Consider the following 60,948-nt stretch of genomic DNA (forward strand, 5'->3'; position numbering starts at 1 on the left):
AAACGGGTTCTACACAACGCTGGTGACTACTTTGAAGGACAGTAACAGGTGCAAACGTGTAACTGTTTTGTATCGGTTGTGAATAAGTAGTTGCCACTATTTAAGTTCCAAACCTCGTATTATTTACTAATACATTTCACACATTTTTTTACATAAGTTACAAATATACACTAGCAGACAACACTAACATCACGTATATCACATTTTTCACATAGTCTTTCATGTCACAGTTATGTTGCGGCAAATTTTAGATGCAATTTTTTAAATGTAGATGACTGATTGAATGATAGTGTTGTACAAGCAATCGAGGAACTGAACTGGAGCAGTCGTAGATTGACTATAGCGAGCATTGTTCCGCATATGTGCATCCCAATAGATAGTGCTCATTCCATCGTCCGAGGTCATTGCAGGAAAAATTCCACTTATGACTGGTTCCGTAATCACTGTCATCTGCACACAATGGTGACGTCTTTGGACTTTCTTGGGCGTCACTCCGTCGAAGTAAATGATTTACTAAGTCGCATCATTAAGGGCGACGAGACGTGGATCCACTATTTAACACTTGCAACAAAGAGAGCGTCTCCGCGGAAGAAATACAAAGTTGCAACATCAGCAGGGAAGCTCGTGCCCATCGTTTCCTTCGACTGGGAAGGATTTGTGTGCACAGAGGTTATAGCAAAGCGTACAACCGTTAATACCGATTCGTACTGTGCCAGGCTGACATCGTTGCGCGTTCGCCCCTGGTAGCTGAGTGGTCAGCGCATACCTAACGGCCCGGGTTCGATTCCCGGCTGGGTCGGAGATTTTCTCCGCACAGGGACTGGGTGTTGTGCCCATCATCATTTCATCCCCATCGACACGCAAGTCGCCGAAGTGGCGTCAACTCGAAAGTCTTGCACGAGGCGAACGGTCTATCCGACGGGGGGCCCTAGTCACACGGCATTTCCATTTCCATCGCTGCGCAACGCCGTAAAGAGCAAGAGGCGTGGGAAATCTCCTGCACAACAATGTAACGGCGCGCACAGTGCAAGGTTTGCATCAACGTTTTCGATGGGAGGTTTGGAAGCATCCGCCATACAGTCCATATCTTGCACCATGAAAGTTCCATCTAAAACATCGGGGGCGGGAGGGAGGGGGTGGAAGAGGTTTTCCATCTAGGAAGACGTTCACATAGCAGTTATCGAATAACTTGGTGACCAAAGAGCAGGTTTCTATCGTCGAGGAACTGAACGATTGGGAAAACGCTGCGACCGTCGTTTATAGAGACTTGCTGACCGTTGAACCATAGTGTCGTGTGTGTGTCACTTTGAAATGTAATGCAACATTCAATGAAAGTTACTTGATCTCGTATGATAACGTGTAACTTACCTTTTGAAGGGCTCTCGTATATTGTGAAATGAAATGAATGGCTTGGCCGTCGAGAAAATCATTGAAGATGAAATGAGGTGAAATGATATCAGGGCAAACGGTTAAAATTTTCTGAACTTGCAGTGTAATGAACGAGTCCACATCATTCACAGACAGGCAAACAGGTCGTACATTTCTCTGTCTCATTCCTCCTTTTCCTCTGTACATGTGGATGTGTGTGTGTGTGTGTAATTTATGAGTACATTTTGTTAACAGCCAGCAAAGATAAGAGGTAGTGGTTACTTCTAGGAATCCGTTTCCTTATTGTGTTCCCGCTTTTCACTCACCGTCTGTGTGATAAAGGTAGACCCAAACTGTATATTTACGGACGACAACCGTTTATCAGCATTGCTTGTTGCATACGATGACAACGGAGCAGTCCTGATATAGAAAACTTAACAAACTTACAAAGAATAGACCCATATTCCCTGTCTGCTCATTAGTCACTAACCTTTTCGTGTAGTGTGACAGTGGGCGGATCACAGGCAAGTGATAGAAAGAAGATGGGAAACCCCCTGGCAAGGTCGCCCTCCAGTACTTAAAACCAAACGCCAGTACCGGATGTAGCAGACTTGTCATGGCGCATCACAGAACCGCCATGTCCGCCTCGTGGCAGCCGCTAGTAATTATGCTGCTAGCACCTCTGACTTGTCTGGCGACGTGTGGCAATCGGCCGATCGCCTCCACACCTCTGGGACAAGTTCTGGGTTCGACGCTGACGACGCTCGACGGCAAAAACTTCTCAGCCTTCCGTGGAATACGCTACGCTAAGGCGCCTGTTGGTGACTTGCGCTTCAAGGTACGCATGTACTTCTACAGCCATACTCTGCAAACCACGGTGACTTGCATGGCACAGGATACTCTTTCCCTTTCTATTCACGTATGGAGTGCGGAAAAAGTGACCGCCTAAACATCTCTGTGCGCGCTGCCGTTAATATAATCTTGTCTTCGGGAGTTCTTTGGGAGAGATTAAGTATATTCCGAGATTAATCACGTAAAGTTGGTTCCAGAAACTTTCTAAGCAGACTTTTAAAGGATAGCTTGCATCTGTCTTCAAGAATCTGTCAGTTCAGTTCTTTCGGCACTTACGTGGGTCAAAGAAACCTGTATCCATTTGTGCTGCCCTTCTCTATAACGATCATTATCCCCAGTTGGCCCTATTTGGAGCCGGCCGGGATGGCCGAGCGGTTCTAGGCGCTACAGTCTGGAACCGCGCGACCGCTACGGTCGCAAGTTCGAATTCTGCCTCGGGCATGGATGTGTGTGCTGTCCTTAGGTTGGTTAGGTTTAAGTAGTTCTAAGTTCTAGGGGACTGATGACCTCAGAAGTTAAGTCCTATAGAGCTCAAAGCCATTTGAACCCTATTTGGTATGGGTCCCAAACACTTGAGCAATATCCTAGAATGGGTCGCACTAGATTTTGTAAGTAGTTTGTAGACTGGTTGCATTTCCTTAGTATTCTACCAATAAAACAAAGTTTGCCACCTGCTTACCTCCGAAAGAGCCTATATGAGCATTCCATTTCATATCCCTACAAGTGTTACATTCAGTTATTTGAATGAGATGTCCGATTCCAACTGTGGCTGTTTGATATTGTAGTCATACGATACTCCATTTTCTCGTTTTGAGAAGAGACAGTTTCACGTTTTTTGAACAGTTGCCAATCTTTCCACCACTTCCAAATTTTACCAAGATCCGACTGAATATATGTGTAGCTTCTGTCAGACAGTACTTCGTTATGGACACATCATACGTGCAAAGTCTGAATTTATGAGCAGAACCTCCGTATTCCTTACCTTATCAGTTCATCTAATTTTCAACATTCGTCTGCAGGCTCACATCTCAAATGCTTCGCTTCTCCTCTTATCCAGTTTTCCCACAGTCTCTGTTAGGTCAGTAATAAAAAACATGAACAGCAATGGTCCCAACACAAATCCCAGGATCACACCCGAAGTTACTTCTACAACTGTCAATGTCTCCCCATCCAAGATAACATGCTGCGTCCTCCCTACCAAAATATTCTCAGTCCAGTCACAAACTTCGTTTGATGCTGCATACGATAATAAGCGTAGATGTGGTACTGGGTCAAATGATTTTCGGAAATCGAGAAAAACTGCATCTACCTGACTGCGTTGATCCATGGCTACCCCGCGCGAAGCCTGGGGGAGAGGTGGCCCCCTGTTGCCCAGAGGTATGATAGGTATGGGCGCCGTTCTTGCAGGATAACATCGCTGTAGTCAAGAATTGGAAGTACAAGTGTTTTTGTACAAGTTTATTTTTTAGGTCAAGAGCAAGAGCTTTTTATACGAGGGTTGACCAGAAAGTAAGTTCCGATCGGTCGCGAAATGGAAACCACAGTGTAAATCAGAAATGTTTTATCTGCAACTGTTAGCTACAGCTTCCATCCACTGTTCTAGATAGTCAACACTTTGACTTAGACGTTTGTCGTAGTGTTGTACCAACTTTCCAGTACCCTCGTCGTAGAAGGCAGCCGCCTGTGCTTCCCGCCAATTCTCTATGCTGATCTATAGCTCGTTGTCTGTGCGAACATGTTGTCTCCATAGCCAGTAGTTAATGTGAGCCAATTACGGGCTGTAGTGCGAGTGATCGAACACTTCCCATCGAAAACACTGCAGGAGCATTTTCATTGCGACCGAGAATTGTCACGAAGTAGGAACCGTATGACAGTTCTGTAATGTGGGCTGCATAACATCAGGCGAAATCTCTGATCAGGACCTCGTACTTGGCGGGAGGCGCTATTTTCTACGCATCTTTATGTGCTCACCATGCGCTAAGAACTGAAAGGAGCGAAGTGATGCAACCGACAGGCATACTAGAGACACTGTCGAACACATATATACAAAGCTTTATTAGATTATCAAAGAGGTTTCCATTTCTTGACCGATCGGAACTTACTTTCTGGACAACCCTCGTATTTTGCACAGAATAGGAGCAGCTGATGCTTCTTGCACACTGCAGTTACGTGTTCAGTCCAATTTAGATTTCGTCTATTATTACTCCTAGACTCTTTGATGAAGGAGAGAAAATTAGTTTTATTGTAAGTTTGTTATGTAATTATATATTACAAGATATAATGGAAATACAGAAATTGCAAATATAAAAGAAAAAGTTCCCCATCAAGGGATAGGTTGGCACTACAAATGGGATCAGTTGTTGAAAACCGCCGTCAGTTTCTTCGGAATCTCCGATATTTTGGAGTACCAGTGGAAGTCTGGTCCACACACAACGATTTGTCTGCACGTATCACATCTGCACAGACAGATCGTAACGTGTGCGTGGACCGTATATTTGGGGAGATACGAGATGTGCAAACCAGGTAGTTGGATTTAAAAGTTTGAACGAAACTGCACAAATGTACAGGTGCAAATCAGAACTGCGCAGACAAACCATAGCAAGTGAGCAGGAGGTGCCGCAAATCTCTTTCGCAAAATGTGTTTGAGCCAGTTGTTGTTCAGTCTAGTGACTCTCCTCCTTTTGCGCATAATAATTCTAAAACGGTTGACATGTGTTATTACTCTAGACTGAAAAGTTCATTGCTGAGTTTACCGGAAAATGCAGGGTGGTCAGAAAGAGTCTGAAAAGCTTGTAGGGTAGGATGTGCCGAGAAATAGCTGTTAAGAAAAAAATTCGACACGTTGAGTAGTATCCGAGTTAATTACGAGGCTGTCCGTAAAGAAAGGTCTCCAACGAGCTCCCGTCGAAATGGAGCCAGCTAGCTTAAATCTGACAACAACACCGTGTTATTTGTTTCCCACACCACTATTCTTACCAGCCCCCATCTCTCTGCGACGCTCATTCTTCGCTTAGCAACCGTTAACGATGGAAGGGAAAATCGACGCTCCCACCAAGTGTGAATTGCGTTCTGTGATTAGATTTCTATGGTTTAAGGGGTCAAACCCTATTGAAATCCATCGCCAGCTGACAGATGTTTATAGATAAAAGTGTATGGACGTAAAAAATGTGCCTAAGTGGTGTAGGAAGTTCGTAGATGGCCGTACAAATGTGCACGACGAGGCCGGCCGCGGGCGTCCATTCGTTTCGGACGAGACAGAGACGAAAGCCGAAGACGTTGTTTTGCTTGCGGATCGCCGTGAGACTGTGCGAGAGATTATCTAACTGATAGGGGACGTCTCTAAGACTACCGTGGACAAGATTATGACAAACATTTTGAAACATCACAAGGTGTGCGCCGCTGACGCTCACTGATGAATACGAAAAGCAACGCATCGAAAGTGCCCGCAAGTTTCTGCGCCGTTTCCGGGAAGAGGGTGAGGAATTTCTGGATTCAGTTGTAACCGGGGAGTCCACTACTTCACGCCAGAGACTAAGGAACAATCAAAACAATGGCAGTATTCCAGTTCTCCAAATGTCAAGAAGTTCAAGTAAACGCTGTTAGCGGGGAAGGTGATGGCTTTAGTATTCTAGGATAGGAAAGGCGTTCTGCTGGTCGATTACCTGGAAAGAGGTACAACAATCAACGCGGCATGGTACTGCGACACATTGAAAAACTACGCCGGGCTATACAGAACAAAAGGAGCGGTCGGCTGACAAAGGGATTTCGTTTGTACCATCACAACGCCCGCTCTCACGTCGCCCGCAATATGTCAGATCTCATCGCCATATTCGGGTGGGAAATAATTGACAATCCTCCACACAGCCCTGATTTGGCTCCCAGTGACTGCTATTTGTTCCCCCAACTTGAAACATCACTTGGGGGAATGAAATCCAATCCTTCCTTCATGAATAGGGGAAATCGATGGGGGGGAGAGGGGGTAGTGGTATGATGCGGGTATGAAAAAGCTTCCGTAGTGTCTCCAAAAAGGCACCGATCGTGACGGGGACCGTGTTGAAAAATAGCTAAAAGTCCAAGCTTTCAGAATTTGTAATTGGTTTTGCAAGAAAATGATGTTTACGATGTGAAAAAGTATTGGAGACCGTAATTTACGGACAACCCTCGTAGCATTGAAGTTAGACCATCAGGCTGTTGCGCCTGCAAATTCAAGTGGCCGCCAGAGATGCTATCATCAAACGTGTTCTTCGTTTGGTTTCCTGAAACCAAGCACAAGCGCGATACAGCAATTGGACTTGGGACTGTTGCAAGGGTCGAATCCGAGCCAAAGGCCGAGCAGTCTCGTGTGCTTTCATCTACGTTATGACAACTGACTGCTCAGAGTAGCACTTGCAGTCTACGTCTTCAATTGTTTGTCCGATGTATTCCAAACTCTGTCTTCTTCTACATACCCTCCACAGCTCCCTCTAGTATCGTGGAAGTTATTCCCTGATGTCTTAACAGATGTCCTATCATCTTGTCCCTTCCTCTTGTCAGCGTTTTCCAAGCATTCCTTTCCTCTCCGATTATGAGTAGAACCTCCGTATTCCTTATCTTATCAGTTCATCTAATTTTCAACATTCGTCTGCAGCATCACACCTCAAATGCTTCGCTTCTTCTCTTTTCCAGTTTTCCCACAGTCCCTGTTTCACTAACATACAATGTTGTGCTCCAAACGTACGAATTGAGAAATTTCTTGCTCAAATTAGGGTGTGTGTTTCATACTAGCAGATTTCCCTTGGCCAGGACTGCCCTTATTGCCGTGCTAGTCTGCTTTTGATATCCTCCTTGCTCCATCCGTCATTGGTTATTTTGCTGCCTACGTAGTAAAATTCGTTAACTTCATCTACTTCATGATCATCAATACTCATGTTAACTTTCTTGCTGTTCTCATTTCTGCTACTTCTCATTACTTTCGTCTTTCTTCGATTTACTGTCAGTCCATATTCTATACTTATTAGACTGTTCATTCCATTCAGCAGATCATGTAATTCTTCTTCACGTTCGCTGAGAATAGCAATGTCATCAGCGAATTGTATCACTGATATCCTTTCATCTTGAATTTTAATTCCACTCTTGAACCTTCCTTTATATCCCTCGTTGGTTCTTGGATGTATAGACTAAACAATAGGGGCGAAAGACTACACCCTTTTTTATCTGAACACTTCGTTTTTGGTCTTCAACTCTTATTATTCCCGCTTGACTCTTGTACATGTTGTATATTACCCATCTCTCCCTAAAGCTTGCCCCTATTATTCTCAGGATTTTGAATATTTTGCACCATTTGACATAATCGATCGCTTTTTCCAGGTCGACAAATGCTATGAATGTGTCTTGAGATATGTTTAGCGTTGCTTCCATTATCAACCGCAACGGCAGAATTGCCTCTCTACTGTCGTTACCTTTCCCAAAGCCAAACTGACATCTGACACATCCTCAATTTTCTTTTTCATACATCTGTGTATTATCGTTGTCGACAACTTGGATGCATGAGCTATTAAGCTGATTGTACGATAATTCTCGCACTTGTCAGCTCTTGCAATCTGTGGAATTGCGTGGATGATGTTTTTTGAAAGTCGGATGGTATATCGCCAGACTCATACATTCTACACACCAAGTTGAAAAGTCTTTTTGGTACCACTTCTCCCAACGATTTTCGCCATTCTGATGGAATGCTATCACTTCTGCATTATTTGATCTTAAGTCTTCCAAAGCTCTTTTAAATTCTGTTTTTAAAACTGGATCCTCTATCTCTTCTAAATCGACCCCTGTTCCTTCTTCTATTACATCAGACAAATGTTCTCCCTCATAGAGGCCTTCAACTTATTCTTTTCTCGAATCCACTCTCTTCTCTGCATTTAACTCTTAATGTTATCATCCTTGCTTTTAATTTCACCGATGGTCGTTTTGACTTTCCTATACTGAGTCAGTCCTCTCGACAATAATGTCTTTTTCGATTTCTTCACATTTTTTATGGAGCCCTTTCGTCTTAGCTTCCCTCCACTTTCTGTTTATTTCATTCCTCAGCGATTTGTATTTCTGTATTCCTGAATTTCCCTGAACATTTTTGTACTTCCTTCTTTCATTAGTCAACTTAAGTATTTCTTCTGTTATCCACGGTTTCTTTGCAGTTACCATCTTTGAACCCATGTTTTTCTTTCTAACTTATGTGATTGCCCTTTTTAGAGAGACTTGAGCCTGCTCTTCATCACTAGTTCATTGTGATCTGAGTCTATATCTGCTTCTGATACACCTTACAATCCGGTATCGATTTCAGAATCTCTGTCTGACCACGATGTAATCTAACTGCAATCTTCCTGTATCTCCCAGCATTTTACAAGTACACCTTCTCTTCTTATGATTCTTGAGCAAATTTTTCACCATCACTAGCTGAAGTTTATGGCAGAACTCAATAAGTCTTTCTCCTCTTTCATTCTTAGTACTGAGCCCATAGTCTCCTGTAACCCTTTCTTCCATTCCTTTCCCTACAGCCGCATTCCAGTCCCTCATGACTGTTAGATTTTCATCTCCCTTTACGTGTTGTATTACCTGTTCAGTATCCTCATATACTTTCTCTATCTCTTCGTCTTCAGACTGCGATGTCAGCATGTATAATTGAACTATCGTCGTCGGTGTTGGCTTGTTGTCTATTCTCATGACAACAACCCTATCCTGAACTGTCCACAGTAACTCACTCTCTGCCCCACATTCCTATTCATAACGAATCCTACACCCGTTATATCGTTTTCTGTCTTGTTGATATTACAATATATACTCATCTGACCGGATTCGCTTGTCTTCTTTCCATTTCACTTCACTGATCCCCACTATATCTTGATTGAGGATATCAAATTAAACACCTTTCAGCCGGCAGTTTTCAAACTTATTTTATTGGGCAATCAGTTTCAGCGTTTTACTACGCCATCTTCAGGCCCCTGACAGACGTGTAGGAATAATCTACTTCGCTTCTGATCAAAACAGGGCCAGCAATACAGGTGTTAGTAGATATTTGTCACAGTGACCACTTAAACCATCGCATGCCTACTGAAACTGGTTGCCCAATAAAATAAGGTTGAAAATCGATGGCTAAAAGGTGTTTAATTTGACATTCTCTCGAACAGCCGAGTCTCACAACCATCACTAGAGAGATGGACATGCAGAGAATATCTACGAGGGTTGAAACTTTAACAGTGGCAACTATTTATTTGCAGCTCGTACAAAATAGACACGTGTTTCAAAGTTTTCCTGGCCTTCAAAGTAGTCACCAGCATTGTGTATAACCCGTTGCCAGCGATGTGGAAGTTGTAGGATACTCTTAGCAGTGCCAGTTGTGTTGACAGTTCTATTGCCCGACGAATTTGTAGCTGATGGCTTAAGTCAGGGGAGTGCAATAGGTGGTATAGCACTTAGCAGCCCCATATGTCAAACAAATCAGTAACAGCTTGCACTGTACGTGCTTGAGCATTGTCCAGCAAAATGATGATCAAGTCCTGTAGAAAGTGTCTTCGCTTCTGCTCTTAGCTCGTCGTAGATTGTGTTCCAAAAATGAACAGCATAGAGATAGAAGTGATGACACTTTCTGCAGGACTTGAACATCATTTTTCAGGACAATCCTCAAGCATGTACAGTGGAAGCTGTTACCGATTTGTTTGACTGATGGGGCTGCTAAGTGTTATACCACCTACTGCACTTCCCTGACTTAAGCCCTCGTGAGTTCGTCTCGATTTCTAAACTGAAGGAAACGCTTCACAGCATTTGCTTCAGTACTGGTACAAATTCGTCGAGCAATAAACCGTGCCGCTCGAACTGTCAACACAACTGGCACTGCTAAGAGTATCCTACGACTTCCACATAGCTGGCAACGGTTATACACAATGCTCGTGACTAAAGGCCAGTAAAACTTTTAACGTATCTATTTTCCACGAGCTGTAATAAATAGTTACCACTATTAAAGTTCCAACCCTCGTAGATTGAGTCTTTGCATTTCCCTTTTCAGATTTTCTAGCTTTACTGACGCATTCAAGCTTCTGACATTCCAGACCCTGACTCGTCGAACGTTATCCTTCCCTTGGTCACCTCCCCCTTGGATCATCATAATGATACTTTTTCAATTACAGGCCACATATCCTGTAGATACACATGATGTGTCTTTAATGCAGTGGTTTCCGTTGCCATCTGCTTCCTCATGCCATTGATCATCGCTGATTATTCCGCCTTTAGGGGCAGTTTCCCACCCCAGGAGCAAGAGATTGCCCTGATCCTCAGGTATCCTGGCACCGATGCTGATTGTTATTCAAAGTATAAGCAATTGGGGGGGGGGGGGAGGGGGGAGGTGTTCGAACCTGGGACCGTGGTCGTTTTGATCACTAATCAAAGACGCTACCCTTTGACCATGGGTTATCATCTCCCCTATTTTGCGATAATATAGAAAGAGTTGCCTTTCTTTGAAACTTTTCAATGTCCTCCGTCAGTCCCATCTGATGCAGATCCCACACCTCGTAACAGTACTCCAGAACAGTAGACCTCTTTACTAGGCCTTTTGCATTTTCTAAGTGTTCTGCCAATAAATCGCAGCTTTGGTTCGCCTTTCCCACAATATTAACTAATGGATTGTTCCAATTTAAGTCATTAGTAATTGAAATCCCAAAGTATTTAATTGAATTTACAACCTGTAGATTTACCTGATTTATCATGTAACCGAAATTTAGCGGATTTCTTTTAGTACTCATGTGGATGACTTTACACTTCATTAACTACAGTCTATTGCCACTTTTTACACCAAACAGATATTTTCTCTAATGTTACATAATTGAGGTACTTTAATCGCCTTCGTTAAATCCTTCTTCCGAATAGTGTAGATAGCTTTGCATGTATTATGGAGGTTGCTTTGAAATTGCAGAAGAAAGTTTTAATACTTTAAATCCTCAGCCTCGTGTCAGCCGGTCATGTGCTGAATTTTTTTTCGTCACATAAGTATTTTATCTTAGTATGTCAGGAGTTATGAGCGTGAATTGATATTTGTATGTCTCCAAGTCCATTCACAAATAATCTCGCCAGACGTCAAGTTCGCCAAGTATGGTAACTCGCGAAGTAAATTAATATAATCCGACAGATGGCGGCCAGGAATGATTCAAAAGGAGAATCTGTCCCTCGAAGCTTACTGGGTAGTGACGTCAAAATGACGTGCTTTCCATAAAAGTTGATGCTACCACGCAACATGCTTCGAATGACACTTGCTTTTCTCACAAATATACGCTGTTTCAAAATGAAAGCACACTGAAGATCTTTCGAAGACACGTCGTTATTGGCACAATTTCTGTAATAAACTGACGAAAATTGGTTGCTAAAAAATTGGCGTATTTTGTCGTTTTCGTATTGTAACTTGCGTACTATGACAGTATGCCATTTCATGACAACGGCACAGTGAAGATTTATTGTAAACACGTCACCCCTGGTACGATTTGTTATAATTAAATGACAGTGAATGACATACCGGCGGTAAGGCCTTCAGGAGATCCTAAGATGAAAGACTGTTAGAAGCGGAGTTCACCATAATACAGTGAAAGAGGCGTGGAGGTACAAAGTTGAATGTATTGTGTTCGCATCCCGTTGCGTTGCACATTTGTAAAAGATTATGGGGATTCCTTATTGAATTAATAGTCGTATGTTCTGTAATATTCAATGTTATACACATATAAAAGCACTCTCTCTCAGGAGCGAGTTTATTCGATTTTGTGAACATGACAGGAAATATGGACGAATAAATTTCAACAGCGACCTTCTTGTCCACATCCACAACAACATCGAAAAAGCGGAGACAACGTTATAATGAATGTTATAATTGACATACTGAAATAAGCAGTTTCATAGCACATTCATTAGCAAATACATTATATAAAGTACTACAGTTGTGTGATAGCTTTCGCTTTTGCAGTCAGATTGTAACAGCTCTGTTTCATTTTCTACCAGAGCAATTACATTCGTTTTTGGATTCAACGTGTACATTCACTGTTCCTGGAGTATGTGCAATAAAACTGCATTTCATTACTCAGGTACGCAGAATACGTAATATTCTGGAAATATAGCTGGATGGTATATATAGAATGAACCAATGGACACAATGTAATTATTCGAATATGACAACACATTACTTTACGATTGAACTATATGCTTTTCTTTCTGAATTGACGTCAAAATGAAACGTCTGATTGTTCTGGAAGAAAAAAGCCGATGTCATATGTTGCAAAGTACACAGTTTAGTCTCATTAAAAAACCAATCTTGTTCCATAACTCTAAAGTGCGCGTCATTTACGACGGCGGCCGAGTTTAGGTTCGTTCTGCGCATCTGACGTCACAAAACACAGTCAGCCAATGAACAGAGAACGACGTTGCCAGAACTCGACTGCAGTGCAGACCACGGACGAGTGTCTTCAGTTTTAGAATCGTTCAGTCATAAATAAAGTAACTGAACAAAAGCAATGTCTTGATAGCAGACTTTCTATAAAAGAAAGTTCGGAAAAAACATTCTTTATACCAGTTGCTTCATATTCTATTAATTAATTAAACCAAACAAGCAATTAGCCTCCTAATTCAGGCAATAGCAGGGAAATTCATTCTCACTAACCACTTTTTCGCAATAAAGAACAGCGGTAATTGTTTATTTCCTATTGTACTTCGACGAAACGTGAGTAATTCATGGCCATACCAACAGTGTTTGTCGGTATTTAGCATGCTTGTTTAAACACCTCCAGGAATGTTGTTAATTGCCGAGTTGCGGTAGCGTAATGGTTAGGGTATTTGACTGCTATGCAAAAGGTTCCAAGTTCAAACCTTGTCTGATGTCTAACCACATCGAAGTGTCTTACTTCATAAATTTTTTTTGTTTGAATGTAATTTTTTGAAATTTTGTAGTGGCAACTAAAATCGACCATACGGAAAGTATACGCTGTGACTTTTACCTCTGAAAACTCTTCAAAATTTCGTACAATGGTGTACTATATTTAATGCTGCACAATAACTGCGTTGAACATCGAAACAAAATTAAGTCATTTATGGGGGGAAGGTATCAGTCAAGAAGATGTGTAAAAATCAAATTTTTGGGCCAAATAGTTTTTGTGAAATCGAATGATAAGTGTGTCAAAGCAGTTGGAACACCATCTGTCTGCACAGGCGAGCAGTGCAGTGATGACAAAATCGCGCACAGCGCAGAATGCAGGGAGCACGTCTCTGTAGCAGCGAAAGGGTTAATGCGGCCGTGGTTGCTTTACTTCGTTAACTACGCGCTACCCCCTAAACGTACGTTTTCGAACTATTCTATACTATACTATGGCGCTGCTTCTCTTAGCGCCTACAAATGGCAACACAGCAATCTCCCGCGTCTGGGCTGGCATGCGCGAGCCGCCAAGATAAAAGAATTGAACTATAGTACTTTATATATATTTACTATTGAATATATGAAACTACGTAATAAGCACATTATTTCCAACATTCATTATTAAGTTATTCGCAGTTAATGAAGATGTGGTCCAGACGACCATTCTTGCAATTTGCTCATCCAGATATCTTTCGTTCCCCTACCGTATCCAGAGGCGGGGTATGAATGTACAACAGTTGAATGTGGAATGGTCCCCACACTGTGCAAGCTACATTTCCTGGGGAGGGGGATAACCGCTATAACCGTATCGGTTTTAAATTTAGAAGGATTGCGCACTGTTTATAGAGTGCTAGAAATAACAGATTACTGAAATAAAACTGAGTGTACAGTATTTTCAAAAGTTTGAAGGCAACAGTCAGTGTAGTTCTACTTTATTAAATTACATTTTACACACTACATACTAGCACAAGCGTTTTATTTATACGTTGTGGCCTACTGTGAACTATTACGAACTTGTGCTCCAGTATTGGCGACAGCATTTATTCTAACAAAACTTTCCTAACAGTTGTTCGGATCAAGTATTTATAATGGTTTTGATGTGCTTATGTAAGCACATTATATCTCCACAGTTTTCGCAGTTAATGTTAATGTGGTCATGGATAACTGTTTGCATCTGTTCACCCACATTCCGTAAAATGTTCATAAATTCGAACACACTCACTCCTGAGAGAGAGTGCACTTATATGTGTATAACATCGAATATTACAGAACATATTTCTATTAAATCAATAAGGAAATTCCAGAAGATTTTAAATATGTCAAGGCGCATAAAAAAGTATTTCAGTGCAACAGGACACGTACCTACTCCTTTCGACTTTGTAACTCCACGTTTCTATCCACTGCATTATGGTATACTCATATAACTTGTTTCAATGAAGGATTTCCCAAAGGCTGTTACTACCAATATGTGAATAACTGACATTTACTTTAAAAAAAATATTACCAGAGTGACAGGTTTGTGGTAAATCTTCAATACACTGTTGACTTGAATGACATAGGCCTACCATCATAAATGCAACTTCTAGAACTAATTCAAGAACAACTAAATACGTCAGTGAAAATGGTGAAATCGAATATGGCCTCTCCAAAGTTCTTCATTTGTCGTCTGCTATAGAGGTTCGTGGTCGCATCGAGTTTTATGGGAGACAAGTTATTTTGTCATCACTTCGTAGTAGGCTTCGAATGGCTCTAGCTGCTCCATAAATTGAAACTGTGTCATATCCACAAGTGATTTTTGGCAGTTTATAGCATGCATGGCCGTCTGTGCAGTCAAATTGTTGTTTTGAATTTTTTCGACATTGTGTGCTTCAGACACAACATCTTTATGAACTATGGCTTGAAGTTGAAGATTAGAGCCAACATATTCACTACATTTAGATGCAATATATCGTCCAGAAGACGAGCCCAAGTTTCTGAAACCTTTTTTCACTATTGTGTTTGCATGTTGAGCCGAGTGAAATACAGCGTATCGAAAACAACTGATCCAGCTTATTGTGTTTGCATGTTGAGCCGAGTGAAATACAGCGCATGGAAAACAACTGATCCAGCTTCTGATTTAGTCTACACAATCGCTATTAGAGGTGTAGACAGCTTCATTCTCAGTCTAATGTTCCTATTTTTCCTTTAGTGAACATGAAGTTACTCCTTTCATATTAGTGCAAAATTGTTAAAAACAAGATGTAGCCTGAAAACCCAAATTCGGTAGTGTCACGTGAACAACGACCTGTGGAAGTTTGGGTCTGGTGGTGAGTCGTGCACACGGACGCACGCACGCGCACGCAGTGTGGATCGAGATGAGAGAGGTGACTGTTTCAATGCGAAGGGTGTGGTGGATTGCCTTCCGGAGGGGTCAGCTCAGGCGACTGAGCTTGATCCTGACAGCAGCCCCATCTGCCCGCCACTTATAACGAACCGGCTTTCTAATCATGACTTTGACATGGATGACCCTGCTATACATGACTATTTGTGTCTAGCATATTCGCATAGCCAAATTTGACACTATGTTACAAATATTTGTGCATAGTGTACCTGAAGCAAGACTTGGAAACCACCCCAGTATTTACCTAGGATGATGTGGAAAACAACTGAAGTATCAATGACTGTCATAAGTTTTCTGTTCATTTCATTTGGAGATTTATCTTTTGGCATTTTCTTCTGATGTTGATTACTAAGTTTGCCCACATGCCTTACAAATTTAATGTCAATAAGATTAACATTACGGAACTGTTAAGGCTTTTGTGGACACTTTCTGACAAATCGCCTGTTGCGTTCTGTCTTAGGTTCTTCGGCTGATGTTTGTTTCATGATTTTTCTGACATTTCACCAGCATGAGTTGCTGCTGGTGGCGGACTGGCGAAGCTTTGACAATACCAGACACTCATGACTGTGGAACATCAAAACAATGACCAAAAAAACTCAGACGAAGAACCCGAGACAGAAGCCAACAGGCAATTAATCGAGATTAACGCAGTCCGGCATATTTGAAGTTGCTTCTTGTTGTCTCTTTAGAAACAGTAGGCCTATCTGCACTTCCTTTTTCCTTTAGAACTGTTCATCTGTTCATCAATTTACGTGGCGTAGACTTTTAGTGTCAAAATGAACATTTATTTTGGCACTGAACAGAGCGAGTACAGAAATAGTGAGTGTACACGGAGCAAGAACACAAAGATAGAATGCAAAGCCAAAGAGAATAATCAAAGAAGTGTCACTTCACATCATAGACACCACAGAGACCCCCCCCCCCCCTCCGGCAGTGTGAAGCATGGCTGTGCGAAGCTAGCAGATGTCCACAAAAAGATCTTCATGCCAGCTCAGAGGGCGGAGGCGGCGCTTCGTCGTCATGGCCTCGTGTGGCGGACAGCTGCGCAGGCGCAGGCTGTGGCAAGTCAACGGGGGCTGCAGAGGTGGCGGCGGCGGGCAAGGCATTGGCGGAGGTAGGTTGGCAGGGAGCGGCAAGGAGTGGCTCTGGGAGGGACCACACAGGCTTTAAATGTTATACTGAAACTGTACTCGGGCGGCCGTTGAGCAGAATCGCAAATGTATTGACCCAGCAGCGTAATACGCGGTGAGGACCGGAGTACAGAGGTTGCAGAGCTGCACGAAAGGAGTCGTCCCATAACATGACGAAATCGCAAGAATTCAAGACCTCATGAACAAACACCTAGAACAAACACCTGTGGTGTGGTGTGCACCTGAGGTAGAGGCTGGCGAAGGCAGGCCATGTGAGCACACACTCGTTCAATAAGGGCCAGCAGGTCGGTAGCATCCATCGGAGAAATGTCCTCGACAAATTCAGGTGGCAGGACAAGCAGTTCACCATACAGGACCTCCGCCAACGGAGCATTGCGGTCCTGAATGAGATTTTCACTGTGCAGCGGAGTGTGCACTGATATGAAACTTCCTGGCAGATTAAAACTGTGTGCCGGACCGAGACTCGAACTCAGGACCTTTGCCTTTCTCAGGCAAGTGCTCTGCCAACTGAGCTATCCAAGCACGACTCACACCCCGTCCTCACAGCTTTACAAAGGTAGGCAAAAGCAAAAGGAAGTGGTAGCAAAATCGAATCAATGAAACATTGCCACGTCTGCACAGCGTTTTTTAAACTATATGGCATGAAGCACTATTCGAAAACGCCAAAAGGCATAAAGATTGCCGTTTTCAGAATGTCCGGCAATACAGAAAAGAAGGTGAATGGGGGAGGACCAGTTGCTGTGAGAAGGTCGGAGCACACCCAAAGCCAGTATATCCTGAACTATATTTTTCGCTCACAACAATTTCGTAGCGTTAAGATGTTGTCAAGCTTCGTGATGTACGGGCAGTGCAGATTTGGTGGTAGGTGCTGTTGCTGATTGCCGAGACCCGCAAAGTGATGCATGCGTGGTGGGGAGACAAGGGGGGCAGATACAAAGTGTCGGCAGTAGGTGACAGCTGAGCATATGGTGCGGTAGGCGGGACCTTGGCGGTAGATGGCGGCAGTGGGTGTAGCGCGACGGCCTCACGATATGAAGGATCCTGCGAAGCAGGGGTGTGTGCATCCGGTAGGTCCCACTGCATCTGCAAGGAACTGGCAGCATGAAAGGTGCAGCTTGACACAGGAGCGGGGTAGAGCGAAGACACTGTAGGAGAGGGAGGCTGCATTGAGAGGAGCTCCTCTGCAAAGAGGCAGTGTAAGATAATCCATGCATGAGCCAATTCAGCAGAGGCGGTAGCAATGTGGGAGCATAACTCTGCGTTATGAGTGCGTAGTCCGTCGATCAGCTTGCAGACATCCGATAAATCAGAGAGGCGAGCTGTAACATCTTCAAGCAGAGAAGCACATGTGGAAAGTGTGGCCAAGGATGCGGAGAGCGAGGACATGCTGCACCCGTTAGAGCACAGAATGGTATATTTAGATGTGTGGTGGAGTGTAGCAGCCTCTAGGTCCAGCAAAAGCTCATAATGGTGTGGAAAGTCCAACCCGATCACAGGTGTTTCCACATCGGTGACATGGAAGGTCCAAGGAAATGTCGCGCATGGAGACAGACGAAACGACACCTTGATGGAGCCAAGGACTGCGATATGGGAGTGATTCGCAGCGACTACTGTGAGGTTAGCAGGAAAAAGCGCGTTGCCCACATGCTTAGCCAGGATAATGCTGACATCAGCATTGGTGTCGACAAGAAAGCATGTGCCCGACAACAAGTCCGTGACATAGAGGCGACATTGGTGCAAGCAGTATGGCATTGGAAGGTAGGCGCCATTGATGATCATGGTGGGACGTGGCACCTAACCGTACCCACTGAAGTTGTTTTGGTATGCACAAGGCTAGCGGCAGTTGTGATTGGCATCCCCGTAGGTTACATGGTACCAGCAAAGCGGGTAAGCTTGGAGGCGAGGCATTGCGGGGTGAGTGGGGGACGCAGCTGGCTGTGACGTAGCTCAAGAATGCTCAGGCTGCTGCTCGGGTGCGGTCAGCCTCCTGTAGGCCGCCAGGAGTGATCTCCTGGCAGGTCGCTGAGCTGCTGAGATGCACGCATTGACCTCTACCAGCGGCACGTGGAACCGGCGAAGCAGAGATACCAACAGAAAGCAAATGTGATGTCGTCCTTGACAGGCAGTGTTAGTGACGAATAATTGTGTAAGCCCTATCAGCCATGCGCAGGTGGACCTCGAGAAGGTCAGCGATGTACGATAGCAGGTGAAGCTGTAGGTCTGATGGTAGTTTGATCATCCACGGAGTCCACAGCGTGGCATGTGCTTGGTCATCAACCAATGTACAAAGGCGCTGCCAGAGCTGTGAAGGTGTGCGTTCGTTGAGACGCACATCGTGGAGGATGTGGTGTATGGCTTCGGCTGGAGGGCGAGAAAGGCATTCAGTAAGCAAAGTTTTCACCATCACATATTTGGACGAGGTGGGAGGCGAGAGCAGCAGATCACTGATTAAGTCAGAGAGTGGTCCTGGAGATGGCTCACCAGGCACACAAAACATGCGTCGTTGTCCGAGATCCCGTGGATATCCAGTAGACGGTTCACCAGAGTGAACCAAGTCTTAGGGTTGTCCTTTTGCAATGCAGGCAACTTAGAGAATCTGCTGGTTAACACTTGTTGGTGTAGCACAGGCAGGCGCAGATCCATGTTGGTGGTTGAGGGGCCCCCGACACCAGGGGTGCAGGAGTGATGGGCGATGCATCGTCCAAGGTCTGCGTGGGGGGCGGCCACAAGCAGCACACAAAGAGGCATGAGCCGGCGCACCCAACCGCACAATGTATCCCAACTGCAGCACCGGAGGCAGGTGCGGCATGTTCGTAACAGCCGGTGCCACTATAACAGTGGGCGGAAGGCGGTCATGAAATCGCCAAGGGGGGGCTGATCCCGAAACCGGCACGGAAGAAATGGCTGGTGCCATTATGAGACTGGGTGGAAAGCGATTTTGATGTGACCACGGAGCGATTTTTGCAGCAACCGGCACGGCTGAGGCGACCGGTGTTGCCGAGATGGACGGCATGTGTGTGTGTGTGTGTGTGTGTGGGGGGGGGGGGGGGGGGAGGGGGGGTGCAATGACATCAGGCAATCAGGCAAGTAAGAATGTGTGACCCCACACATATGAGCTTTTGGAGTACAGGTCTCAAACTGTGTCTGCACATTGAACCATCTGGAAGGCGACTGCTTAACTGAACAACATCCATCACAAGATTATCGCTTACTATGTCGGTGAACGGTGTCCACTGTCCAGGCGGCAGGCCCTGCTACGTAGTTGCATTTGACGGTGGACATATTGGGCCAGCAATGGTTAAGTGGCTGCTGGCATGGCAGGGGTCAAAAAATTGTTCACTTTTAACCAACATTAGGAACACCTGTACATACACAAGCACAGTTAAAAGGGTGCATGGCACAGCACAAAACGACACTGGTAGATCCATTGTTCTGAAGACAATGTGGACCGGCACATGAGGTTTGTTAACGATGAAAATAAGCACAAAATAATTCCCGAATGCACAACAGTGAAGTAGGGGTCACCACTGTGGTTATTATATGGCATAGAACTGTGATAACTCACTTTTACAGTCAAAATGAACATTTAGTTTGGCACTGAACAGAGTGAATACAGAAATGGATGTCAAACATGGCGCGAGAACACAAAGACAGAATGCAAAGCCATAGAGAATAATCAAAGAAGTGTCCCTTCATGTCAGAGACACCACAGCCTTATTGTATTGTCCTGGTTTCTATAAAATGTGTTATATATTAAACTGAGTACAAAGAATGAAAATATAAAATTTCTGTTATTTTTCAGTTTAATAGTGTAAGTTCTTTGTTATATAATTTGCAAATTATTTCACTTTCCATCAGAAAAAGTAGGACAGAAATACAAAAAAGTAATGTAATTTGATTCTGATATTTTAAACATAAAGCACTGTTTAACAGCATAAGCTGTAAGTACTGGAATTTTAAAAAAATTGTATGTGATAAAAAAGAGAAATATTCTGAAACTTCCTGGCAGATTAAAATGGTGTGCCAGATCGAGACTCGAACTCGGGACCTTTGCCTTTCACGGGCAAATGCTCTACCAACTGAGCGAAAGGCAAAGGTCCCGAGTTTGAGTCTCGGTCCGGTACCCCGTTTTAATCTGCCAGGAAGTTTCATATCAGCGCACACTCCGCTGTAGAGTGAAAATTTCATTCTAGAAACATCCCCGAGGCTGTGGCTAAGCCATGTCTCCACAATATCCTTTCTTCCAGGAGTGCTAGTTCTGCAGGTTCGCAGGAGAGCTTCTGTGAAGTTTGGAAGGTAGGAGACGAGGTACAGGCGGAATTAAAGCTGTGAGTACGGGGCATGAGTCATGCTTGGGTAGCTCAGTTGGTAGAGCACTTGCCCGCGAAAGGCAAAGGTCCCGAGTTCGAGTCTCGGTCCGGTACACCGTTTTAATCTGCCAGGAAGTTTCATATCAGCGCACACTCCGCTGTAGAGTGAAAATTTCATTCTAGAAATATTCTGTTTAAAAAGTCATGTATAATTCCTACAGTTGTTCAGTATATGTAATGACAATTTTTTCATGCAGATAAAAAAACTGTATCAAAATTTTTCTGGCCTTTAACTTAGCAAAATCTTTCAAAGTAGATTCTGAATCTATTGACTTCATGATATTGCGTTCATCAACTAAAATTGACAATCCACACAATCACTCTTAAGAAACTATTGACTTGAGGTATGTCTTTATCATATTGAATTTCAAAAACTACTAGGAAAATTGTCAATAAAATTGTTTTTGTTATATAAGGTAATGAGCTCTGTGGAGAATTTCCAGCAGGAAGGTTGAGAACTGAGATCAATACTTCCTCATTTAATTCCTTCTCATTGACGTCACATTCTTCACACTTACTTAAAACAGCCTCAATAGAGACACATGTGGCTTTTAGTTTTCCACCATCCTGCATCTGCACATCTTGAATAATGTATAGAAAGGTGAAGCTCTTACGACTGTCCGTAAGTTCAAATTGAGCACACCCTGCATCTTGTCCTCCAAGATCACTTGATCTCATTACTCTAGATTTTTCTGTCTGCAGTTATCTCAGAAGTGAAGTGTACAGGACTCATGTTGATATGGTTGAAGACCTGCAGCTATGGACTGTATCGCCTTGGCAAAATCTGAGAGGTGATTCAAGGGTGTTTGAAACAATTTGTAACTGACTACAGTGATGAGTGCAGTATCGCCTAAAAATGTGAAAACAGCACATGTAACACTCAACAGTAACATGTAACATACTGCAGTAGTATTGTTTCTTGTTAAAGTAGCCATCAATGAAATATGAGCCCAATCAGATGGGGACGACATTAAGAATTTTGCATTTCAAATACATTTATACTCAGTAGAACATTATTTATTACTGAAGTCAATGGTGACTCATAATTACACATTCACAAATATCTCACAGATGGCTCATTTGTAGACTGATGTTCACTCAAACGCTTTTTGTTTTTATTATCATATACATGTCAGCTTTCATTACCAGTTATGAGACACACTGTATTCCAATTTTGTACTTGGGCACCTGTGGCACCACTCTCAGGTTGGAGACCCAAGTGGCCATCTGTGTCACTTGGGCCTTAAATCAAAACTGCATCTGCCACACCTGCAGTATATATCATCACCAGTCCAGTAACGGTAAATCTGTCAGAACAGTGGAACAGTAAAAATTATTATTGTAGGCAAAAATTCAGTGAAACCAGTCTTTTAATTTACAAAAAATATTGTTACAACAATTAATTTTTGATCTATACAGGGTATTTCAGTTGGGTGAGTAGTTTGATTTGTGGGGTAGAGTATTATGCAGTTATCAGAAATTGCAATTCCATTAAATGGTAAGCTGTCTCAGTGCCTCCACTGAACATTTGTCACTCACTTATTATTGTTTTCAACAGACAGATTAGAATTCTTCAGTCAGTACCAGAGTGCAAAATCCATCTACATAATGACATGTGGTAGCTCGGGAACTGGTACAGCACACTCTATGAACTACCAGAAATTAAGTTTTGGTGAAATGTAAACAAAAAATTGTAATAACACTAACCTTTAATACCTTATATTACAGTACAGCATATTTTGGCACATGAGAAGAGCCATTATCTGTGTTCTTTAATTGGATATATACTCACAACTATGATCTATGATTGATGTTTCATGGTAACCTCTTTTTAACAGTTTTCTATTTTGTGAGACAGTAGATAGAAGCAGACAAAATAAAATGTATACCTTATTACTGTAAAAAACGTGTTACATGAACGTTGCTGCATAGAATTATAATTGTTCTTTTGATTCAGAAACAATTTTTGACCCACCTACTTACAATATGATGGCTTTTGCAGCCTCCCTCACCAGTGGATGCGTGGGATGGGATCCTAAATGCCACAGTGGATGGACCCTGGTGTCCCCAAGCAGACAGGCCCAATGGGAGTGAAGACTGCTTGTTTCTGAATGTGTATACATCACAGGTACGTGACAAATAGTTACAAGCATTACTGTACTTAATTTTTCTGATTCACATATCAAACATTTGTTACCATTGGTGAACCGTTTCCTTACTTGTGGATGAAGAAGATCCTGTTTTTGTAGCAGCAGCTCTTGACTCTATAATGATAGCTTTAATTGTTTTAATAAATGTACTCTGAATCTACAAATGAGCATTTAACTCAGAATCTTTGACATACTTCTTCACCTTCCATCAAGGTTAGTCTAGTTCAAAGTCTGGGATAAAGTACCCTAACTACAAGATCAGAATAATAGTTATATTTTATATAATTCTTAATGTTACCCTACTAGAGCTTGTAACTGTAGAAAAAATTATGTATGTTGTAGGAAAGTTCTTGTAGAGTATAAATACTTTAAGATTAAACGAGATCACTTAACAAAATGTAGAACCATCATATCCCTCTGGCAGACGAAGGTGCATGACCTACCCAATCCACCCATACAGCACTTCATACTCCAGCCCCATCACAGGCTTATCCTACCCCATCACAGACCAGCCACCTGTGAAAGCAGTCATGTCATGTACCAACTCTGCTGTAAACACTGCACAGCCTTTTATGTCAGTATTACCACCAACCAGCTGTCCACCAGTTTGAATGGCCACTGCCAAACTATTGTCAAGATCAAAGCTGGCACAACATGCAACTGAGCACAACATGCTAGAGTTCAATGTCTGCTTCACAACCAGAGCCATCTGGACCCTTCCTTCCACCACCAGTTTCTCTAAACTACACAGATGGTAGTTATCCTTACGATACATCCTCTGCTCCTGTAATTATCCTGGCCTCAATATCAGGTAATCCACTGTCCCTGAACCCTCCACCTGACAGTGTTCCCCACTCCCATTCTGTCGCCCCCTCCCAGTCCATGTGCTACATAGCCTTCAGCATGTGTTGCTGCCCACCGGCTGCTAGTACTATACATGCCATCCCTCCCTCCCACATTCCTAGCTGACAAACTGGCCCCCCTCTGAGCTGGTAACCACCCATCCCCAGACCCTCTCCTTACTTCCTGCCCCCCTCTCCCTTTACTGGTCCCTACTGACACAACCCCACCACAACCAACCAAATTGCCACAAAACAGCATTGGAACTGTCAGTCTAGCTGGCACCATGTAGGGACATAAGAGTGTGTATGCATGTGTATAAACAGTGTGTCTGTGTTTGTGTGCTATAGCTCATCAAAGGATATGTCTAAAAGCTAGCAAGTTTTACTTCTTTTGTGTGCACCTGTGGACGACTGAACCCTTCTGATTTTTGGTGAGTGGTCTCATTTAACCCTAAGGAAAAAATTGTAAAATATACTAACCCTATTTTAATGACAAAGATGCACAATGTTTAACATCCATAACTAATGTCCCTCAAGCTTAACGATACGATGCTTGGAGAACTTATGTATTAACCAGTGGAGGTTTTCTCTAAGGTTTTTGGTTATATCAGGGGGTGAGTGTAGTGGTCAATAGAAGGATCCAATTATAAGATTATGCCCATGTGTTCTTACATCCAGTTTCAATTTCTGTCTCGGTAGTTTTGAATTTTTTATCTACTGCAACAGATACACGATTTCTATTTTCCATGAGTCCATCCTTGTGATATATGCTTCAGTTTTCCCCCAAAATATCACTACTGCCAATTTTGGGTCTTAACCAATTTTCTGTATCTGAAATGACCCTTGGAACAGGTACCTAACTAAATTAAAGTAAACTGGACTTAGTTTCCACAGTCATCCAAACAATACACAGCACAGCAAATCATCCAGAGGACATTGTTAAAACAATTGCAAGGATCACCCAGTCAAGAATGTAATATAACATCTTTTTTTCTTATCCTTTTTCTTGATACTAATGTCACTTTTTTTGGATTTGTAGGTCATGGAAACTTATCAATACCAAAATAATTTCTGCAACTCCCTTTTGCTTCAGTGTTGCCTTAACTTAAAGATGAGAGGAAAAGTTGGGCATTGCATTGATCTGTGAATCTGATCATACATGCTTACTTTATGCTTTGTAATGAAACTGTTTAGGGTATATTTGGTACCTAGAGGAACCAGTCCATTAGTTGTTAAATAGGTATGAAACACTGTGAACTAAAAGCAAAGTAAAGTCTGTGGCACAAATTGGTGACTGGGCTATTGGCCTGATTATGGGTAGAGCACTGCCTTTTTTCACTGCAGCACTAAGAAGGAGGGTGAGTGTTGAAACTAACACTCTGGTTGCATTTTATCCCCAAGCAAGATCCCCGGTACTCATTTGACAGCAGGGTGAGTGAAACTGGGGCTGCTCTGAAGGGACTGCAGTGAGGAAAAATCCCTGTCCTAGGACTGAACCCAAGACCTTCAGGGCTGTAGTCTAATGCTCTGTTTGCTAGACCAACATGCCCACACTGCACACTACTTGTACAAAATTATGCTCTTTACCTTCAATTTCTTCAAATTGTATGCTGCTTAATATCTCATGATATTGTAAATAACATCAGAATGTCAAATCAACACTTCTTGATGGCTTGCAAGTAACTGGTACACAGTGCAAAACAATAAAGGCCTTGACACAAAATTTGAAAATTACATCGTCAAAAATGAGAAAATGCATAATTGAATAGGTAGTGTATTCCTTATGTACAGTGTATGTTAGGGGAAGCTGTGGGAAAAGATATTTGATGCAGATCTTCACTGATGGTACATAACTTCAAAATTTTACCTGGAAATTGGTTTGTCACTTCCCTGTGTGTGGTTTCTAGCTTCAGTGGGGACAAAAAGCACACTTCTGTGATGATACTGCAGATTGAATGTAGTTAAGTGTCTCACACTTACAACTGAAAGCTCCCAATGGCATGTTGTGTCCCTTGCATTAAGTAAGATTTGCAGTTTTAGTTCTTGTGATTCTTCTTCCCACTATATCACATGAATCTTCCAAGACTGTATTTATTTATATTTTTCTACTGTCCATAATCATACAGTAATTGTAGAGACCACTAATAAAGAGCCATGAATAAAGTGAGTCTAAAACTTTATCATCATAATGTACTGCAATCCCTGTGTAATATGACTAGCATAATTAACATATTAATAATAGATGAGGAAAAGGATGTCTTCTCAGTAATGTGTATTCATAAACGATGGCTTAACCCTGAGTCAATTCAACATACAAAAACCTAAATTAGTTTTGTCTTTGGGAAAAAGAGAAAAAGAAACCAGGGTGCGGCAGTAATTTATATAAAAGAAAATAAAGATTTTACTACCTTACTTGATTTACCTTGAACTAATGCTGAAAAGGACTATGACACTACAGCCAAAAAAGGTACTAAGTACAATATGCGTAATGCTACAGTTTCCGAAGCATGATCTGGAAATTTTGAACTTTTCTTAAATAATCTGGAATCATTGGTGGTAAACAAAGCAAATCAAATGGAATGTGATATGATAATTTGTGGTAGAAACACAGAGGCCCTTTTAGACACTTGTGAAACAGCTTTACATCAGTTTCTACACAAGAACAGTTTATATGACACTCCCAAGGCTGGTTTGAGATCATTTTTCCACACTAGTGATGTGACTTATGATTTTATATCCCCCCTCAACCATCTCACCACGTTTCTCTTGTACACCTTGATCTGTGTCAGTTTCCATTACTAATTATTATATGCAATGTATACAAATCTTGCACTTGTGCACCCCAAGTAGCCACTACTAACTGTGGTACATTCTGTAGAGAAATCTTACAGTTGTGGCAACTCTGGTACCCCTCTCAGCTTGGTGATCCAAGTGGTGGATGGTGTGACTTGGGATTTAAACCAGCCCCGAGCATTTCATTAACAATTTTCAATGCAGGCATGAGTGACCATTTAGCTCAATACAAAATTTGAAAGTGAAATGTGTTACTGAGAACATCATGCTTTTAATATCCACATGTAGATGCTACAGCCAGGATAACAGAGACTATTTCAGCAATTTGTTAAACATAGAAAGATGGTCACAGATTTATAAAATTAATGATCTAAATGAAAAGTGTAACACCTTCATTGCTATAGTAACCCATTGTTGTCTACTTTTATATACATCTACATCTATACTCTGCAAACCACAATGAAGTGCAAGACAGAGGATATGTCCCATTGGACCAGTTATCATGGTTTCCCTTTCCATTCACATATGGAATGTGGGAGAAATGATTGCTTGAATGCTTCTGTGCCTGCAGTAATTATTGCACTGTTATCCTCATGAGCTATATGTGAGTGATACTTAGGTTGTTGTAGTACATTCCTAGAATCCTCATTTAAGGCTCATTTTTTAAACTTTGTTAACAGACTTCCTTGGAATAGTTTGTATCTCCCTTGAGGAGTCTTCCAGTCCAGTTCCTTCAGTATCTCTGTGACACTCTCCCATGGATCAAACAAACCTGTGACCTTTTCTGCTGCCCTTTTCTGTATACGTTCAGTATCCACTGTTAGTCCTATGTGGTATGGATCCCCCACACCCGAGCAGTATTCTAGAGCAGATCACTTGCGTGATTTGTAAGCAAACACCTTTGTAGACTGATTGCACTTTCTCAGTGTTCTACCAATAAATCTAAATCTATTACCTGCTTTACACACGACTTAGGCCATGTGATCATTCCATTTCATATCCCTATTTGTACAAGTTGGCTGATTTGAACAGTGAATAATTGGTATTATAGCCACAGGTTACTATATTTTTTCATTATGTGAAGTGCACAGTTTTACATTTCAGAACATTCAGCACAAGTTGCCAATCTTTGCACCACTTTGAAATCTTATCAAAGTCTGACTGAATATTTATGCAGTTCTTTCAGACAGTACTTTATTATCGATGACTGCATCACCTGCAAAAAGTCTGATGTTACTATTAATATTGTCTGCAAAGCTGTTAATATACAATATGAACAAGGGTCCCAACACATCTTCTCTGTGGCAAATCTGGAGTTACTTTCACATCTGACAAAGACCCTCCATCCAAGATAACAAGCTGTATCCTCCCTACCAAAAGAGTCCTCGATCCAATCATAAATTTCAGTTGATACCACATAGGATCATACTTTTGAAATAAGCATAGGTGTGGTATCGAGTCAAATTACATCCCGGAAAGCAAGAAATACTGCATCTACCTGACTACCTTGATTCAAAGCTTGCAGTATGTCATGTGAGAAAAGTGAATTGTATTTCCATGGAAAATTATACCCATAAGAGGCAATTCTAGGATAAACAGTTTAATCACAAGGGGAACAACGATTTCATGCCAGAAGAAGAGACAAATTCATAAAATGTGTAACTTGAATAATTCCTTGTTTAAGTTATGCAGATATTGAACACTTACCAGAGTATAATCTAATTAAACATGGTGTACCTCAAGGATCAGTAATGGAACCTTTTGTACATTAATGATCTAAGCTTTATAATATAAATAATAAATAAAGAGAAGACCATGTGGAGTGTAATAAAAAGAGACTGGTGAAAACAGAGAATCATGTAAAAATTAACAATATCACAAGAAAATAAAAAAGTAAACAAGAGCCCTTACAAGTAGCCAGTACATTTAACAATGTCAGATAATATTATAAATAAGCAAAAACAATAATAATAATAAATAAGGAGACCCAGTCCTATAAATATAAAATAAGCACATGTAGTTGTCCAAGATACATCAGAACTATCACGGAAACTGAAAGGGTTAAAAAGAAGAGTGCTCTAATCCTAACTGAACTATTTATACAATTACATGACTGCTCATTTCAAGCAGCCACTTTCCCTGATGTATTTAAAACACGTAAGGTAATTCCATTACATAAAAAAAGGTAGATGACATAATGTAAATAACTAAACTCCCATCACAGTTTCCTCTTACTTTTCAAAAACATTAGAAAAGTTTGTGTATGGCAAACATATGGAATTTGTAAGTAAAAAAAAAATTTAGCTAATGAAAAACACAGATTCAGGAATAAAGAGGTCAAAGTTAATCGCCATTTATGAGTGCTTTAATTGTTCACTAAACCTGATGGCCATGCACCAGGAACCAACAGGATTATTTACTGACCTATCAAATGCTTTGGACATAGTGGATCATAAGATTCTGATTTCAAAGTTTGAAAAGTTTAGTATTCAAGGTCTGTCCAACAACTGGATAAGTTCCTTCCTGAGCAATCTCAAACAAGCAGTGAACATTAAGCACACTAATGTGTACCTTAGAACTATTTCAGAACACTTATCAGAGTACAATCTAATTAAACATGCTGTACCTCAAGGATCAGTAATGGTAGGTTTTGTACATTAATGATCTAAGCTTAATTGAACACTTACCAGAGTATAATTTAATTAAACATGGTGTACCTCAAGGATCAGTAATGGGACCTTTTGTACATTAATGATCTAAGCTTAAATGTGGGGGCCCATTAAACAATCATATTTGAGGTGATATCACAAAATTGTGTAAAGGGAAAAGTAAGAAAAAACCACAGCAATCAATAAACATCATCACAAGACTTGGCAACTAGTCACAGAATAGTCAGCATGACGTAAAAAGAAGACCATCCTACTAAGGGTTCTCGATGCTCTGGACAAGGATATGTATGGCGTACTTCTCTCTGTCAATACCGAATCAGTTTATAACAGTACACAAATGAAATTCTTAGACTTATGGGACCCTACAGCTGTTGCCAGGACATTCAAGTTGAAAAGAGGACTATTGGAATCAAGTTTGGATACAAACTTAGAGACACATGTTAGCATTGTTTAAGATTTCTATCATTTCTTGTTTACCATGTATCAGCATTATGGAAGCTCTTATATTCTTTAAAATAAATGTAATGGATAAGGACAGTACACCACAAAATTTTAAAAAATTAAGATAAAATAGAAAATACTCTTATATTCATGATTGCCTTACCAAACCCATCTTATAGCGCAAATCAGTGCACCCTTGTGCCAAAACAATGGTTTCCACATGAGAGTTAAACTTTATAACAAACTTCCCAAAAATATAGAAACAATTACTGATACCAAAACCCTTAGCAAATCTTTAAAGTTATATTTGCAGCAGTACTGCTTTTACTCTACTGAAGAGTATTTAAGTGTGTGAAGTTTATTATCTATAATTTTTAATACAAATGCATAGAAATAATTTTTGTACTATTAATATAAATTGACTTGTCCAGTGACTTATGCATAAGATGCTTTTGTAGACAACAGGACCAATAACAATACAATGCAAAAATGTGTACATTCATTTCAGTTGCCAGACAAAAGAAGCAGGCCAAAGAAACCTGTTCTTATCTTTTTTCACCCTGGTGGATTCTACAGCATGAGAGCCACCAGTGATCTGTTTGGTCCAGAGTACTTCATGGATGAGGACATCGTATTGCTGACAGCAAATTATAGACTGGGGGCTCTAGGTATGATTTATCCATTGCCTTTCCTCTACAAAAACATAAAAGAATAAACTGGATTGAAATAATATTGTTGTTGTGCCATATTTGTACATTATATTCAGTGAATCCTTTGCAGTGATACTATGTGCAGTCAGACAGATGTGATAATTTCAACTGTTATCCGTCAATATATTTTTGCTAAAACTAGCAGCAATACAGGCATATTTTACAGTTTAGAGCTGTTATATAAATTCTTTCTCCTATGATGAGGTATGTGACAATTTATTTTTGGCATTTATTGCAACATCCTTGCAGGGTTCTTAAGTACAGGAGATTCTATTATGCCTGGAAATTATGGCTTCAAGGACCAGGTAGAAGTCCTACGGTGGGTGCAGAAAAACATTGCTGCATTTGGTGGAGACCCGGAAAATGTTACAATTTGTGGTTACAGTGCTGGGTCAATCAGTGTTCTGCTGCATATGCTGTCTACCATGTCAAAAGGTAAGTTAAAGTTTTAATATATCATAGAACTAAAACATTTATGCAGTGAAATATGAGTAAAAATGCTTTTGCAGCCTAATAATGACCTTAATTTATATGTGGAGGAAAAAATGAAAGACAACAGCAATAGTAATAAAAAGGATGAATGCAAGACAAACATATGCCCAAATTAGGATATACTAACATAGGACAGGAATAGTACAGGCTGACTTTGTAGTGCTTTTGGGCTTGGTTTAGAATAGAAATAGGGCCAAGAGAATTGATGTCTCTATGAATTATTAAATTTTGCTTCAAAATGTTTCATAAAAATATCTATCATGTATTGTGATTTCAGATACCTTTGTAGTATGTGCCCTGACTGCACTGAACCGTGTATGTTAATTTTCAATTTGCCTTTCAGTCAAAACAATAATATTTCCTTCTTCTGCCTATATTAAGCCACATGAATCTAATAAAAAAACTTGAATCAAGAGATAATGATACCAGTGTTAGGTACAAATTTTGCCTTGTGCAAGACACATTTTGTTTGTGTTTACTTTACACAAACATGTTTCTGAACTTTCTTTGCAGAGTTTTTTATTTATTTATTTTATTTTATTTTTTTATTTTACTTATTATGCCATGATTACATCTTGTGGAGGTTATAGAAAGTTTGGCTTGCCTCTTTCTATGTACAAAAGAGTGTATTTCTTTACATATGTAGCTAAAGACACATATTACATAGCTCATACATAAAAAATTATGTGTTTATGCTGTGTTAAAACTTAAGCCTAGAATATGAATTTGGAATATAAGATAGTTGTCGAGGACTCACATATCACATGAGACACTATCACCTACTTTCCTTCTCGTCAGCATGTATGACACTCAATTGTTAACAAGGCCTATTATAATCTATGAGGGCACTGGAGATAGAAAACAAGAGGAGTTCATGAACTTGAGAAGGGAAGTTGGTTGTAGGCTACGGGCAAAGAAGAGGGATTATTTGAACAATCAAATCACAAAAATGGAAACAAACAGTAAAACAAAAAAACATTAGGGAACTTTACCTAGACATAAATGGGTATAGGAAGGGTTTCAAGGCTAGGACAAATGGACTTTGAGGGGATGCTGGGGGAATACTGACAGACCCCAATGCTATATTAAGTAAATGGAGGGCGTATTTTGAGCATCTATTAAGTGTACACCAGGAAACAGGAAATGAGCAGGCGTACGAAATACATACAGCAGAACCCCAAATACCTGAGCCAATGTTAATGGAAATATGAGATGCAATCAACAAATTGAAAAACCATAAAGCACCAGGATCAGATTGCATAACTGCAGAATTAGTTAAAAATGGGGGACAGAAATTGGTGGAAGTAGTTCACAAAGTTATAACTAAAGTATGGAACTCAGAGATGATACCTGAAGAGTGGCAGGAGTCGATTCTGATCCCAATTTTTAAGAAAGGTGACAAAATGAATTGTAGTAATTATAGAGGGATATCGCTATTACCAGTATGTTCCAAAATTTTCTTGAATATTCTGCTAAGCAGGCTTACACCATATGCAGATGAAATCGCGGGGGATTACCAAGCCGGCTTTCGGAGGAACAGATCAACTATAGACCAAATATTCACCCTGCGTCCAATTTTGGAAAAGAAATGGGGATACAATAAACCAGTTCATAATCTTTTCATAGATTTTACAAAAGCACATGATTCAGTATTGCAGTCAAAATTGTACAGAATTGTTTTGGAACTTGGAATACCAAAGAAGTATGTTAGACTTATAGAAGCGAGTTTGAAAAACACAAAAGGTAGAGTACGCGTGGGGAAATTGGAGTCGAAAGAATTTGTAATAAAGAACGTACTTAAGCAGGGAGATGCCCTGTCTCCGCTACTTTTTAATTTAGTCCTAGAATATATTGTACGAATGGCAGCAGATAATTCAGAGGGTGTGGAGTTAAACAGAAATATTAAGATATTAGGGTACGCAGACGATCTAAACATCATTAGCGATAGGAAAGAATCTGTAACAGCAAATGTGAATGCGTTAATCAAGGCTAGTGAAGATGTAGGTCTAAGGATAAGTGAAGACAAAACTAAATACCTGGTTACTACTAGAATGCCAACAGCAGTAGATCAGGAAATGTTAAGAGTTGGAGACATGCAGTTTGAAAAAGTGAACACATTTAAGTATCTAGGCATGGACATCACTTCGAGAAATGAGATTGAATCCGAACTGAAGAAGAGATTACGGGCAGGAAATGCGTGCTACTTCTCACTGAATAGATTACTATCATCACGGATATTGTCTAGGAATTTAAAGATTAGAATATACAAAACTATTATTCTACCAGTTATGCTGTATGGGTGTGAGACTTGGTCTCTCACTGTGCAAAATGAAAAGCCGTTTCGAGTATTTGAAAACAAAATTTTGAGGAAAATTTTTGGAGCAAAAAGGGATGACATTAGCGGAGAGTGGCAAAAACTGCATAACGAAGAGGTTCACGAACTCTATTCAAGCCCTGACATAATCAGTATTATTAAATCACGTAGGCTGCGATGGGCCGGTCACGTAGCTCGAATGGATGAGGGCAGGGCAGCGCGCAGAGTACTGGTAGGGCACCTAGAAGGAAAACATCCTGTGGGGAGACCGATGCGTAGATGGGAGGAAAATGTGAAGGGTGATTTGAGGAGCCTAGGTATTGAAGGTGAATGGAAGGAAATAGCCCAAGACAGGGACAGATGGCGAAAATACGTTGCTGCGGTAATTGACTCTCGAGTCCGGTATGACCAGTGAGTAAGTAAGTAAGTAAGTAAGTAAGAGGGCATACAGAAAGTAAAGAATGTTTGTGCATACAGTCTGTGTGCCTGTCTTGTGGTAGCCACTCATTAGTTTCTGGTGTTCAGCGTGATGTGGATAGTTGCCGCATGTGGCTGTAAGTCAGATAGTGTCATGTAGTAAGTACAAAAATAGCTGTGATCAAGATTGAGCCAATTGCAAAACCTGCCAACTGTGAGGTGTGAAGTGTCATTAATTTTTGTTAGGTGGAAAATATTAGGCCCTGTGGCATTAACTGCAGACTTCTTACCATTTATGGCAAAGGTGTAATGAATGCAGCAAGTGTCCGAGAGTGGTGCATAATGTTTAAGAATGATGAAGAAAGATCAGGTCAACCCTCTATCATAACAGTTGCACTGAAACAAAAGGTGGATCATGTAATTTGAGAGAATCAATGATTCACAATTAGCGGCATACATGTTACGAAGTATTTCATTCAGTTGTGAACAAAACTGTTGCTCAGCACTTAGGATACCACAAAATCTGTGCACACTGGGTGCTTTGGATGGTCAAGAATGACCAAAAACCTGCAAGAATGGTTGCTACATTAGCATTCTTGAGGAATTATGAAAGAGATGACGATGCATTCATTGATGAGATTGTTACAAGAAATGAAATATAGGTTTCTCACAATATCCTCACCATGAAGCAACAGTTTATGGAGTGGCTTCACCCTCAGTCACCACAGAGTTCAAAAAAACTGAAGCAACTCAAAAGCTCATGTCTTTTGTATTATGGGACAGTGAAAGGGTCTTACTTGTCCATTTAATGCCCTGCAATGCAACCGTCAATAGTGATGTACATTGTGCTACCCCTGAATATCTTCATCGGGCTACCAAGAACCTCTAAATAGGCGCTTGCTGTCCCATGGAATTGTTCCACTGCATGACAATGTATGTCTCCATACTGCCTGGCAGATACATGTTTTACTGCATGAGAAATTCCAGTGGTACATCTTTGAGATCTTTCCTAAAGTCCGGACCTGGCACCATCAGGCATTTACTTTTCCAAAACTGAAGGAGCTCATTGTTGTTAACCTGCAAATGGTGAAGACCTGAAAGATCCTGTTGTGAGCTGGTTGAGTAGCCTGGTGGCCACATGGTATGAAGAGGATACACACAAATTGGTGTCAAGGTGACTATGAGGAAAAGTAGACTAAGTATATGTTAATACATGTATATTTAGTTTCTGTATTATTATTAAAGAAAATTTTGGTATGGCAAAACATTCTTTATTTTCGGATGGCCCTCATATGTGCAAAAAGTGTCCTGAGTAAATGGTACTTTTGACATTCAGTGTAGACATTATTATTATAATATAAGAGTAATTGTTTGATAAATACTGAATCATCAACACCACAGGAAATTTGATCACAAAGCCTGTAAGGCAAATAATGACACAGTTTTCACAAAAAGAAATGCCATATTGTTAAACTAATGAGAACATCTAAACAAACTGACTAATATGGTAAAAGTAAACAATAGAAAATGTGAGATGGAATAACGATAGACACACACACACACACACACACACACACACACACACACACACATACACCACACACACACTCTCTGTCTCTCAATGCTGAATCCTCAGAGATGACAGCAGTGACTGTGTGTGTGTGGAGGGGGGGGGGGGGGGGGGGATATTCACATAATCTTTAGTTGTTCATTCTTGGAGAATAGTGCTACTTCAGGGCCAAACCATTATGGTGATTAAAAACAGGAAGAAGGTACTGTATTCTGATTCACAAGCTTCTTTGTGAACTTTCAATACACAAATGTAGCCTATTAATGGAAAAAAGTAAAAAAATGACTACTCTTCTATATTCCTTTGCATCATTTCTGTTGTAGTTACTAACTAATAGAGATGATTATTTCAAAGACTGATAACTGAATTCAAATGTCTTGTATGTTCTTGTATCAGACTGTAATTGCAGAAACAAACTAAAGATGCTGATTGATTTCTAATATAATTTATTACACTAGCTCTATGGTTGTATGAAGTGATCCACTTCATTGTTTAATGATGTCAACAACCAATTAGGATTTGTTTTTATCCAGAATTATTCTTTGCCGATGTGTTACTATGACTCATAAATGTCCTCATTATGTCAGCTGTCATTGTTATTGATACACTTAAAACACAACTATTCTTCAGTATACACTGTAAGGTACTGCATTGCAATAATCTTTTATGATTTATCTGTAGAGGGAGGAGTTCCTCGTTTTGTATCTCTCGCACTTGAATAACAGCTAGAATGAATTGATATTGTGTCTTCTGGTGAACTGCATACTTATATCCTCCATTGTAGTAACACTTCCATGGATCTCCACAGAACCATTTCCTGGCTTTTCCTGGGATGTGTGTGTGTGTGTGGGGGGGGGGGGGGGGCAGAAAAACTCTAAAACTGTCGTCTTTTATATGAATTAGTTGGACAGTTTTGAGATGTGTCTTGCCACAAAAAACTAAATTCCATAGGTGCGAAAACTGCCTAACAAGAATCCCAGGAAATCACTTCTAGAAGTGTACGTGAATTCTGTAATGAATAAAAACTCTCTACTCCAAATTCCCAAATTCCAGGGGGGAGGGGGGGGGTCTGGGTGTGGGACAGTGCCCCCCACTTCCTTCCACCCTGAATTCTGCTGATGTCTATGATGCCATTTTACAAAAGTGGTGTATCCCAGGACATAGGTGTGCACACTGTCATAATAACCATTGGCACATTAACACTGGCTTGAACCAGATGCCACAAACAAAACAAGTATATAGATACTGGGAAAAGAAGAACAATCAAAATAATAGCATGAGTTTATCATCTAAGAAAGAATGTTTGGAAACTAGAAATGGGATAAGGAATCACACAGGCAATATAAAATTACACTTTCACAGTGTAAGGGAAAAGTACTTAAAATAGAAAGTTATAAATCATGTTTAAAAAAGACTCAAAGAAATATATTCTAATGCTACTTCAACATTGGGGCACAAATAAATATATTTCAAGTTGCAACAACAAAAGAAAGATAAACAGACATTAAAATAAAAAAATAAACAATAAATGAAATAGAGAAAAGCATTTGCTGTCAGTTATGAGCTACTGAAGCTGGGCTAACAGAATCACAAAGAAAGAAGAGTATTAATCTCAAGCTGGAATTTGAAGTTTTCTTTCCTCTTTACTGGTAATGTTGAACATACTCAAATAATTATTTTTATGGCTACCGTGTAGCTGTTCAAAATATTGATAATTAATTACAATTGATATAAAAAGCTATTGCTAGTGCATGATGAGTAATATAAAACACAAAAGTATCCTCCTTACCCATATACTTGAATATAATAAATTAACAGCAGCAGCTTAAAAGTATATTGCAAGTAACCACTTAAAATAAAAGAGAAGCCTTGCTCTGCATTGGCCATGCTGAACTCTCATATTTTTGAACAGCTCTATGAAAAATTCTGCATGCCTATATCAACATATGTAAAGTATCTTTACTGACTAATTGCAATTATAATCTTTCCTAGGACTGTTTCATCGGGCAATTGCAATGAGTGGTGGTGTCCAGTCAATTGTACTTCATGATCCATTAGGACAAGCAAAGAAGCAAGCACAGCTATTGAACTGCCCTGACAGTTCATCAAAGGAAATATACAACTGCTTAAAAGAGAAAGATGCTCAGGAAATTGCTGATTCCATAACTGGATTTTATGTAAGTATCATGTAATCTGCAATTTTTTGTGTATCTTTGTTGTTTGGAAAGTGATGCAGACTTTTAAATAGTTTTCTGTAGACCAAGAAACCTTTGTAAAACACTATGGGTTACATTTTGGTCATAGTATGAAATATTGCACTATTAAGAATGGATTTTCAACTACACAAATTTATAGCATGTAATAATGATGGAAGCCATGATTAAGTCAGCACTGATATAGACAAAGAGGTTGTGACTCTTCACTTGAGGTTTCAAAACCAAGTAGTCTTTAAATGACCACAGAAAACTGTTGAATGGAAGATGTAGCATTTGCAATAATGAGGCTGCAAAAGTAAACTGTTAAAAATTGTTGCTTTTCAGATTACACTGTTTGTCTAATATTTGGCATCAATTTTATATAGCACACTGATGAGTAATCTGACAGCTTTCAAAGATAAATAATTGTTTTCATATTGCAAGAATGGAGGTTCATATTGCTGTGGACATTAGTCCAAGCAGTCCTATACACTACTACCTGGGATTTTTATTCCCACAGTTCAGGTTATATACAGGGAGCTAATAATAAAATGTGCTTTTAATTTAATTCAAATTTTTAGGCATTTCCAATTTCCTGCCTTGTGTCTGTGAAAAACTTATTAAAAATATTTTCTCTGGAGCACAGAAATATATTCTGAACTCTAGATAAGGGTGTAAGGTATATATGGAAATAAATTTTGTATAGATTTCATTTGAGAAGATCACAGATATTACTAATATCTATAAGGCTTAGTATAGAACTAGTCGGCTGACATGTGAAAATAGAACTTGTGCTTCATGAGGCCTCTTTAAGGCTTTCATTACTGACTTAATGCAATGTTTTTATGAGACATCTACATGAAATAAAATACTTTATTGATATTTACTACATTGCAATAGAACTTTATCTTGTAAGCCACTATGGAGTGAAAGTATGGCAGACACGCAAAAATATTGTCGCATGTTAGTTCATTTAAGAGACACTTCTATTTCTAAAATTCCTCCTCCTCATTATCATCATTTCCCAGCCATGTTCCCCTTGTGTGATGTGCAACTGCTTGCCATCCCCTTATGCCTTCATATCTTCATAGATTTTCAGTTCCTTGATGTCTTCCTCTGGAATTTTCTCTGCTTCATGTCTAATTACACTGCATCTATCCAGCATTTTCTGGACCTTCCTTTTGCTCTTTTTTGTATTGGACATGTACTTCAAAATATTTTCTGACCTGCGTTCTCCCTTGTTCTCATTTTGCATCCACACCACTGCAGTCTGCAAATTTTTATTGCACTAATAATAGGGGCTTTTATGCAGGCTACATTTTCGTTCACTTCCTTTTTTGATCCTGTCCTTTCTAGTAGTGTGGTTCATAGTTTTTATGAATCTCATCTCTGTCACTAGAATTCTGCTGTAGTCTTTTTTCAATAGGGTAAATGTCTCTAAACCATAAGTGAGAATTGGTACAAAGTAAATGTAGTATATGGTGGTTTTTGCTTTTTGTGGCACTTTTTCTGTTGCAACTCGCCGATCTTTCAAAGTGCCGCCGTGCAGTTACGCGTGTCCTCTACATGCGGCGCTGTCTGCCAGCCATGCAGCAGCAGCGTCACCTAAGCGCCCAGCTAGCCAGCAGCCGCTAGACTTGGACTCAGTTATGATTAGACTGTTAAAGTGTACACATGTCTTACTCTGTTTACTTGATCTGTCTTCCTTGAAATATATTTGTTCAACTTGCAATTATAACAATTGGTGATGAGGTAGTGATTTTTCTTTTTCATCATTGACCCACATGTTTCCAAGGCTACTTTAGAGCAACTATTGTGAGGTCTCATAGAACGGCAAACGCTTCTCCCAAAAGTGATTCATGATTTCGTCGCGGCATCAAATGCAGGGCGTCTCTCGTCATTGTCTCTATCTACTTTTCCTCCTTACGAAGAGACAGCAGAAGACTGGTCTGATTACGAAAAACGTCTTCGACAGCACTTCTTGGCATTTCATGTCGCGAACGAACAACCATGTAAGTCTCTGTTCCTTTCATGGATTTCACCTCAAATGTATCGGTTGTTGTCACAATTGGCTCCTTTGAAAGATCCTGCGTCTTTGTCCTTCACTGAAATGTGCTCACTACTGTCCGTCTATTTTCAAAAGCAAACACATGTGGTAGCCTCTCGTGTTGCCTTTTATCGTTGCCAAAAACAACCAAATCAATCCTATTGTGCTTGGGCTGCTGAACTTCACGGCCTCTGTAGAAAGTGTCAATTTGTTACTGAAGTTCACAAAGAATCCTACACCGATTCCATGGTACGGGATGCTCTTATCCGATCGGCGCCCGACAAAGAAGTTAGGCAACGTGCCCTTCAGTTGGCTCATCCGACTCTAAATGAAGTCCTATCCATTGCTCAGTCTTTTGAAATTTCTCGTGCCACTGGATCGCAAATAGAGGCATGAGGCGACGTCAGGGAAATACAACCTCTGTGCGATGCTGACGAAGCATGTGGCATGTCTCCGCTGTGGACGTGGCCGCAGTACACTCCCAAGCGCAGCCTTGGCCTAACCGTAAACAAACCTCTAAGAAACTGCAGCTAAACCCACAGCAACTTCCTTCATGTCTGCGGTGTTTTACGAAACATGCACGAGAAGATTGTCCACAAAGTTGGGCCATGTGTCACAAATGCAAAAAAAAAGGGTCATGTGTCATCCGTTTGCAAGTCCGACCGCATACATGATGTTCATGAACATGTCGCTGATTCTGATTCTGTGTTGTCTGTCAATTGTACTTCTTCCCTTTCAGGGAAGTTATTCCTCACTGTCCAAATATTTGGTAGAGATGTTCGCATGCAGGTGGATACTGGTTCTGCTGCCACTATCATCAATTCTTAGATGTATCTTCAGTTGGGTTCTCCAGTCCTGTCACCTGTCACTAGGCAATTATGGACTTACAATAAACAGAAGATTTCTCTCTTGGGACAATTTGATGCTGAGGTATCTTACAAATCTGTTGTTCACACTGTTCCCATATTTGTGGTCGACCATAGTAATGCGGAGAATCTTTTTGGTTTCGATGTCTTTTGCGTTTTTGGGTTCTCCATAGATGACTCTGTCAATATCATCTCTGATGCTATTCCTTATGCTCAATTGGATTCCTTATCAATGACATTTTTGTCCCTTTTTTCTCCTTGGTTAGACCATGCAAACGACTTTGAAGCTCATATCACTCAGCCTAAGTTTTTTCGGGCTTGGCCCATTCCTGTGGCCCTTTGTGATCAGGTCAAATAGGAGCTGGATTGTCTCACTGCTTCAGGGGTCTTGCTTCCTGTCACTTCCAGTGAGTGGTCCTCTCCTGTCGTCGTTGCTAAGCCAATTGGTAATATTTGACTCTGTGGCGATTTCAAAGCCACAGTAAATGCTCAATGCCTTATCGACACTTACCCTATGCCTCATCCTGAAGATTTGTTCACTAAACTTGCTGGAGGCCAGTATTTTTCTAAACTTGACCTGTCAGAAGCTTATCATCAACTTCCTCTCGATGCTGCTTCCTGGCAGTTTCTGGCCCTTAACACGCCTTTTGGCCTCTATCAATACCAATGATTGCCATTCGGGGTTGCCAGTGCCCCTGCTCTCTTTCAGCAATTCTTGGAACAATTATTGCTCACTGTCCCTGGGTGTATAAATTACCAGGATGACATTGTTGTCACTGGCTCCACCACTGACAAACATCTTCAAAATCTCCGCAAACCTTTTCATGTCTTATAGACTGCCGGTCTTAAGTGTAATCTTCAAAAATCAAAATTTTTTCAGGCATCTATCACGTACTTGGGGTTTCAACTCCCTCAGGATGGTATTCATCTGCTTCAGCAAACTGTCGCTGCGATCGATGCCCTTCCTCGCCCTACATCTGTTAAGGAACTGCAGGCCTTTTTGGGGAAAATAGCATACTATCACAAATTTTTACTGTGTGCTGCTTCGGTGGCTCAGCTGTTGCATCGCCTGTTGCATAAAAATGTACCTTTTCACTGGTCCGCGTCATGCGATGCGGCTTTCCAGAAATGGAAGACTATGCTGAAACAGGCCCCGTGCCTGGCTACTGATCGACCTGGCCAACATCTTGTTCTTGCCACAGACGCCTCTCAATACGGGGTCAGTGCACCGTTTTTCTGACAGTTCTGAACAACCCATTGCTTATGCCTCCAAAACGCTCACGGATGCCCAACAAAAGTATTCTCAAATTGAAAAAGAAGCTTTGGCCATTATTTATGCTCTACACAAGTTTGGTGTTTTTCTCTATGGATCCAAATTTCATCTTGTTGCGGATCACAAACCACTTGTTTCCTTGTTTCATCCATCAACGTCACTTCCCGACAAGGCTGCATACTGCCTCCAGCGTTGGGTTCTTCACATGTCTCGTTTCAATTATGAGATTCATTTCTGGCCACAGCTCAACATGCAAATGCTGATGCACTGTCTCGCCTTCCCATGGGTCCTGATCTGGCATTCGTTAGGGACGAACTTTTGTGTTTCCACCTGGATGTTGCCGAGCAGCGGGTTGTGGACAGGTTCCCCATCACTGGGGACCAGCTGGCGGCTACTACGGGTTCTGACCCTACCCTCTCCCTCATTTTACGCTGTATCCAGAAGGGTTGGCCAGATTGTCCATCCGCTAAGACTTCTGATCCGTTGCAGAACTACTACACTTTGCATTACCGCCTCACAGCTAGGGATGGTGTTATCCTCCTTTCCACCAAAAATGCTTCGCCGCGTGTTGTGGTACCTGCATCTTTGCGTGCTTCAGTCTTGCGCCTCCTTCACCAAGGGTACTGGAGTGTCCCTCGCACAAAATCTCTGGTGCATCGTCATGTGTACTGGCCCAGCATCGACTCTGAAATCACACACATGCTCGCTGCCTGCGGCCCTCGTGCATCACAGGCCGCCACCCCGAAGTCATCTTTGTCACCGTGGCCTTCACCTGAGAAGCCCTGGGAATGTATTCATGCTGACTTTGCGGGATCTTTTTTAGGTACTTATTGGCTTCTTGTTATTGACGCCTACTCTAACTTTCCTTTCATTGTCTGTTGTATCAGATGGAAATAAAAAACACCTTATGCACCTTATGAGAAAGGTAGAAGTGGCAAAGGGGAAAGTCAAAACTGAGAAGAAAAATGTGCCAGATGTAGAAAGAAAAAAGAATTAGTAGTAGGAGAAGTTAAAAGCAAATGATGCATGAGAAACTGAAAAGGAAAAAGGGGAAGAAAGTATATAGCTTCTATCAACAGTGACATCGCTATGGATGACGATGAGGATGATGTTTGGTTTGTGGGGTGCTCAACTGTGCAGTCATCAGCACCCATACAAAGTCCCAATTTTTTCCAATCCGATTTTTTTTTCACAGTCTAATCTAGCCACTGTCATGAATGATGAGGATGATGATGAAATTATGAGGACAACAGAAACACCTAGTCCCCTGGCAGAGAAATCTCTATGGATGGGTATTTAAACAGAAAAACAAAGGGAGCTGAAGGGAACTAATGAATGAACAATAAAAACAAAAAACAAGGATAAATATTATAGGAATAAAAAGGCAGAAAGGTAGACGAATGGACAACAGAAAGAAAATGTAACCTTTTGGCCCAAATTTGACACATATTCTCCAATGTTTGCATCTTTTCTCCAGTGTTTCATTTCTTTCTAATCTTTTACATATTTCATCCTCTAATTTTTACTGTCTTTTACACAGTTTCAAAATTCGCTTTTATTTTAATCTTCTCATGACAGTTTATTTCTTTCCTCTTGATCCCATCTATCCACATCCCTCTGCCACATGTACCTCTACAGTTTCTCCTCCATATACATCTGGCACATTGACTGTCCTCTCTGTTAGTTTTTAATTTTCAGGTTTTAAATTCCTATTTATATTTAATTTAGAATTTTCATGTAGCCCTGTCTCATTGTAGCCCTCATGTCTTGATAAGCTACATGGTTTTAGCAGCTAATCCTCTGAAAGAACTTCAGATTTTCCTTCTCTATCATTGTTTTGAAAATGGAATGCCTGATTCCAAAAAACAGCAGTATGTATGCCCTCTTATGCTTAGTGGTGAATGTTTTATCATCTGCCAAATTAGTGAGTGGACTTCAATTTTAAATGAATATTAGTTTTTTTAAAGTGATAGTATATTCTGAGCAAGAGTTGAAGTCATCTGTTAAATTTCTGGAGCAGAAAGAGAAGTGCAGCTGATTCCAATTTTAAAAGTGGGGATCATTTAATACACATACATTCAATCAAAAATATTTCATATGTGTTTCATTTATTCAATGCCTATTGTTGCCTAGATCTATTACACACAATTCAGCTCTTGAAGTATACTAAACAACATTACACATAATGGTTGTAGTTATGGAAGAGGGGACCTTCCCTATTACATTTTTAAAAAGAAGGAATTGTGAAATGTGAAGCTATAATTGTCACTATGTGTTTTACTTTTTCCTCTTCTCATTAACATGCACTTCATCTGATGTGGAATTAATTTTTTCAGTTATGTCTATTCTGACTAGTGTTTTCTATGTATCAATGTAAATAACTTAAATTATCAAATTAGGCTAATTGTTTGTTTTCTTTGGGGAAGACAGAACAGATTATGTTAGAAACTTCCAGGGATGATGGAGAAGGGTAAATGTATCAATTTGAGGTGAAGGATCTAGTTCAGAAACAACCATATCAAAAGTTATGGAAATAGTTGTGATATCTATGACAGTGTACCTCTTCTATGGCAAGCTCTTTACAGTCCATATTTTTGGAGGAGGTAGTATGAACCCAAATTTAAAAAAATAATAAAAAAAGTGCAGTATCACATGGGCTCAAAAGTGCATACCTTAAGACCTATGAGCGATTGTTCAGTAGAAGAGATCTGTTTCACAGAAACAATTATGAACAAGTGTTCATAGCTCTTAAGATATGCATCTTAGACCCCATGTTTGCTGTACATTTATTTCTTGTTTTGGTTCATACTACCACCTCCCAAAATTTGGGAAGCAAAGAGCTTGCAGCACAAGAGGTCCACTGCCAGGGGATTGAAACGATTTTGACTTAGGACATTTGACTCCATTGTTTCTGGATGAGTGTCACTTACAGATTGATGCATTTATCCTTCTCCATTGCCCCTGAAAGTTTGTAAAATCATCACTGAATAAGTAACAGAAAAATTATACAGAATGGTTTCTATTTTTAAACTTCAAATATCTCCAAAATTGTTTTTACAATACAGTCATAATGTAATTATGTCCTAAGGTAGGTGAATATATTTATGTCAACACAAGGAGACTGAAAAACAATCTGAGGCTTTTAGAATAAAGGATTATTTTTGGAGACTATAAAAACTGTAGTAAAAAGATAAGATAAAAGTGAGACAGAGGAAGGTGGTGGTAGTAATTTGTATTATGATCTCATGTGTATAATGTGTCACAGTATTAATTTTGCAGCAAATTTTTCTGACTTTAGGAATTTGTGTATGATCCAATTCTGATATACAAAGCAACTATTGAAAAGGATTATGGGAATGGAGCGGAAAGATTTCTAACCGAGGATCCTACAAAACAATTCCTTTCAGGAAATTTTACTCATGTGCCACTGATGACTGGAAGCACTAAAGATGAATTTTCATGGAAAGCTTTGCGTAAGTAATTAACTAATATAGTACTAAATACTAGAATAATCCAACTGCTTGTAAGCAAAATAGTGGAGGAAATTGGTAATTGCGTTCTTTAAAAAAAGTGTTCTATCATGTGCCAGAAGTGATACACAGCAACTATGTAAATTGCAAATCATAATGTTGTGATGGAATCTGAACATCACTCTTCCAACATAAAAATCCCTTATCTAAGAACTGTACCTTGTTTGCTGTCTGATGTAAACAAGTCTGGTAAGATAAGGACAGTATTAAGTCATTAGTCAAGTGTAACTTGGTGATTCACAAGGAACCCCTTGAGTGTGAGATGGCAAGTTCAATCTTTAGTAAGGCTCATTTGAAAGTGTTGGGTTAACAGTTATGATAGGAAAAGTATTAGTTGCTAATGACTCACCATGTGCATCAGAGGGCAACAGAAAATGAGTGTCTAAAGGAGTACTGATAAACCTTGTATTGGATGTGTGTATTACACTTTGCAAATGAACATCTGTGTCATTCAAGAAATGTTCAGAACAAACCATTAACACTGAATGAGAAATGGCGTGTCATGGTTACCATGAAGGTTTGCACCATAAAGATTGAAGGCGAACTTCTTGGGAGGTACAAATTGTGCAGGATGGTCAACTAGGTATCCACTCTTAAAGAATGCATACAGAATCATATTGGTGTAAGGGGGCAATGAGGACTGATGGAATGCGATGGCATGCAACATAATGCAAAACATTCTGTCTTGGAGCTTATTGTGAAACTGGCTATCCTATAAGGCATAGCTGCGGATAGTGTGATAATATGTTTCATAGGCATGGAATAAACAAACACCCTATGGCTGAAATTGTCCAGTGGTTCCAGGTGGTATGAACTGCAATGTCACACACTTTTCATGAGGGGTGGTTTGCTTTATATGAGTATGATCTTTATGTGCAGACCAGAAATCTAGCACAAGCAAGCTATTTTGAACAGGTGTTAGCCAAAGGCAGCGCTCATACCATAATAATAATTTTCTTACCCACATTGTCTCACTGTTACCTGCTGTGGCATAAACATTTCCTACTGCCCTTGCAAGATCAATCACACAAGAAAGAACCATAGGGACAAAGGATCACCAACTTTTCACAGCACAACGAATAACTCTGCAGCCAATTTACTAACCAGTTAACAGTTGGCATAATTGTAGACAAATGCACTAAAGTCATTGATGTTAGTTGATCTTAATACAACTCTCTTAGCACCTCTAATTTACAAGGTTCCTTTTAAATGCATTTCCTCTTCAAATTCTGATTGGTCAAAGTTGAAAACCAATTCCTTACTGAATGATTGAATAAGTTTGTTTATCTCATCTACAAGTTTTTGGGCCAATTCCACAGTTTGCTGTGCATTGGCAAGCTGACATTTTGTTTGAAATTTCATTATCTTAGGTCTTCCAATTCCATAGCACTGTTTCAAGTTATGCAACCTTCGACTGCTTCCCATGAAATCACTGTAATCTTTGTTGGGCACAATTTAATGTGCATAATGTAGTAGGTCACTATCATGTATGACATGTAAATTGTATTGAGCATTCTTGAAACTTGCAAACACCAGTTTTTGTAACAAGGGCACCTTGTTTTCCCTTGAATATCCATAGCTTTTCTTACGCACTACACGGTCATATTGCTGTGGACTTATTTTAAATCTGTTCATAATTGTCTTCTTATGCATTACACGGTCATAATGCTGCAAACTTATTCGAAATCTGTTCATAATTATTTTTTTACTGTGCTGTGGATGACCTACCATGTACATAATTATGTTTAGTACTCACTCCTTGGCCAATGATTGTCCTTTACTATGTTTCACTGGAGACATGATTTGTTGTTCTGTCGAACAAGGATAATGAAATACATTGCTTGACACCTGTTTCAGTATCACTTTCACTTTTTAAGCATGACTCGTCATCATTGTACTCCTCATGTACAGTGTCCACACAGTCGAGTGTATATGACACCACACATTCCACTGACTCATCTAACAGAAGTCCGGCCCCGGTAGCTGAGTGGTCAGCGTGACGGAATGTCAATCCTATGGTCCCGGGTTCGATTCCCGGCTGTGTCGGAGATTTTCTCCGCTCAGGGACTGGGTGTTGTGTTGTCCTAATCATCATCATTTCATCCCCATCAACGTGCAGGTCGCCTATGTGGCATCAACTCGAAAGACCTGCACCAGGTGAACGGTCTACCCGACGGGAGGTCCTAGCCACACGACATTTCATATCTAACAGAAACATTAATATTTTATCTGCCATTTTTTTCTCACTCTTTAAAATTCTGTGGGTTCCTTTCTGATGAAACTTCAACTTCAGCAACTGTTGTTGTAGTTATAACACAATGTTTGCTTTGTTTACTATTGCCATTGCTCTGCTTTGCATCAACACCACTAGCATTGTAGCACTGTGGTGAGTTACTCACCAAGTAAGCAGTTCAATGCTCCTTTAACCTCATGCTGTGCTCACCACAGCATACCTCCAGTCCTGCTTCCTGTTGCCATTCACAGCCAGTATTGTGCTTGTGTGGTGGACGGTATGTTGGGCGTCAAATACCATAAACATCATTGGACTCTTATGACCTCGCACTCAAGGGGCTCCTTGTCAGAAAGATCAACATGCCAAATTGTGCATCTGAAGATCCATAGTTCAAATGATGATAACTACTGGACCACTTACTGCACTGGGATTTATTCATGTGAAGAGTCACAAATAGTATTAGAGTCCAGAATGTATGCAGAAGTGCTGGGTCACTGTACATGCGTTAGAAATTACTTCAAGGATAAAGAGAAGTGATTTGTTGGTGGCAAACAGAGTCTCACAGAGAGACTGGAATCAGTAACCAAATAGGTGGGAATGTCATGCTCTTCACTGAATATGATAAGGGTGTCACCTCATTTGTTAAATAGGAGCAGGATTATAGCAGGTAAGGAATCAGACTGACATGTAAAAGGTGTAAATTTGCTAGGATAGAACCCGATAAAGTTCTCAGTATCAAACACACCTCTGTGAATGAAGTTAAAAGTGATAGAGTGCTTATAAAAATATGGGTATGATAGAGGTTCAAATAATGTATCAAAACTGGGTGCAGGGTACATAATTTGTGAACTTTACCTCTTTGTAAATGAACAATAAAGGATAGTACTGTGACTGACAGAAGTAACTTTATTACTTTACTTTATTACTATATCTTCATCGTTTACCAGCCATGGCTGGACAGACTGCTTCACAAATCCAATGTTTATCAACTAACATTTATATAACACCATATACAAAATTTATATTACAAATAAAAGAAAATATTTATGCAGTGCACAAAAACACATAGAACAGAGAGAAAATGAAATATAACCAAACAGGAAAGTAAAACTTCATAGCAGCAAATGAAAATACCATAAAGCAAAATGTTTACAAAACCATATAGATCACACACATAAAGTTTCGTTTTGGCTTACAGTGATCCAGTCTTTTGCTAGAGGATATGATTCTGATGGCATTTTTTTTGTAATAGCAACACATCTTTGCAGCCCGAGGAGTGTCCCCACAACAACAGTCCATAGCTAATGTGGCTGTGGAAGAGTGCATGGTAGACTATTGTGAGAAACTGGTCAGTTATTACCCTCTTCAGCTTCCTCAGGAGGTATATCACACGAGAATGTTTGGTACATATATATGCAGTGTGATCATTCATGGAGAGTTTACTGTCAATCTTGAAGCCCAGTAGTCTGACAGTCTCCATGTTTTATTGGTCTTCAATGTTGGTTAGACTGCATATCAAATATTGGGTTTTTTCTTCATTTATCTTCATTTTGTTTATGATGAACCATTCTTTTATTTCTTCAAACATCAAATTTGATGCACCAAGAGCTTCTGCAGCTGTATGTCCTTTGGCTATAAGGGTAGTGTCATCTGCAAACTGCAACATTTGACTATTACAGCTCATATCATTGACATATATGAGGAACAGGAGAGGTCCTAAGACTGATCCTTGGGGAACTCCATGTTCCAGTTTTTGTTCAAGAGAAGTTGCTCCATGCACTGATACCACCTGCTTTCAGTTTTCCAAATAAGATTGGAGTGTTGATAGAACAACACCTCCAACACCATAACATCTTAACTTGGCTATTAGTGTTGTGTGTGAGATGCAGTCAAAGGCTTTTCTGAGGTCACAGAGTGTCAGTGCCACACTCCCTCTCTCTTCAAAACTCTGTCAAATCGTTTTTAATAAGTCCAATGTGGCTACTTTGTAGTGACACCAATCAACTGAAGTTGGGACTATCATCAGCCCTTCTTATGCATGCCTCTCTATCATTTACAATAGGATTTAATGCCACAGTGTACAAAGTTGTTTGCTGACTCTATGATTTGGCCTTCATAATGGATTCTGTATAGTTGAAGGTAACAGTCATCTCAATAGTGAAATTCTTAATGAGTTAATCATAGGGACAATCCAATGAGGATTTTTTGCAATCCTACAAAGATTTTCTTGACAATGTAAACACATTTCATTGACTAGTGACTGTTAGTGGTGCCAAGGTTGGTGTCAAGCACCTAGCAAATGAGACAGGAACTGAAATTGAGGGTAGCGAGGTGTAAACTGAAATGCTTAACTTCCTTTTCAAATGTTCCTCTACAAAGGAAAATCCAGGAGTATTGCCACAATTTAATCCTTGTACCACTAGAAAGGTGAGTGATATAAGTATTAGTGTCAGTGATGTCAAGAAACACCTGAAATCATTAAAACTGAACCCCAAGGCTCGATGGAATCCCTATCAGATTCCATACTGAATTTGTGGCTGAGTTTGCCCCGCTTCTAACTATAACCTATAGTAGATCGCTTGGACAAGAAACCATGGCCAGTTCTTGGAAAAAAGTACAGGTCACACCCATCTACAAGCAGGGTAGTAGAAGTGATCTACAAAACTACTGTCCAATATCCTTGGCATCAATGTGTTGTAGAATCTTAGAACATATTCTGAGCTCATACATAATAAGATATCTTGAACAGAACGACCTCCTCAATGCCAACCAGCAACCAACATGGATTCTCAAGACATTGATCATATGAAACCTAACTCACACTTTTCTCACTTGAAATACTGAAAGCTTTGGACCAAGGCAGTCAGGTAGGTGCAGTACTTCTTCATTTACAAAAAGCATTTGACTCAATACCATACATATGCTTATTGTCCAAAGTATGATCATAGAGAGTATCTAGTAAAATATGTGACTGGATTGAGGACTTTTTGGTAGGGAGGACACAGCATGTTATCTTGGATGGATAGTCATTGTCAGATGTAAAAGTAACTTCAGGTGTGCATCAGAGAAGTATGTTGGGACTCTTGCTGTTTATGTTGTATATTAATGACCTTGCAAACAATATTAATCATCAGACTTTTTGCAGATGATGCAGTTATCTGTCATGAGGTACTGTCTGAAAGACACTGCGTAAATATTCAGTCAGATCTTGATTAAGTTTGAAAGTGGTGCAAAGAATGCCAACTAGCTTTAAAAGTTCAGAAATGTAAAATAATGCACTTCACAAAATGAAAAAATGTAGTATCCTATGACTGTAATATCAATGAGTCACTGTTGGAATCAGCCAACTCAGACAAATACATAGGTGTAATACTTTATAGGGATATGAAATGGAATGATCATGTGTGCTCAGTCATAGGTAAAGTAGGTGACAGACTTTGGTTTATTGGTAGAATTGTGGGAAAGTGCAATCAATCTACAAAGGAGATTGCTTACAAATCACCCGTGTGACTGGGTCTAGAATATTGCTCAAGTTTGTGGGAGACATACCAAATAGAACTAACAGAGGATATTGAACATAGGTGTATACAGAGAAGAGCAGCATATATTGTAACAGATCTGTTTGATCCATGGGAGAGTGTCACAGAGATACTGAAGGAACTGGACAGGAAGACTCTTGAAGATAGATGTAAGCTATCCCAAGAAAGTCTATCAACAAAATTTCAAGAATTGGCTTTAAATGGTTATGCTAGGAATACACTACAACCTCCTACATATCGCTCACATAGGGATCATGAGAATAGTATTAGAATAATTACTCACGCACAGAGGCATTCAAACAATCTTTCTTCCTGCATTCCATACATGAATGGAACATTAAGAAACCTTAATAACTGGCACAATGGGACATATCATCTCCCATACACTTCACAGTGGTTTGCAGAGTGTAGGTGTAGATGTAGAATTAAAAAGTCTCCTGCACACACGTTTGAAAACAATGTTTTATCTTCAACCACAGTTCCTCTACATTTTCTTTTACAGACATTCTGTGGTACCATATGAGCCAAAGCTATGCAATAATGGAATAATTCACAACATACATAGTTCAGAGAATTTCTATAAAAAATTAAAAATAACACGAATGCAAAAGATGTGCAATGTTATAGAAAATAAACATAACTCACCTTAGACTGTTGCTCCATGTGTGTGGGACCCATAACAAATAGAACTAACAGTTTGTACTGGAAGTATACAGATAAGGGTTGCACAAATGAATACAGGTTTTTTGATCCTGCGAGAGTGTTACAGGATCATTGAACAACCAGAACTGCAGACTCTTAATACAGATGTGAACTATCCCGTGAAAGTGTGTATATAAAGTTTCTAGAACAGTATTAAGTAAGGAAAAAACGAATGTACTACAGCCTCCTGTGTATCAATCCTGTAGGGAGTGGGGAGACGAAATTAGACTAATTACTGCACCCCCAGAGGCTTCCTGGACTGCATACACGATCAAACAGGATGAAAGCCTAACATGTGGTACAATGAAAAGTGCCCTCTGCCGTATACTTCAGTGGTTCCTGTAATACACTGTGGCTTGTATCAAAAATACAATCATTCTGTTTCTTCTGTATTTATGTAACTGTTTGCTTCACACATGACCAGTCTCTGGCTACTGAGGACAGCCAAAGACTGTGGTTGTGTGTGTGATTTGTGTTAGCACGAGTGTGTGCATGTATGTTGTCTAATTTGGAAGACCTTTTGCCTGAAAGCTTACTTGTTTCACAGTCTTTAGTTGTGCCTATCTGCCACTCAACATCTTTGGTATATGGTGAGTAGAATCTAACCTTTTCATAAAATAAGGATTATTCCATCTTGGATTTTCCATTGCATAAAATAATTTTGCCATTTATGATTACACATTTTATGATAGCTTTCACAGTATCTTTATTGATTGGTTTCTAGTCATACAGTCTTCTGTATGCTTTAGCAAAAACAGGGGTACACAATGCTGCAAATAAAATTATTGATAACTTACCCAGTGATATAAAATGCCTGACAGACTGTTGTGACTCACCGATCTTTCAAAGTGCTGCCGCGCAGTTACGCGCATCCTCTACATGCGGCGCTGTCTGCCAGACATGCAGCAGCAGCGCCACCTAAGCGGCCAGCCAGCCAGCGGCCGCTAGACTCGGACTCAGTAATGATTTGACTGTTAAAGTGTACACACATCTTACTTTGTTAACTTGATCTGTGACTTTCATGTATTGTGTTGTCCTTGAAATATATTTGTTCAACTTGAAGTTATAACACAGACATCAAAGCAAAATTTGAAAACAAACTGAAAAAGTTCCTCCTCAACACCTCTCCAATTAATTAGAATAATTTCTATTATTCATGTACCCATATTTACACATAAATTTGTTACGGGAATGTAAAATGACTCATCCATGTCATTACAATTTATCATGCAAATTATCCATCAAACATGAAACTAATTAATTAACATTTATAGTCACTGTGACTTGCACTAGACAAACTTAATTTTGAAGCACTGGAGGAATATATTCAACACATTGACTGCTGCATGCAAAGTGTTGGACGTTTCACCGCTGTTTCACCGCCAGACCAGCCCATGGTGCAAGACTCTTATGTGACAGCCAGCAGCCTCATGTCAATTAACAAGTACCTCATTTCGGTTAATGTGTTAAGAATGGTTTTGGTTCTTTATCCACCATTGTCTTTAGGAATATGATACACATTTTTGCTAAATGGTTTGTAGGAGAGTTTCACATGTACACCTTAAGTGTAATCAGTTGTTAATCTCCTTTCAACAAGTTGCCATTTTTAATGTTTTCTCAGTCTAATAAAGTATTCATTTCTGAATTTCAGTAAGTACATTCAAGGCCACTCACAGTACATGATGAAGCTATTGAAATATTGTGCTGAAAAAAGAAATGTCAAACCACTTGAATACTTATATTTAAAAACAAAGATGATGTGACTTACCATACGAAAGTGCTGGCAGGTCGATAGAAACACAAACAGACACATACATACACACAAAATTCAAGCTTTCGCAACAAACTGTTGCCTCATCAGGAAAGAGGGAAGGAGAGGGAAAGACGAAAGGAAGTGGGTTTTAAGGGAGAGGGTAAGGAGTCATTCCAATCCCGGGAGCGGAAAGACTTACCTTAGGGGGAAAAAAGGAAGATTAGAGCACTCGCACACACACACATATCCATCCACACATGATATGTGTGGATGGATGTGTGTGTGTGTGCGAGTGTATACCCTTCCTTTTTTCCCCCTAAGGTAAGTCTTTCCGCTTCCGGAATTGGAATGACTCCTTACCTTCTCCCTTAAAACCCACTTCCTTTTGTCTTTCCCTCTCCTTCCCTCTTTCCTGATGAGGCAACAGTTTGTTGCGAAAGCTTGAATTTTGTGTGTATGTATGTGTCTGTTTGTGTTTCTATCGACCTGCCAGCGCTTTCGTATGGTAAGTCACATCATCTTTGTTTTTAAATATATTTTTCCCGCGTGGAATGTTTCCCTCTATTATACTGATATCACTTGAATACTTAGATTCATGTCTTTCTAAGTTACATTTAACTATAACTTCCCTAATACTGTCAGGAATATTTCTTTACCTATTCGTTTAACCCACATTTCAGAGGTTCTTGCAAATGGTTCTGCAGCTGAAGAAATGACTGAGCACTATGAAAAGATTTTTCCCATTTGTTTTCTGTATGAGCAAAACACAGAACATTCCCACACAATCAGCAAGAATTTGAGGAGTTTCTACCTTCACAACCAGCCCATAACAAATAATACAAGGAATGAGCTTGGAAAAGTAAGTAAAAGAAGGCAATAGCACATTTGTTGTGTAAGTTATAGTTATGTGGCAATTTAAGTAATTGAGGATGCTTATTGAAACTTTGCTGTTTACTTGGCAGTAGCAGACAATAGGTGACACAGATCATTGTGGTTGGTTCAGAGGCACTTTTAACTGGCAAAAGATGAAACACACAGTCTGAGATGGAAACTGGAAACCACCCAGGATCACAGCCTACAGAAACTGAAGAATAAGATGAAAGAAAATAAAAAATGCAATTTTAACCATAATGTAATAGGGTAGACTAGTGTGGAGAGCTGTATCAAACCAGACTCCTAACTGCAGATCACAACAACGAGATCAACAACAAAAAGTTTAGGAGTGACAGAGAGAACAGTGATCAAGTCAGAAATACACACTGGATATACTGCAAATAAAGGCACCTACAGAAACTGAGAAAAGAGAAAGCAGTTAAAGAAGAAGAGGAAAACAATGAAACAAAATGCCAAAATGAATGTGAGGAAAGATTAAAAGAGAAATGAGGAGATGGGAAATGGAGAAGTGAAAAGTAAAACACAATGATTGGAAAAGGAGGTGGATGGAAAGGAACCAAAAAAGTGCTTCTACTAAGTTTCCACCTGCAAATTTCTAAGATGCTGACATTGACAGGAATATTACAAATCACCTGTATGTTAGAGCCAGCATTAAGATATTTGCTAATTCACCTAGTAATTGAGCTGGAGTAAGCAATGGTGGGAGGGTGTTTAAGAGACACTTTGCAGTGCTGGGTGACACAAATATAAACCTTATGGCATTAAATTAATCATGAAAATGTAGAGGATATGACTAGAATGACACAGAGCTTGCAAGAGCAATTAAAATTACTTTGGTGCTGTGGAAAGAGTAGCAAATAGGAGCTCATTTTCAGAAAATAATAACCTGAGGGACAAGATGACTTTTGCATTCCACACTGTGGTAGTAATGGAAAGGATATCTACTGCCAAATGGAATACTGCTGATTGCTGAGAAATTCAACAAGCAATGAAATAAGGGCTAGCTGAAAGTTGGATAGACAGCATTAAAGAATGTGCAATGACATTTGGAAAAGAACCACAAACTTATCATTGAACATGAGGTTCTCAGATGTTTCTGAAAGTTCAGTGGAGCATCTTCAGCCTCAGTTCGGATGTGGTCATTGTATCATAACTAAACAAGTGACTGTTACCTACCCTCTGTAGCTGAGGTTGCTAACATATGCCTATGTGCTGGTACTTGACTCTGAAGTAGCTGGTGTGAATCCTAGCAAAGGAAGAAATTTTCAGCACCAGTACTGGCCAGCGAGAAAAGGAGAGGCATAGGACTCCTGATCATCAGACTTAACACCAGTTTGCTTGATTAAATACAAAACACCTCTGCTGTGTCTCATGGAGTAAGACCATGGGACCCAGTTGTTGATGAACAATCTGTTGAATGGGGATCTTAAATTCAGTGGAAACCCTGGTGTTTTTTGAGAGGAGTAGCCTACATGCCATCATTGGCTTTCAGTCTCTCTTTTCTCTCATAGTCATCATACAGTACAAACATGACACCACACTACACTACACACACCATTCATTATAGTCACTTACACCCAAAAGATACAAGGAAGATACAGTTATCTCACGCCATGAGAAAATGGTGTGCATGGACAAAGAAAACCTTTTCTGATTAAGAGCCTGAAAGTATCTCTCAGGGTCTCCCAGCCAACAACGCAATACAACTCTTTGATAGATGGTTCTTCGGTGTAAGGAAAAGAGAAATTCTCTGATTCCAAGGACACTCACCTTTGCTCTTTGCAAGCTTGCCATTCAAAGGTCAAATTGTGACTGACTGCAAAGAAAAGAAACATGATCATGTTTTCTTCCAAGTGGCCGAGAATGAAAAATATATCAACAAATAAACAGATGATTGAAATGAGAAATATTGGTGTAAAGAGTTGACGTCAAAGGTGACTACTAAGGTGCGGGTGTGGCATGAACAGAGATTTGTATTACTCCAGTAATACTATAATGTCTTTAACATATGAATGAAGACACTCTGACAATATATTACTGAACTTGAGCAATCAAAATAAATTTATATTGAGTGTCAGAGTGGTTAGCTTTATGTTCCTTTTGAAGAGGCCAGGAGGAGAAAGAAGTGTAAGAACTGCTGCACATTCAGACAGATTAAGCAATTTTGACAAACATCCTGTTTCTGAAACTAGTGGGAGATTTCCTTCAATGTAGAAAAATGAAAGATAAAGCAAATGAGTACAGGAAAATATCTGATAGTTTTCAAGGTTCAGTAACATATATCGTCCACAATGCAGTTTCCAGTGTCTTGTCAAGGATTTGTGTAAGGCTTGCGATATCACAGCAGGAACTTGGAATCCTTAGGTTCTTTTGGTAGCGTATTTGATCCATTGGCATGGTGTCTTGATTGCAGAATCTGTAAAAGGCAGTACGTAAGAAAAGTAACATGCCATTGAAGATTAGGTCCTTAGAGATGGAGTATGAATTCAGACTGGACATATGTAGGGCAGGAAATTGGCCCTGACCTTGTCTTAAGAACCATTCTGTCTTCTGACTGCAGTAATTTGGATAAGCAATCAATGGGAAACCTAAACTGGATGGTCAAATGGAAATCTAAATCTTCCATATCAAGGAATGTAAGCTAAAGTGACAGAGCTAGTACAGATACTTCTTCAAACATAGTTAGTGGTTAAGTATCCCAGTAACAGCTGTGGCCCCCACTGTCTTCTGGAAAGCTATGATTGAACCCTCCAATGATGAATCAAATGCTCTCAGTCCTTCAAAGTTGACTGGCACCTGGGACATAAACTATAAAAGTATACTGGATAGTTCATGGAATTCTGAAATGTGATAAGTCTTGAGAGAGATGGGGAAGGCGTACAAGCAAGTGAAATCTATGAAAGCAGTTCATGAAAAGCAGATGTAATGATACAGTTTTATCAGAGATAATGGCTATTTGTTGGGTAATGTATTACCATGTGTGCCACATATAGAAATACACTGACAATAAAGCTGTATGTTGTTACAGTAAACATGAACAGTGATGCTAGAAGTGACCATTGATCTTCTTCCCACCACCTACTGGCCTCAAGACGCATCCTGCTACTGCTGTATGAGATTCATTGGTTATTTTGTAATCAGAGAGATCAATTTCAGTTGGATTGGCAATGATACCAATATGCACTTAGACCTGTAGCACTACATACATAGGAGACATAAAAAACAGGAAATTAGTTCTGATTATGGAGATAGTTCCAGTGAAATGTCAAAAGTTGTCAGTTTGTGCAACTGTTACTGCCGAGTAAATTCAAATCTCTCTTATCTATATTACATTGTAATTTGATTACGGTGATGTATGAGGTAACTCTTCATGCTAAATATTTTTTGAAACATAAATGTGTAGCAGCTTCTTCCAGTCATTGAGCTTCTGGTACGTATGCAATCCACTGCATCTTCTGTTGCCCCCACTATACCTAGGGGCTAAGTATCTCTAGGATGGCTGCCCAGCTGCTCCTTTGCATAGTGCTGTATGCACTATTCCACTATAAAGTAGACTTAAGTGTATTGTGGAGTAGAGATATTATTGTATGTTATCTTTAACATAAGACCACTTTTCTTTCAGCTGTATGCTGATTCAATTACGATATTCCCAGTATATCGGCCGGCTCAAATACTATCCAAAATAAACACAATTCCAGTGTATTACTACCAGTTCACTTATCAAGGGAGATACAGTTGGGTGGATGCACCTGGAACTACTACACCTTATGGTATGCAAAGTTTAGAGAAACTGCAGAATGAGCATTCTGGACAAAAAAAATCCAGTTTTTGCTTCAATCTGATTTTTACTTTTAATGGAATAATACATACATAATTCTTTTTCTTTCACATAAAGGTGTCGTGCATCATGATGATCTCATTTACTTATTCTACATTTCAACGCTTTTCCCATTCTTTAATAAGGATGACCCTGAATACATAACAGTGAAGAGAATGACTAAAATGTGGTCCAATTTTGCTAAATCAGGGTAAGTTGCAATAAAACTAATTACATTCATAATAATATTTATTGCTAATGTGAAACACTCAGAAGTTATCCATGGCAGATGTTTCTACATCAGATATTGAGAAATACTCTGCATCCCTCCCCATCCCTACCCCAGTCTCCTTCTTACATCCACCACCCGGTTGCTTCTCCCATCATGCACTGCTGCCCAGCAGCCAGAGACTGAAAAAAAAAAAAAAAAAAAAAAAAAAAAAAAAAAAAAATGTAATTACAAAGGAAAAGGAATGAAAAATGGAAAAGTGTGAATAAAAGAGGAATAAGTTTTCTTCTGCTTTCATGTTGTTCCCCCTATCACCCTCACCTTTATCTGCTCTGGCAAATGCTCCCACCAGCTAATTATAAGTAGATCTAGAGTTTGAGCCACAAAGGACACAGGGCAGGCAGCTTTTTATTTAATTAATTAACAAATAGCACAAATCTTATTATATTGTTACTTCCAATTACTACTGCGAAATCCAGTGCGGCATTTTGTTACTGCATTTCTCCAGTTCAGGGTTATATGTAGTTTTGGTGCAAAATATAAAGGGTGGAAAAGCCCCAATGGTCCATGTGTTGGCATTTCAGATGGTAACGTCTCCGTTTTTGCTTAGTCAATAGGGCTGCACAGCAAGAGATAGGTACAGACTGTGATGAAACATGATAGCATAACTTTGTATTTAAATTTTCCACTTGATGCTGTTTACACAAAAAGGTTCCAAAAGGCAGGAATAGAATATTTGTGGCTTGAAGCAGAGGAAAACCAATTCTACCCTCTGATGCAACTTGAAACTTCACTTAGTAATGCCAACAAACTTAAATGATTACATACTCTGCAACTGTCATGCTCTGCAGTTCCATAGCTGTAAGAGCATCAATATACTTGTATATGGTTCCATGATCTCTCAGACCTGGCATTCAGCATGAAGCATCAAAGCATATAACATTTCTCTCCTGCTGTTAGGACTGTGATGGCAACATGAAATATGGTTACAAGCTTTATGTATTTTTACATCAACAGCAGTAACCTGAGTATCCAGTTGTGGTTTGGTATTGACTATCGCATCTTAGACATGTCCATAATCTTAAGACTTAAACTCTAAATGAATTGTCTCCCTTTTTCCCATTCTTTCTGCAGTCAATCTGCGTATTCATTCCTTGAGTCACTGGAGTATAACTGCTTGTCTTGCAATTGTTATCAAAAACCATAATCCTTAAAATTTACATCATTCCAGTAGAAGGTCCCAGTCAGAATATAAATAATGGAAGGAGTAAAGGAAACAACTCTTATTTAGTTGAAATGCTGAGGGGTCGATAGGCGCTAAAAATGTTGCCAAACTTTTGGCAACTCTGAATTCTTCAGAGTTAACTAGTACACCATGCATGCGTGTATTGAATGTTTGAAACTGGTTCCTTCATTCAGAGAATTGACCACAATATGCAAACATTAGCTGTCCATTTCTACGACTGCAACACTATCTTGGCTAGCAATATTGTACCAGATCGACCACACTCAAACTACATGGCGAGTTGTTACCTTTATTCCTTCCATTATTAAAATTTAAATTAGAGTTTTTAATTTAGTAGTTGGGTGCGGAAAAATCACCAACATTACAGTGTGTAAGTACCAGCTAGCTATGAACATTATGCAAAAGGGAAGTCCGTCAGGACTTTGGATAGATTGCAATCACTGAAACTGATGGCTAATATTAGCATATTGTGATCAGTTGTCTGAGTGAAAGAGTCAGTTTCAAATATCTGATGATTTCTGTCTTCAGTCTAATCTATTTACTGTATACACATTAATTTTAAGAGTGAGAAACTAAAGTGAAAACTGTAAATTAAACTAAACTTTCATGTTTCAGCAATCCAACATCAGAGAAGGATGACACAGTAAATGTGGATTGGAAACCACTTACAGCATCTCAGAAACAATATATGGAAATAGGCTCACAACTCACAATGAAGAAGGGTTTATACTACTATGATCGCATGTCTGAATGGAACAAACTTTTTCCACTGCCCTGTGTTAGTGCTCACAAATGATATCCTTGATACTGTTTTGAATTACAGGTGATTAAAAAGTATATGACACACAGAAGCATATTTTACAAATGCACCAAAAATATTTTACTTACTGCTGCCTGGCAGTTGCCAATGTATTTACGTTAAATGAATAAAAATCAGTTTAAACAGCTTCTTTTTATTGACTCCATAAACCTTAATGTTTACTGATATCTAAATTTTACATAATTTTTGTGTGAGTATATCCACTATTTCCATTTAGTATTAGCTCCCTCAATTTCTTATTATGGATACTGATTAAACATGGAATCCACAATGTTGGTAATTTTTCTGAGACTGGCATAGAATTATCAAACATTCTTTCCCACTATCATGAAAGGGTTTGCATACTTTAATTTCCTGTTACCTTACAAGATAGTAT

The 60,948-nt window shown here is 39.9% G+C and overlaps 1 protein-coding gene across 1 annotated transcript; it reads left to right on the forward strand.

Moving 5' to 3' along the window:
* The first annotated feature begins 1,989 nt into the window (after positions 1 to 1,989).
* Positions 1,990 to 60,698, forward strand: LOC124777209 (juvenile hormone esterase-like). The gene is made up of 10 exons (XM_047252524.1): positions 1,990 to 2,206; positions 23,033 to 23,158; positions 30,434 to 30,593; positions 30,885 to 31,070; positions 37,421 to 37,605; positions 45,108 to 45,282; positions 54,247 to 54,425; positions 58,083 to 58,230; positions 58,356 to 58,488; positions 60,368 to 60,698. Exons 1-10 carry the CDS (start codon positions 2,006 to 2,008, stop codon positions 60,546 to 60,548), a joined length of 1,674 nt encoding a protein of 557 aa, XP_047108480.1. The 5' UTR covers positions 1,990 to 2,005; the 3' UTR covers positions 60,549 to 60,698.
* Positions 60,699 to 60,948: the final 250 nt, after the last annotated feature.

This window comes from Schistocerca piceifrons, chromosome 2, assembly GCF_021461385.2.
Source record: "Schistocerca piceifrons isolate TAMUIC-IGC-003096 chromosome 2, iqSchPice1.1, whole genome shotgun sequence".
Taxonomy (NCBI): domain Eukaryota; kingdom Metazoa; phylum Arthropoda; class Insecta; order Orthoptera; family Acrididae; genus Schistocerca; species Schistocerca piceifrons.

Excerpts from the sequence above, each read along its gene's own strand:
- LOC124777209 (XM_047252524.1), top strand. The coding sequence starts at position 2,006 with ATGTCCGCCTCGTGGCAGCCGCTAGTAATTATGCTGCTAGCACCTCTG. Across the intron at positions 37,606-45,107 it reads ATTCCATAACTGGATTTTAT|GAATTTGTGTATGATCCAAT; the intron begins GTAAGTATCATG and ends TTCTGACTTTAG. Across the intron at positions 58,231-58,355 it reads TGGAACTACTACACCTTATG|GTGTCGTGCATCATGATGAT; the intron begins GTATGCAAAGTT and ends TTTCACATAAAG.